Raw genomic sequence first — 71742 nt, 5'->3', positions numbered from 1 at the left:
AAAGTAGTACACTTTAGATCTCTCTAAGACCATGTTTGGTCCCAAACGTCTCTTTTTATAGCTTTTTCTGTAAAGTGCACCATCCCAGAACTGAAAAGCTCTTTCTGAGTTATAGTACGTCTCTTTCCCTGCCTCCAGGCCAAATCTGCTGCAGATGTTTCTGCCTCTAGGAGGTAGCTACCAGACACAGAATCAGGACTTAGTTCTACTCTGTTCAACTATATTTAACTTTAGATTATGGAATATAAATCTTTGCCAAGAGACAGTTGGCCCCGTCTATGCACAGAAACATCATCTTAATCAACTGCCAGGCCTGGAGTAGTTGAATTCTTGGCAAAGAATTGCCTTTTGAGTTGTCGAAACTCAAGCGACTGGTTTGGGGGCTCCTTTCCTCTTGTGCATTCTTTGCATTTGACATCCTCGTGAGGGACTCCACCCAGCAGGTGTTCAGAAAAGCTTAAAAAGCCAGTTTTTCACATGGCGAGGAGGTTGAAAAATACATTGTTTATACCCGGAGCTTTTCCTGGCCACCAGAAATGCCCTGGGCGGCCAGAAGACAGTCACAGGTCACACTTGACAGGAACTACTGATGGTGGGGAGGGGATTTGCTTCTTGTCGGTTTTAAGTGTCTGCAGCAGTAAAAATTATGTCTATGGACACTTTTACTTATTAACGCAGGCTTTTGGGTGGCTTTCCCTGGAATGGTTTTATTTTTTTCCCCCCAATGGTGGCATTAGCTAGCTTTCCACAAAATTCTCTATGAACCCTCGGAAAATCTTTCCCAAAGGGAAACAATGTCATTTCTTTTACATCTCCGGGAAAATCGCCTGACAAGCCTTGATAGTCTGGTTTTGGGGGTTTCTGTGGCTTTCCTTGCCGCTTCCTGACGGTGCAGGGGAGAAGAATGAGGCACAAACAAGTCAGCTGCAAGAGAAAGGGAGCGGGGGATGTCAGTAGAAAAGACTCCTCTGTCCCCTTTTTATTAGACATAGACAATAATCAACAGAAGAGCCGAAGAAGGCTAAACGGTGATCATAGGCCTTGTAGATAAACAAGAAGAAAGGCGAAATATGTCTGGTCAAGCAGTATAAAGTTTATAGTTGAGCAAGCACGTTCAAAGGACTCACCTAATTAGCCACAGGTGCTGGGCGGTGGGGGGGGGGGGAAGGGGAGATAACAGGAAAATGAAGCAGGCGGCGTTCAGCCCTGAGCGGGCCGGGCATCCCCAGCTGCTGGGCTTCAAGGCCTTATATATATTGCCCTCTCCTCCAGAGGCCTGTTGCCAGTATGTGTTTTTCTTTCTTTTTTTTTTTTTTAAAGATTTTATTTATTTGACAGAGATCACAAGTAGGCAGAGAGGCAGGCGGGGGGGGGGGGGGGATGCAGGCTCCTCGCTGAGCAGAGAGCCCGATGCGGGGCTCGATCCCAGAACCCTGGGATCATGACCTGAACCGAAGGCAGAGGCTTTAACCCACTGAGCCACCCAGGTGCCCCCAGTATGTGTTTTTCTTGAGGCTATATCTAAACATGCTTGGTAACTAGTAAAATTTCCCATGGGTTATACATATATATATTTTTAAAGATTTTGTTTATTTGTCAGAGAGAGAGAGAGAGCGTGCAAGCACTGGCAGATGGAGGCAGAGGGAGAAGCAGGCTCCCTGCCTATCAAGAAGCCCGATGTGGGACTCGATCCCAGGACACAGGACATTGGGATCATGACCTGAGCTGAAGGCAGCTGCTTAACCAACTGAGCCACTCAGGTGTCCCCCACGGGTTTATTTTAAGTCATACATTGTTCTGAGGGACAGCTGCGTTCCTGAGGGATCGTCTCTCTGTGTGCACCAGCAGCAGTTTCAGAATGCAGGAGAAGCTGGGCAACTTGGAAGCCACAGATCCATTTGCTGCATGGGAGAGCTCTCCAAGAGGGCCTACGAACAAATGTGTCTCTTTCCTTGGAGACAGAGGAGACCCTACTTGTGATCCAGGTGGAGTCTCAGGTAAGCACCTCCTGTCGGGATGTTGTTCCCTTTGTGTTGGGGTGAAGGTGGAGAATGGTTCATTGGAGCACAGAAGTGTAGGTGACTGATATTTTCTCCCGGGCATGTGGATGATCACTCCACCTGAAGCCTGGGCTCTTTTCCGTTTCTGGGTGAGAGTGGGAGAGCGTGAGCCACGGCCTGCCGCAGAAGGTAACCTCCTCTGGTTTCCTTCTACTGCCATCTCCACGAAGACCCTGCTTCACAGGGAAGAGGGAGGCCACAGAGTATGAGCTCTGTGGAGGTCTTCCTCTAACACGTCCCCCAATTCCCAGCCACGCCCCCTCTCGCCTTCTTCGCTTTTCTCTCAGGGGATGACATTGCCTTTGTGCTGTTCAGAGGCAAACTGTTCTGATCTGGATCCTGACCCCTTCTACCTCCCCAGAGCCTTGCTTCCTTGATCATTCCCTCTCTCCCGGATCTTCAAATGCCTGCATTCTTTAAAATAAATAAAAGAGCAAGCAGCCACCCAGTAAACAGCTTTACCCAGGTATTCTCCATCTCTTTCTGCTTACAATCAAGTTCCAAGAACCATCTGGAACAATCACGTGGTACTCCTCCTGCTGACTCCTCAGTCCACCACAGCGGGTCTGCTGCCTCCATCTTGCCCTGAGATTGCTCTGAGTAGAGGCCCTCTCCTTATCAAACCCAATGTCCTTTCTCTGGCCTTTCTTGGCTTTTCTGAGGCATCTCCTGCCTTTAGCCACTCTGGTCTCCTTGAGACTTTCTCAGCTTTCATGTCACCAGGTTTTCCCATGTCCTTCTGTGACGGAAAGGTCAGCCTCACCTGTGCTCTTCTTTCTCAGCTGCCTCTTGATTGGTGGTATTTGTTGAGATTCTTTCTTCCTTGCATTTCCTGAAGTCCATGTCCCCCCCCCCCCCCCATGTTGCCATCCACATCCGCTGCTTTTATTATTATCCACGTGCCGATGACTCCAAAGCCCATCTTCAGTCCAGGCCTCTCTTCTGAGCTTCTGAGGTTGTTTGAATGGTTCAAAGTTACCTCAGACTCAGGATACTCACAGCGTATTAGCTTCTTTCCTAAGCCGTCTCCTCTTCTTGCGGTCCCTCATTCACCCTCTCAGGGGAGACAGGAGACTCGCAGGACCCACTGTACCCTCTCTCCACTCACCAGCCTGGTCTTAATGTGCTTCAAGCACCAGCAAGTGTAGCTTCTTTGTCATTTCATATCCAACTCCTTGTCTTTGTTACCCACCTCGTGTCTCTCAGGTTGTTATGAAAATTAAGCGACACACCACATAATCAATGTGCCTCGCACCAGATAAAAATCTTAATTGAATCCAAAACCAAGAAAGCAGCATTTCCAGGTGCTTCTATTGTTTGGTGTATATAGACCACAGGGAATTAGCACTTCCTCTTTTAAGCCATTAAAATCCACGTGATTCACACACTGCTCGGAAACACCACGTCACTAAGTAGTCTGCTGGCTTGAAAGATTTAGGCCACTGAGAGGTTCCAGAAATCAGGACTGTCCTGGCTTTGGAATCCTTGGGTGACTCCTGATGGGATTTAAGTTTCCAGGAAAAATAGCCAAAGTACCAGAAACGTATGAGTTTTGTTTGTTTCTAAAGAGCTACCACTGATTCAAAATGTCTTCTCCCCATGGAGTCTACCTTTCCTGCGACTTGTGCGCTGGACAGATGTACACTATCTTGCATGGTTTCTAGGTCTCTCCTGTGACCCTTTCTGTGAGGAGGAGAGCGATTGTAAAGCCAAATTTATTTCAATGAGCATTCAACCATGTGAAAAATGTAATAAGGTTTATTCGCTTTGGTATTCTCCAGTATGTTGCAAATTATCTAGACCTGTTTATCACACAGTGAACTTTGTGGCATTGCTGTAACAGAAACACAAACACAACACTACTTGCTCAAAGAATGCAGTAAATTTAGTAGTTCATGTAACAGACAGAATTTTCTTCTTTCAGTCCATTCATCCTTGCCCTCTGCCCTATGTCAACAGCAATGATTGTGGTCTGGGGAACACCATGTCCTGACTGCCTTAGCTCTGATTGGCCAAGTGGTAACTTTCAACTGGGAAAGAGCCACTGTTCCCAGGGGATGGCAGTGAAACAGGGGACTATGGTGACTTTTCCTGCAGGATGGGTTGCCTAATACAATGGTGGGCAGCCGAAAGGGAAAGACATCATTCTATTAGTGGAGACATAGGCAGCCAACAAATATCCATTACATGAAGCAGAATGAAAGTGAAGGAAGTGGAAGGGGGAATAAGGGATGAACTAAAGGAGTTGCAAGAAGAATCTCTGGGGAAGAAAGGAAAAGAAGCAGAGATAGTGACAACAGAGAGCCTAGAAGGAAAAAATGGAAGACAAAAGAAAAGAAAAACAAAGATTTAATTGGGAAAGACAGAGTTTGAGTTTGAGGGGGAACAAGGAATTATCCTAGGATATTTATTTCCTATCTGTTTTTAGTGAAGGATTTCCAACTTGTGATGTGTTTTGTTTAGCTCCTCCTTTCGTAGTGAAACACTTAAAAAGAAATTTTTGCTAATGATTGCTGTGGCTTTGCCTTATTCTCAGTTGCAGGGTGACTATTGCTGGTTGAATAAGAACTGGGTGTCTCCTAAGATTACCGACTGTGTATTATACTGCCACATTCCCTTTCCTTCTGTCTGCTTATTTGCCCTAGCCACTGCTGGTCAACCACTGTTAATGTCCAGCTTAAGTTCTGGAAAGTTTACCAGAATGAAGAAGTACAGCAACTGGACAGATTTTTTTCTTTCTTTTAATAGTCAACTAAGCAGCATAAGCAAACTTTGCTCTCCTTAAAAAAAAAAAAAGATTTTATTTATTTATTTGAGAGAGTGAGTGAGAGAGAACGAGTGGTGGGAGAGGCAGAAGGACAGGGAGAGGCAGATTTCCTGCTGCATAAGGAACCCAACACAGGACACAATCCCAGGACCCTGAGATCATGATCTGAGCCCAAGGCAGATGCCCAACCAACAGCCACCCAGCGCCCCACTTGGCTCTCTTAGGTGTTTGGTACTTGGTAGGTGTTTGACCTACCAAGTTTCTAGGGTTGGGTCAGTACCTATCATGGACTTCGGTGTTATGCAGGAGGAATGAATTAGCCTCCATAGCTGACGGAGTAGGCTGTGAAACACAACAACCGCTCAGAGTCTAGCGTCCTCACTGACAGACCCTTAACAATGACTAATACTATCTGTTTGAACGTTTTCTGTGTTAGTTAACATTTAGCCCAACTTGATTAAAACGGTCTCTTGGGTTATAAGAGTTTTAATGTCATTCTCTCACTTCATGCATCTGGTTTTCAATATTTCTACATTGGTCCTTCGTAAACAGAGAGAAAAGGGAACTTTCCATTTATTCATAATAGTCCGTTCCAACTGCTAAAGAGATCCAGGCTTCTAATAACTAATGGATGAATCTAAGAGATTTGAGGAGACAATAAACAAGTGTGCGGGCTGCTGAGGGAAGGATTTCTGACTCTTGGCAGTGCTGCGTAGTGAATAGGCTACCACACGGTGAACAGTGCATGCAGCCACCTGGTGATGTCGTTAGAATAGCAAACAGACCAATATCGCTGATGAATATGGATGCAAAGATTCTCAACAAGATCCTAACAAACAGGATCCAGCAGCACATTAAAAAGATTATCCACCATGACCAGGTGGGATTCACCCCTGGGTTGCAAGGTTGGTTCAACATTCACAAATCAATCAGTGTGATAGAACAAATCAATAAGAGAAGAGAGAAGAACCACATGGTCCTCTCAATTGATGCAGAAAAAGCATTCGACAAAATCCAGCATCCGTTCCTGATGAAAACGCTTCAAAGTATAGGGATAGAGGGAACATTCCTGAACTTCATAAAATCTATCTATGAAAGACCCACAGCAAATATCATCCTCAATGGGAAAAAGCTCACAGCCTTCCCGTTGAGATCAGGAACACGACAAGGATGCCCACTCTCACCACTCTTGTTCAACATAGTATTAGAAGTCCTAGCAATGGCAATCAGACAACAAAGAGAAATAAAAGGTATCCAAATTGGCAAGGAAGAAGTCAAACTCTCTCTCTTCGCAGATGACATGATTCTTTATATGGAAAACCCCAAAGACTCCACCCCCAAACTACTAGAACTCATACAGCAATTCAGTAACATGGCAGGATACAAAGTCAATGTACAGAAATCAGTGGCTTTCTTATACACTAACAATGAAAATACAGAAAGGGAAATTAGAGAATCGATTCCATTTACTATAGCACCAAGAACCATAAGATACCTGGGAATAAACCTAACCAAAGAGGTAAAGGACCTGTACTCGAGGAACTACAGAACACTCATGAAAGAAATTGAAGAAGACACAAAAAGATGGAAGACCGTTCCATGCTCTTGGATTGGAAGAATAAACATTGTTAAAATGTCTATACTGCCTAGAGCAATCTATACTTTTAATGCCATTCCGATCAAAATTCCACCAGTATTTTTCAAAGAGCTGGAGCAAATAATCCTAAAATTTGTATGGAATCAGAAGAGACCCCGAATTGCTAAGGAAATGTTGAAAAACAAAAACAAAACTGGCGGCATCACGTTACCCGATTTCAAGCTTTACTACAAAGCTGTGATCACCAAGACAGCGTGGTACTGGCATAAAAACAGACACATAGACCAGTGGAACAGAGTGGAGAGCCCAGATATGGACCCTCAACTCTATGGTCAAATAATCTTCAACAAAACAGGGAAAAATATACAATGGAAAAAAAGACAGTCTCTTCAATAAATGATGCTGGGAAAACTGGACAGCGATATGTAGAAGAATGAAACTCGACCATTCTCTTACACCGTACACAAAGATAAACTCGAAGTGGATAAAAGACCTCAATGTGAGACAGGAATCCATCAGAATCCTAGAGGAGAACATAGGCAGTAACCTCTTCGATATCAGCCACAGCAACTTCTTTCAAGATATGTCTCCAAAGGCCAAGGAAACAAAAGCGAAAATGAACTTTTGGGACTTCATCAAGATCAAAAGCTTCTGCACAGTAAAGGAAACGGTCAACAAAACAAAAAGGCAACCCACGGAATGGGAGAAGATATTTGCAAATGACAGTACAGACAAAAGGTTGATATCCAGGATCTACAAAGAACTCCTCAAACTCAATACACACGAAACAGATAATCATATCAAAAAATGGGCAGAAGATATGAACAGACACTTCTCCAATGAAGACATACAAATGGCTATCAGACACATGAAAAAATGTTCATCATCACTAGCCATCAGGGAGATTCAAATTAAAACCACATTGAGATACCACCTGACACCAGTTAGAATGGCCAAAATTAGCAAGACAGGAAACAACGTGTGTTGGAGAGGATGTGGAGAAAGGGGAACCCTCTTCCACTGTTGGTGGGAATGCAAGTTAGTGCAGCCACTTTGGAGAACAGTGTGGAGATTCCTCAAGAAATTAAGAATAGAGCTTCCCTATGACCCTGCAATTGCACTGCTGGTTATTTACCCCAAAGATACAGATGTAGTGAAAAGAAGGGCCATCTCTACTCCAATGTTTATAACAGCAATGGCCATGGTCGCCAAACTGTGGAAAGAACCAAGATGGCCTTCAACGGATGAATGGATAAGGAAGATGTGGTCCATATACACAATGGAGTATTATGCCTCCATCAGAAAGGATGAATACGCAACTTTTGTAGCAACATGGACGGGACTGGAAGAGATTATGCTGAGTGAAATAAGTCAAGCAGAGAAAGTCAAGTATCATATGGTCTCACTTATTTGTGGAGCATAACAAAGAACATGGAGGACATGGGAAGATGGAGAGGAGAGGGAGTTGAGGGAAACTGGAAGGGGAGATGAACCATGAGAGACTATGGACTTTGAAAAACAACCAGAGGGTTTTGAAGTGGGGGGAGGGAGTTGAGGAACCTTGTGGTGGGTAATAGGGAGGGCACGTATTGCATGGAGCACTGGGTGTGGTGCAAAAACAATGAACACTGTTACGCTGAAAATAAATAAAAATTTAAAAAAAAAAAGAATAGCTATAAACTCTCTCTCTGCCCCAAATTTTCTTCCCTTTTGGCTTTGCTAAGATGATAAAAATCTCACATTGATCAAGATTTGGGGTTCAGAGTGAAAACTTTTATGACATAAAAATATCGTATAACTCTGTAGTTATGTCGTGCAACTTCCACAAGGCCTTTATCAGAAAGGCTCCACTTCACACGAAGCCGGTGAAAATACACTTGGAATCCAGAGGATGGTGTGCAGCCTGCCTGCCTGCCTTTCTTTCTTTCTGAAACCTTTACACGGAAACGTTTCTGTTTTTAGGGGTCACCTCTTAGCGTTTCATTGATCTCTGATGGTCTTTCTTACCTTTTCCTTTCTGTCTCTTTCCTCCCTATTAACCCAGATACTCCTCATTAATTCTGTCCAAGGTCAAGGAGACCCAACAGATCTTTGACTGGGAATTACAGACCTGTGCTGCACATTAGAGTAGCTGCTAGCCACACATGGCTATTGAACACTTGAAGTGTGACTAGTGTGACCAAGGAAATGAATTTTTAATTTAATTTTAGTGCATTTAAATTTTAAAATTGAAGCTATTAAACAATGTTAAGCACAGTTTTATTGTTTTGGTAGCACTACATTGTAATGGAGGCTTTGAAAATTTAGCATCAGATTGAGATGTGCTAAAAGTATAAAATACTACATAGTTTAAGATGTTTAGAAAGAGGATGTGATGTAAATGGTCTCAATAATTTTTATATTGACCAAATGTTGAAATAATAATATTTTGGATAGTCTATTTTTAAAATTTTGGATAATTAGTCTAAATAAAGTATATTATGAAAATTAATGCTCCCTGCTTCTTTTTACTTTTTAAAGTTTTTATTTATTTATTTGAGGTGGGGAGAGGGGCAGAGGGAGAGAAAGAGAATCTTCAGAAGGTGCCGCACTGAGCACAGAGCCTGATGCAGGGCTTGATCCCGCGACCTGAGCTGAAATCAAGAGTCGGACACTCAACTCACTGAGGCACCAGGTGCCCTCCTTTTGACTTTTTGAATGGGCCTATTAGAAAATTAATATATGTGGTTCAACTTCTAATGAACAACACTTTTTATATTCTCCCCTTCCTCAGGATAGAGCACTTACTGAATACAGTAGTCTCTGTTTATTGCTTTCCACAGTCAACCGCAATCCGAAAGTTGATTATCCTCCCTCTGACTTCTGGTCAGAAGATCCACAGTAACCTAACTCTCCTTCACAATGCCTACATCAGTGACCTCACTTCATCTCATCACATAGGCATTCCTTCGTCTCCCATCATCACAGAAAGGTGAACATAGTACAGTAAGATATTTTGATAAAGAAATGCCCTCTCTCTCTGTCTGCCTACTTGTAATCTCTGTCTGTCAAATAAATAAAATCTAAAAAAAAAAAAAAAGAAATGCCCACATTTCTATAACTTTTATTAGGTTATATTGTTTTAATTGTTTTGGTTTATTATTATTGTTATAAATCTCTTACTGTGCCTAATTTAAAAATTAAACTTTATCACATATAGGAAAAACATAGTACATATAAGGTTTAGTCCTATCCGTTCTGGGGGGCTCAGAACATACCCTTTGTGGATAATGGGGGACTACCACTCAGTTCTCTCTCTTGGTTAAGTAGGTCACTTGCCCATACCACAAGTTCAATCCAAAGATTGGTCTCCCTCTCTAAGGTGAGGGGGAAGAAAAGGATGGAGAATGAGCCTTATCCTGAAGCCATCACCGGTTCTAACATTCCACATCATTGAGAATATCAGATTTAGTCATCTTCAGGTGGGCAGGCAATGAAGACAGCGAGTCAAGGCAGTTGGATGGCTAGGTTGGAACAGAAAGGAGAGCAAGGTGTGGTCAGGTAACAGAATACTCCAGAGCATTTTCAGGAGGGCTAGATGGGAGCTGATTTAAGAGGGAGGCCTTTAGACATGAGTATTTGGGGTTCCTGGAGGGGTGAATGTAGGGAAAGAGGAAACAGAACAGAAGATGGAAACATCCCAAAAAGAAGCTTTGGGATGGGTGGCAGCAAACATTCTTCTGGAGGCATCAGTTTAAAATACATGGCATGTGATATCCCTTCTGATGTCAGGTAGTAGTCGTCTTCTTGATTCGACTCCTGGTCTTCTGTGGAACGGGCTTGAAGTTCCTTCCATGGTTGCCACAGCTGCCCCGGTGACCCTATTCGGTCCTTAGTACTGACTTTGATGTCCCTTGAATAGACAGCCGCACAGGTAGAAAACAAACCATTTCCTCAGAGTCTTCAAAATCCAAAAATGCAGAATTTCAGTTGTTTTTGATGCCATTTAAACTCATTTATATAATTTAAAATACTTGTCATGTTCAATTATGCCATTTTTATACATGAGAGAGACCATTAGTTAGGATCAGCTGAATTTACCAGAAACAGACCTGGGACTGTGTCTTCAGGGTCCTGAGTCCTAGCTGAGGTCTACCACGATCATATCGCTTACACCAGTTCTAACTGAAGGGTCCACACTCCTTGTAATACTTGGAATTTCAGTTCTCTGCAGAGCCCAGTAGATTCTGGACTGCATAGAGGTCATCTCTGTGTGCTGATGGTTTGGTAAAGATTATTATTTATTTAATCCAGTACATTTTGAATTTTAAATATGTTCTGGTCACAGACAAAGCATGCTTTGCAAGGTTTTTTTAGGAGGATAAAAATGGCAGCAAAAATTCTAACTGAATAAGCTTTGGGGTAAGAAAGTATTTTCAAAAAACATTATTTGCCTGTCATTTTTTCCCTAGCCGACCATTGGCAATATTTCATGAGAATAGGAAGACATTTGGTTAATACTATCTAAAAATTACATGAGTTAAAACTAAATGCTATTTAAAAATATTTCAGAATTAGCATGCAAATAAACAGCTTACCTTGGTAATTACAAATTATCAAGAGAGAATAGTTTCAGGAGGCTGAAGTGATAAACCAAGCCAATATATGAGAGAAATCATATCCGTAGTTATTCAAAAATATGGGAAAGTGTTATAAATGGCACTGTTTCTATAGAGAATGCAATATACAGTATCTAGAAATTGTCTATAGTGAACTCCATATTGTATCATTCCGTCTATTTTTTCCAATGAGAGTAGATAAATACACCAATTGTGTAGTTAGCAAGCTTTTTTTCCTATTACCATAAGTAAAAGAAATCAGGGGACTCTGTGAGGACAGACCGTATGATGTGTGAATTCATGTATGCTATCTTATAAGGAGTTATTTGTATGTGAAATCTCATGGACAAAAGATTGAAAATGTATACCTTATCAGCAAAGAAAAAAAAAAAAACCAGCTTTAAACCCTGGTGCCCTGTACTTCAAATTTCTGGCTGATATATAAGCCTTTTACAACCCATGCTATTATTAAACGACTGGGAATTTCTATGGCTCTGTATGTTTAGATAATATTAACTCCTTGGTTGGCCATCCTGTGGCATTTTCCACACAATGCTTCATTTTTTCCGTCTGTATTTCTTCTCATCTAGCTTTTTCAGAAATGTTATTCCTATTTCTGTCACACGGTCGCCTTTCAGTCTGGCTTGCAAGAATGTAACATCAACAGCCAAATGAACCTAAGAAAGGGAGAAAAAAAAAAAAAAAAACCAGGCCTGTGTCATTTAGGTTTAAGAAAAAAAACTCTCTAAATTTTTCTCTGTTTTCAACTTTATTTACCCAGTAAGGGGCTGACTTTCCTTATGGAATGACAGAAAAGAGCCGGCTGTGTGGAGGAAGGGCCTTTTCCTGTGTGTCCTCCAGGGATGATCGGGCCGTGTGTCAGCTCTGTGGTGTGAATCTGCAAAGAGAAGGGTGGACCAGGCCAGGCCCAACCCAGACGATTCTGGGGCCAGCCCAGAGATATGGGCCCACTCCGGCACAGCTGAATTATGGGTCCATCTCAAGAAGAAGACAAATTCCTAACTCAAAGATAGCCTTGACCCAATGTGCCTTGTCAAGCAGAACTTCAAGGATAAATGGATTCTTAAACAATTTCTTTCCAACTGACTTGCACTCAGTCGCTCTGTCTTCAGATTAATAACAGAATCACTTGTCCTAACAACACCGAGCAATCACTTAGGGCTTTAAGAGCTTTGAAAAAGCCTCAACTAAATAATTACAAATATAAAATTAAAGACTGAAATTACAGAGATGAATATTTGATGGCCAGCCCTTCTTTTCCACTGGAAAGCATTTCCCACTTACATACATTACTTATATACATTGAAGTGATCCCACAGGGCTTACTTCTCTATTCATTAACATGTATTCACATAAGAGCAGCATATTGCTGACCTACTACCCTCAGCAGAGTGTCCATTCAGCTATTTTAAGTCATTGGGATAAATAAGATCACCAAGCAAAAGTACCTGGTTGGTAAAACCAGATAATAAGTGATAAAGCCTGGGTCTAGTAGGCATTTGAAATATAGAAGCTGTATTCACCCTCATTCCCCCCGCCCCATGAGATCTTTTTTGTCTTTGTCAAAATGTAACAGAAGGTCCAGTAAGATAAACCAGGAGGCTATGTTGAAGCTATTTGGATGTGTGTTTGAGGCCACATGAGGTCTCATACCTGTTTGTCATATAGCGCTAGAATCAAGTGTTATCCATGAAACCTGGAGAATTCTTTTTTTTTTTTTAAAGATTTCATTTATTTATTTGACAGACAGAGATCACAGGTAGGCAGAGAGAGAGAGAGGAGGAAGCAGGCTCCCTGCTGAGCAGAAAGCCTGATGCGGGGCTCGATCCCAGGACCCTGGGATTATGACCTGAGCCAAAGGCAGAGGCCTTAACCCACTGAGCCACCCAGGCGCCCCAAACCTGGAGAATTCTTTATCCTATATTTGCCTTTGTTTTATGGTTCATCCATTTGCTTATAAACTCTCAGAATATGTCTCTTCCCCTTTCTTGATTACTGGATTATAGAGCAAACATAAACATTTGGTAAGAGAGAAGCATGGAAGATCCGTGTGAATAATACATTATTTCAATTGTTTTACTCTTTCGGATTCCCTGTTATTATATCCTTCCTCTAATTATCACCGGTAATTGAAAATTACATGAATGCCTGATTATTGGGTAGGTCAACACATGTCTAGTCTTTGGCGACTCTCTGGCCCCACCACTTTTAATAGCTAAACTTGTAGAAAAAAGAGATTTTGTGGACTATTACCTCTTTCTGAACTGCCCTTGGCTCGACAGTCTTGAGAGACTGCCTTCTTCTTCCTTCACTTTCCCAAACCAGCTTTTACCGAGGTCCTTCCTGACTTTTCTGTCCCTGTGTGTTTTGACTATTTGTCAGGTCTTGTTTTACCTAGCGTCTCCGCTGTCCCTGGTCTTGTGGATCGCTCCCTCTTGAGATCCTCTCCTCCTTTGTTTCTGACTCCGTTCCGTCCTAGTGTTTTCCCACCTCTGATTCCTCCTTCTTGGTATCTTTGCCGCCTGTGCATTCTCTCTTCAACTTACTTAGTCCATGTTATTGCTTCCCAGGTCTCCGCCTGTGACTCCTTTCCCTTCTTCCTCTACACACCGTGACGCATCTTTTGACAGTTCCAGTGCCTCTGTGGTCCACGTCTCTCTGTGGCTTTCAGACATGTGTAACAACTGCTTATTGGATATCGTCACTTGCCTGCCTGTGAGACACCTCAACGCCAGAACTCCCAAGCTGAACTCCTCATGTCGTCTCTCCTAACCCCCACTGTACCTCTCCTTGGTTTGCTCAGAACCCGGAATAATTCCTGGCTCTTTTTCCCAGTCTTGTCTATTTCAGTTAACTGATAACTTAGTCTTCAGTCTGATTACTAATCTCCCTCTTAATGTTGTTCAAATCGGTCTTCTCCCCTCCACTCCTATTGTCAGGAATTTATTCTGGTTTTTCTTGAGGTTACAGCTTCCCAACTGCCCTCCTCTTCCCTCTAGCTTCATACCGTCCTGTATGCTTTCAATTTGACAACAAAGGAATAAAATCCCTAAACCACAAATTTTAAAATATCATTCCCTGTTTATCAACCTATAATGGGTCTCTGCTGTGTTCATCACGGATGTCTAAATTCCCAAGCTTGGGTCATATGAATGCCCCCTACCACTTTTCAAAAATCAGGCCTCTGTAAAGAAGTGAAACTTCCTTTTTCATGACAATTTCTCCCTCAAGCTACCCACACTGACTGGAGATTCTCTTCTCCTATGTCACCCATACTGACTCATTCAAGTGCCTTCTTCCTTGAATGAAACTTCCTTCTTGTGCTTTTGGACATGCTTCTCCTTTTATTGGGAATATTATTTTCCCCTCACCCAAAGGCCTTGCTAGCCCGAATTCCTCTTTATCCTTCATGAGCCAGCCCAGAGTTTCTCTAAGAAGTCGTCCCTGCCCCGCCACCCAGCCTAACCAGCTCCTCACATAGCCATTATCCACACTTCTTTACACAGCTGACTTCTCTACTGGACAGAAACTCTTGAAGGGCAGTGACTATGTCTAACTCATCCTATATGCCCAGTGCCTTTGAACAGAAGCTGATCACTGCCTTTGTTAAGCCAATGAATAATCCAGGTGTGGAAGCCAACCTCCCAAACACACTCCAACGATCTCCGCCTCCTGTTACTCACACCCGCAGGTAGCGCCCTCCCACACTGCACCAGGGAAGACGGCACCTGTTGTGACTGGATCTACTGAGAGGCATGTGTGGCAAGGAATTTCATGAGGCCTCTAGCCAACAGCCAGCCAGGCACTGAGGCCATGTAAGCATGGAGGTGGGTTCTCTTAGCCTGGATCAAGTCTTCACCACAGCGGCCCTGACCAAGGGCTGGACTGCATGGGGATTAAGCTCTGAAAGACTCCTAGAGCTACAGGCTCCTAGCAAGACCCTTCCCAGATTTCAGATTCTTAGAAACTGTGTGAGATAATAAGTATTGGTTGTTTTAAGCAGTTGTATTTTGGGGGGGGGGGGGGTCATTTGTTATACAGCACTAGCTAACGAATAAACTTGGCCCAATGAAATACGTGCTTTACCATTTCCACGGCACTTCTGATAATCCCACAGAGTAAATTGCAGTAGCACAGAGAGGATCGCCCAGCAGGGAGCTTCTCCACAGACTCCACCAGCGGATTCTTGTCTCGGATCAGGGAAAATTCAGTCCCGCTTGAGTTGTTACACTTCACGCTTGGTGTAAACCCCAAGTACATCTTAAAGGCAACCTAATAAAAAGGGAAAAAAAATTCTACAGAACTTGGTCTAGAACAAATATCAATTAGCAGAGCACCCAAATATGTTCCAGGCAGGACAGCACGATGGTTAAGCGTGTGGAGTTTGTAGTCAGGAAGTCTGGGCTTATCCTCAGCTTTGAAATGAACTGACCCTGTGACCTGTACACGTCTTAAACCCTTTCATTTTTATGGAATATCCTAAGGGACCCGTTTTCTGTGGAAACAATATGCTTTATGAAGCAAAGTTAAGCATTATTTCTCAAAAAAAATCATTTTCAAAAATAAATATCGTTCAGGAGGGTAAGAAATTAAAATACTAGTCATCGTTAGGGTTGAGGGTAGGGGTGGACGTGAGGTCAAAGGCAGAGATACTAATCGAGAGGTTGCTACGATCTCCTGGGAAAGAAACAATAGGGACCCTTCTCATTTTGTCTTTCATTCAAACTCAAATGTTCCCTAAACTTTTCCATCCAAATTTCAAGTAGCCCAAATCCTAAAATTTGACTCCAATCTCTGACACTAGTCAGTTTAAGAGGATGCAAAATGATCTTTCCGATCTTAAGACAAAGCAGCAGGTCTTAAGCAGTGAGGAAAAGCCATCATGAAACTCCCCGCCTAGAGACGTGCTTTGGCACCTAGTGAACTGGCTGAAACCTCGTTCTGCTCACGTTGATTCCTCTGGCTGGAAAATTCCTGGACTATTATTGCTGTGATTGAGAATCCAAGCCATGTGAAAATAATAGAAAATGGAAGCAGTGCCCTTTGAATTTATTCTGAGCCTCTGTGTTTTGGCCCAGGTTCCCCAGCTCGAAATCCACCAGTAGGAGGCATTATCTGGACACAGTTGGGAAACAGTCATTCCTGGGGCATGACATGGTTTCCTTATCTGGCTGAATTCAGTCTGAGAAGGAGGAATGTTTGTTTCTAATGAAGAAAGAGCTCCACCCCTGGCCGCTGCCACAGCTGCTCCCCAGATAAATAGGCAAAGCCTTTTCCCTTGGTGTACCTTCAGCATGGATGCTTTTCAAGGGATTTTAAAATTCTTCTTCAACCAGAAAACTGTTATTGGCTACAGCTTCATGGCTCTGCTGACCCTGGGGAGTGAGCGTCTCTTTTCGCTGGTGGCTTTTAAGTGTCCCTGCAGCACTGAGAACGTGGTCTATGGGCTGGTTTTCCTGTTTGCTCCTGCTTGGGTGTTGCTGACCCTGGGATTCTTTCTGAACAGCAAGTTCTGGAGGCTCTTCACAGGCTGCTGTGTGAACCCCAGGAAAATCTTCGCCAAAGGCCGCAGTTGTCGCTTTTTCTATGTCCTCGGCCAGGTCGCTCTGAGTTCATTGGTGGCTCCGACGATGTGGCTTTCTGTGGCTCTGCTCAATGGGACGTTTTATGAATGTGCCATGAGCGGGACCAAAAGTTCCAGACTCCTGGGACTGATTTGCAAGGGCAAACCCCAAGAGTGCTGGGATGAACTTCACAAAGTCTCTTGTGGCAAAACCAGCATGACACCCGCGGACAACGAAGAAGTGAAGCTGTCCCTTCAAGCCCAGTCTCAGGTAAGAAAGGACAGACTCGCCTTTCTCTCCCAGCAGGAGCTCGAAGGATTCTCCCTTCTCTCGGGGACTCCTTTCAGGCAGAGCCGAGTCTGAATCCTGCTGGAACATTTTGAAACGAAAGGAATATTGGAACACAATGCAGCGTGAAGACAATCTCAGGAAAAACTTTATTAGGGGTTGGTGGTTCGGTAAAATTGCTGATGGGATGGCCTTTCCTACTCCCCAAAAGAAAATATCTTCTGGATTATGCATATGTAAATCCTTAAGCGCTTTTAGAACAATCTCTCTGGGTTGGCTTGGAGAATAATGCATGACGCTGACTCATAATTGAGTGTTAATGGCAGAGCTGTAATTAGAAATCACTGCCTCCTATCAATTATTTATTTTCAAACTGGTTTCTCAGAAAAACACGTGCAGATAGCATTCATCTATTAAAATAGAGCGGAACCAAATGTTTTTCAAAGAGGCACGTAATATAATAGAGTAGAGATCTCTCAAATGATTTCTGGCGACTGTTATCTCTGTGTATAAATATTGTCAAGATTGAGAAAAATTTCCTGTGTTAAATGGGCGTTGGCAGTCTTTAAATAGCTGTTAGTGAAAAGGGACCGTATTCTCTAGGGAGGTTCTGTCCTCTGTGCTTTCTGCCCGCTACCGCTGAAAACGTTCTTACATTACTTGAGCAGCTCAAGTAATGTTTTATTTGGGATGCTGTTTTATTGAACAGAGGGAAACCGTAGCTTTACCTAACTGACACCAGGAAGTAGCTTGTCATCCTTCCAGGTACCTGTGCACAAATCCAGATGGGACGCCTTCCCTGGCCTCAGGAAAAGACTGAGTTCCTCCTCGTGAGTCGTGAGTCGTGGGGTTACATTCCCCAAACCACAACAGCTAATCAGAGTAGATAAACAGACCCACGATTTGTCAGGAATGCCATTTGCTTCAGAAAAAAATGTGCACTGAAAGGAGTATAATTTTACTTTTTCAAAAAGGACTCGCCTTTTCCATAGCCCATCTGGGCAGTCTGGTTTTAAAATCATACTTTCCAAAGCTGGTCGTCAGAAGAGTCACACCGTACCTTTTACACGAACAGATAAGCTTAAAAATGCCCCCAGATGCATGGAGCACTGGGTGTTGTGCAAAAAGAATGAATACTGTTACGCTGAAAAAATTAATAAAAAGGGAAAAAAAAAATGCCCCCAGACAAAAGCTTTTGTTTAATGCATAAAGCACATCCGAGATAGAAACATGCCAGGATCCCAAATGTCTTCCTTCTTTTGTTGAAGGAAGGTATTAATTCCGAATGTTGTGATACAGTGAGTGATTTATGATTTATGTCCTCAGGCACAGACTCTATTCAGGCAGTGCCAGGTCCAAACACTTCCCACCGTGGGAGCTCTGCTGCTCTAAACACAGGCATACGGAAATCATGCACATCCTGTCATCGCTTAGCCCGGGCACACCACCTGTTTACTTTTCAGCAGAAGGAGAAGGACCTGGGGCTGGTTTCTAGGGGAGGATGCGTGTGGGATGTGGACAAGGGGAGCGGTGCCGACGGCAGGTGCTGACCGCAGTGGTTCAGCCAGGAAGGAGTGATAAACAGTCCAGATCGATAGCTGGGCGTGTGGGTGGGGTGGAAAAAGTGCCCTGTCCGTGGCTGAGGCAAAGAAACAAGAAATCCAGCTGGGCAGCTCTCTATTTTAAACAAGTCGAGAGGACTAGTGGCCAGAGGTTGGTCTTCGAGTTGGCCAGCTCGGGGTTTGAATCCTGAGTTCCCCACTTAGCACTCTGCGACCCCAAGCTCATGGTTTGACCCCTCTGGGCCCCTGTTTCCTCCTCGTTGGGACTAATAACACCTACCTTGGGAGGTTGCTGGAAGGTGATGGAAGAGATGATGGGCCTACATGGGCGTAAACTGCTGGCACACAGTCCAAGTTCTAAGTGAATGAGCAAACTGCCAGGGTTTGAGAGAGGGGAGTCACGCAGAACGGAACATGCGGAGAGTTGGGGCGGGAGCGTCCACCACGTCCGGCCAGAGTCTCCATACTGTGAGCTGGGGACGAACAAGAGGGCTCAGGGCTCAGCCCTCGGGTGAGAGCACGGGGACGCGGAGATCAGACCGAGATCTGTGGTCGATCAAATAGTTTGACTCAAGCAGAATTGGCTCAGATACTGAGGTGAGATGGCCTGCTGGCCCACAGGAGGCCCGCTGTGTGGAAAGAGGAAGGTAGAAGATGAAGAGACGGGGAAGATCACAAGTGATTCAAGGTAACTTGGACTTTCACACGATAGGAGCCATGCCTCATTCATAAATCATGCCACAAAGAACCACGAGTTCAGAAACGCTTTTGCATAAACGTCAGTATGTTTGAAAAATAGCAGCACGTGACACCAGCTAACGCTTCCTGAATGCATATGTGTGTCCACATTGTCTTATTTTAATCCCCCAAACTCCCCTCTGAAGTGGGGAACCATCATTTTACTATTGAGGAAGTGAGGCACCCATAGGAAATGAGAACACCCGTAGGGAGGGGAAGGTTGAGATTTAAACCCGCCTAGTGCCCGTCCCAGAGTTGGCGTTCATGGGAGTCTGGGGCCCTCACAATGGCTCCACAGTGTGAGCCAGCGTGTGGGAACTCTGGATTTAAAGCATCAGGGCTTGTCGGTAGTTCTGTTACGGCCTGAATGGGTTCATTTGCAGATTATTGCTTCTGTTTTCAAATAGGCCCATTTGCTGAGAAATACTAAGAGTCATTTAATGAAAATGTCAAAAGAGACTGTGAAAGGGCTCTGTTAGTTGTCCAAATAGGAGATTAATTCCAATTGTGACAAATATAATTAAGAACAACAAGAAAATTTAGAAAGTCAGTCGAGCTACTTAGAATTCTGCTCTTAAAATTCAGGAAAAAAAAAAAGCCAGTTGAACCAGTTTGTATTCAGAAAGGAATGTTTTTCCCCAATTACCAAAATTCAGAACCAACTATCCTGAAGGGTTAGAGTGACTCTATTTTTTTTCCTTTGGCTTTTATGAGGCCTTTCAATTCTTCTAGCTTCAGTTTCCCCATTGTATTATGTCTCTCTCACTTTATCCTGGATGATCACTCATGGGATTTCTCTCAGAGAGGATCTGTTTTTCTCTGCAAACAACGTAATATGGAAAAATCAGTCACTAGCCGTGAACATGTATTTACCAATGCTGACAACTCCAGGCTGAGGAAATGCTCATTTCCTCCAATGATCATATTCACTCATGCATGGAATTCTTTCCTTTAACAATTAATACTCTTTCAGGGGGTAGTTTAGCTGATTCTTGGATAATTTATATTTTTGTTCTTTTCCATTTGTCTGCCTTCTGGGTATTTCTTTGCATACCAGCAGTGGTGGGTGGGATGAATGATAAGGATTAGGTAAACCCGCACTTTCCTTTGATCGTTAAACAAGTATTATTAAAAAATGAACGTGAAGGATTTCCACTGAGATAACGGCAATGACTGTGGTATTAATGGGGTCGTACGCTGACCAGTAACACCATCTCCGCCCCCCTGGGAAGTGGCTGTGCCTTTGCACGTCCTCAATATCTTTCTTTATTAGATTCTAGGTTGGTTCGTCATTTGTTCGGCATCTTTCTTCTCTCTGCTCACCACTTGTTTCGCTCGCTGCCGATCTAAAGTTAGCTACCTTCAGCTGAGTTTTTGGAAGACGTATGCACAAAAGGAGAAGGAGCAGTTGGAAAATACATTCCTGGAGTACGCCAACAAGCTGAGTGAGAGAAACGTGAAATGCTTTTTTGAAAAAAAGAGGCCAGATGTCTTCCCCATGCCCACCTTTGCAGCCTGGGAGGCGGCTTCCAAGCTCCATTCTTTCCACCAAAGCCAGCAGCATTACAGCACCCTGCATAGGATGGTGGAGGACGGCCTGGACCTTGGCCCTGAGGACGATGAGACCACAATGGGGCTTGTGGGTCCTGCCCACAGCGTGTAGCGCATCCACGGCTGCGGACTTGTGGCGTTCAGTGGTACACTTATTCTGACATTTTTGCTGCATCAGTAGCGACCACCGTGTCTCTGCGTTTTCTCACAGTATTTCCTTGAGGACAAGAACCCGAAGGGAAGAGATTTGCAGCTTCCAAGGGCATGCAATGCCCGGATGTGCTGAAATGGATGCAGAGTGTGCGGTCAAGGATGGTGAGGAAGGGGCTCTTCCAATGATGCGGCTTGGGGTTCAGCGGCTTCAGGTTCTTCTGTTTTGTTGTTGTTGTTTTTGTTTTGTTTTGTTTTGTTTTAAATAAATTTTGTTTATTCATTTGAGAGAGAAAGAGGGAGCATGCATGCGGGGAGGGGGAGGGGCAGAGGGGGAGAGGGAGAAGTAGACTCTCCATTGAGCAGGGAGCCCAGTGATGACTCAGGGCTTGATCCCAGGATGCCAGGATCATGACCTGAGCCAAAGGCAGATGCGTCATGGACTGAGCCACCCAGGCATCCTCAGTGGCTTCGAGTTCTAAGATTTTATGGTTTGGCAGCGGGACTCATGCCAGAAGTTCGGCCGCTTTATGTAAATATTGGTTGTGGCATCTGGGGGCAAAAGTGGTAACTTGGGACTAAGTACAAGACTCTTAACAGACGGCCGTAGACAGTGGGATCTGCGGTGTAGTCAGAGGAAATCCTTGTCCCGCAAATCTATTCTACTGCCTTTCAAGGACATATGAAATTCTACCATTTGGAATTCATTTCCTTGGAATCTGAAGTCAGCAGTTCTCAAGAATAACACATTGAAAGGATATGATGCCTAAAATTCAGAGCTTTTCACATGATTCCACTGTGTACTGAAAGTATGTCCAGGCAGGCAGGGCTGTATTATGGCTTTTGGGGGCCCTCGGCACTTCTGCCTTCATGGACCCCTTTCTACATTAAAACACGCACACACATTTATGAATGTGTTAATATAAAGACAAGTATATTAAGAGTATATACTAAAACATTTTTTCAAGCCAAAAGTTCATTTATTTTTTTCTGATTTTAAAAGAAATTAAAAACATTTTCATGAGCCCCTACAAGTATCACGGGCCCTGGGCATAGTATCTACTGTGACGACTGGGTAAGTTGGCCCTGACCAGATGTTTGGGGAAACTGTCAAGGCAGCTAGTGTAGAACTGGTCTGCAGTTTTATGCTTATCAGAAATAATGCAAATTTTGTGTATTCTGTCATGTAATATACCCATGTTAGTTTAAATATAGATACATACATATATGTATAGACATATACATATGTATATATGTATATGTATAGATATATACATATATTTATGGGAGGCCCAAGGTTATATATATATATACATATATGTATAGCTTAAATCTATACATATTTACTAACATATACAGTAGTTTAAATCTATACATATATACGTATTGTATATATGTATATATTATATATATGTGTATGTTTATATTTAAGTTCCCCCTATATCTCTTAGCAGAACTGATGTGTAAGGAAGAGACACTATATCTTACGCTATGGCTCACACCTTATATCACAAAGAGTCTTGGCCCCCTGGCTGGAGAATCCGGGCAATGAACCTTTATGACCATGGACCTTATCCCCAGTTGAAGAAAAGACCCTAAAGGTATTAAGACCCGGAATATATCCTTGGGAAATTACAGCAGGCTCAGGGGTGTGTGTGTGTGTGTGTGTGTGTGTGTGTGTGTGTGTGTGTTTAGGTGGGACAGTGGAAGGTGGAGGACGGAAAGTGGCAATCTATTTGCAATCTATTTGGTATATTACTTGGATTTTAAACATGGTGTGTGATTAATATTTAACAACTGGCTCTTTAAAAAATCCTGATTTGAACTGTTTGCCAATTTCTATGGCACAGATTCAGGTTACCCAGGTGAGATCACTGAAGGCAGAGTGAGGAAGAGATGCTAACCACAGGCTCCTTTGAGCCTTTCAAAGAAGCTCATAAAGCTAGCCTCTTTTTTTTTTTTTTCATTTACATTGATTCTACCCAGCCCACTTCACTGCATCTTTGGTGCATTTGGGTCTCACTTTAATAAAACCTAACCATAGTAACACAGCTCATTGGATCCAATGGAAAGATGGAGTCTTATCCTTCGCCCCTTGAATCTGGCCTTCCTCAACCAACAGCATCTGGCAGAGTGAAGCCAGACCGTGCAAGTGTTGCAGCTTGTGCCTTCTCTCTGGCAATGCTCGGCCCGGCAGAAGCCAGCCACCATCCAAGAAGTCCAATTAGCCTGAAAGCTCCAAGTTCTGAAGAAGGCCAAGCTAACCAGGAGAGAGAGACAGAGAGAGAGAGGAGCCTGGTCAGCCCAGCTGTCCCAGTCATTCTAGCTTAGATGCCAGATGCATCAGTGAAGAAGCCATCCCAGCCAGTCTCAGTAGACATGACATGGAGAAGAACCAGAGAACCGAACCAACAGCCAGAACAAAGATCACAGGTCTTTGGTTCTAGCGGAGCCCTTCCAGCCACCCAGACTTTTGAGCTGCCCCTTCGGAGGCCACAGACTTTGCAGGGCACTCACTGCCTGTTGAGTCTTGCCTAAACCCCTGATCCAGGAAATCGTGAGCTCTAAGAAATGTTGCTTGTTTTAAACCACCAAATATGGGGGCCCCAGGAATCAGTAGATAGCCTAAACCGAATTCAGGAAAATGAGAATTTATTAAGGGAGAGAAAGTGGAGGCGAATCAAATTTAGACATAGATTTATACAAAGATTCTCTTCATGCATAAGCTTTTCCCTAATTTGTTCATCTAGATTCCATTTAACAGTATATCCTCAATGGCACAATTTAACAGATGCTGGATAGGCGTCTCTCCAAAACTGTTCCACCAAAGCCCGAGATTAATTTCCAATTACTTCTGGCTAAATTTGTTGTGAGAGGAACACACTTCTGTGGGTTAAATTCTGTTTAAAATAAACATACCACTGAGAGAAGTAACATAACGATTTGTCGTTAGTGCCTAGAACAAAATGGGAGCGGAGGGGACAGGATGAGTTGGCCTCGAATGAACAGATTGTTCCTCTAGTCTCGCTCCTCCAAGTGCTGTCTCAGACCATCAGCACCATGAGGGAGGTGGCCAGCTGGGCAGAATCAGACCCCATCCCAGACCTGTTGAATCAAGTCTTCAGTCTGACAGGACCGTAGGTGATTCCTACACAACTTAAATTTTAGAAACGCTAGGGCCGTGGTTCTCAAACTTTTAGCTCATGTCAGAATCCTCCAGAGGACTTGTTAACATGGAGACTGCTGAGACCAGAGTGTTTGATTTGGTAGGTCTGAGGCAAGAGAATTTGCATTTGTAACCAAGTTCTCAGTGGATGGTCGTGCTCTTGGGCCAGAGACCACACCTTGAGAGCTGCTCAAAAACACAAAGTGGCCATGCCGGGGAAGGCAGACTAGACGAGATTTAGAATCCTGAGTGCTACCCCAGAGCTCCTGAATTAGACACCTCGGTTATTATGTTATCAACCTGTCTGGGAACATGGGATGCCTTTCCATTTCTTTTCCATTTATTCAAATCTACCCATTGTCCTTCAGAAATAGTTTAAAGTTTCCCTCACACAAATTTTGTAAGTTTTCTGTATTTCTAGGCATTCTTTTCTGCTCTAGTCCATGGTTTCTTTTTTCCATGGTATCTTCTAAGTCATGCTTAGTTAAGTACATGATAAAGCTATTTCTTTATGCATGTCGTGATTTTATTCTTTGTAGAGCTCTTCAGAATTAGAAAATAACCATTGTGCTACCCCTACGGACATAATGGACCTATACAAGAAATAGCAAATTCTCAGCTCCTGGGGAAAAGCACAGTGGGATGCGGCCCACACCACTTGAAGCCACTCATGTTTCTTAGCGTCGCTAAAAATGGGACGGCCAGAGGTTCCGTGGCTCCCTACGCCGCACAGTGCGAGAGCAAGTCCCCAGGATCACCTGTCAAATGTGTCCTGAAAAATTCGGTCGGTCTGAGTCAAATCGGGTATTGAGGCCCAATTACTGCTTCATAGGAGATACAGGCCAAAGGGAACAAGTTAATGAGGAAGGAACCAAGTAAATCGGCGATACAGGACATTCTATGTGCCACATGACACAGTCTTCTACAGACCGATGGCATGAAAAAAGGGGGATAAAAGAGACGGGAGAGACCTAACAACAGAAGCAACACATGAGCCGTGTGTGAACTGTTCCACACAGCCAGCTCCAGCAGGATAGCTTTGCGATGTTTAGGGAAAGATGAATGAGTATTAAATGGGTGTTAGAGGATTTCAGGGAATTATTTATAATAATATTATAAATTAAACACATGTATAGAAAATATATACCATGTTATGTATAATAGTAGCATGGTGGTTTATATTTTTTAAAAAGTCCTTTCCAGTTACAGACGCATATTGTTTCTGTGTAAATTAATGTATTGCTTAGAATTTCTTTAAGGAGGCCTGGGTGGTTCAGTCCGTTAAACTTCTGCCTTCGGCTCAGGTCATGATCTCAGGGTTCTGGGATCAGAGTCCCGCATCAGGATCCTCGCTAAAGTGGGAGTCTGCTTCTCCCTCTGCCCCTCCCCCTACTTGTGCTCTCTCTCTCTCTTTCAAACAATAGATAAAATCTAAAAGAAAAGGAATTTTCTTTATAATATTTCAGCACAGAGGTGCCTGGGTGGCTCAGGCCATTAAGCATCTGCCTTCACCTCAGGTCCTGGGATCAAGCCCCAAGTTGGGCTCCCTGCTCAGTGAGGAGTCTGCTTCTCCCTTGGCCCCTCCCCCTCATTTGCGCACGCACGCGCGCTCTCTCTCTCTGATATAAAGAAATAAAATCTTAAAAAAATAAAATGTTTCAGTACAAAAAAGGGAGGTAGCTGAAAGAATGAGAAATGGCAAAAGATGGATACTTATTGAACCTGGATAGGTAGTACATGGGATTTATAAAACGTTCTCTTTACATTTGTGTATGCTTGAAAATTTTCATAAGAGTTATGCGATGAAGTAAATGGTATGCTCACCATTTGTTTCATTACCATACATACAAATGGTATGTTCTTCTGCTGAAGTGTTGTCAGTCAGCTCCTGCTTGCCTCGTTGGATCCTCTAGTATCATTCTCAGCAAAGGTTCTCAGGAATACTATTCCCTGAATTCCTAGTCACATGTTGGCATGTTCTCTACTTGAAGGACAGCTTAGCTGGTTCACACTTTCTCTACTTGAGTATATTTTTCTTTTTTAGTTTTTTTTTTATTTGTTTATTTTCAGCGTAACAGTATTCATTGTTTTTGCACCACACCCAGTGCTCCATGCAATACGTGCCCTCACTAATACCCACCACCTGGTTCCCCAACCTCTCACTCCCCGCCCCTTCAAAACCCTCAGGTTGTTTTTCAGAGTCCATAGTATCTCATGGTTCATCTCCCCTTCCAATTTCCCTCAACTCCCTTCTCCTCTCCATCTCCCAATGTCCTCCATGTTTTTTGTTATGCTCCACAAATAAGTGAAACCATATGATACTTGACTCTCTCTGCTTGACTTATTTCACTCAGCATAATCTCTTCCAGTCCCGTCCATGTTGCTACAAAAGTTGGGTATTCATCCTTTCTGATGGAGGCATCATACTCCAGAGTGTATATGGACCACATCTTCCTTATCCATTCGTCTGTTGAAGTGCATCTTGGTGCTTTCCACAGTTTGGTGACCGTGGCCATTGCTGCAATAAACATTGGGGTACAGATGGCTCTTCTTTTCACTACATCTGTATCTTTGGGGTAAATACCCAGCAGTACAATTGCAGGGTCATAGGGAAGCTCTATTTTTAATTTCTTGAGGAATCTCCACACTGTTCTCCAAAGTGGCTGCACCAACTTGCATTCCCACCAACAGTGTAAGAGGGTTCCCCTTTCTCCACAACCTCTCCAACACACGTTGTTTCCTGTCTTGCTAATTTTGGCCACTTGAGTATATTTTATGTGTTAGTCCATTTTCTGTTGTTACTGGATGTTGCTGAGGGAAAATCCAATGCCATCCTGATTTATTTCTAACATAATGTTTTCGCCTGTATTTTCACTTTCTTTTTTTTTTTTAAGATTTTATTATTTATTTGAGAGAGAGAGTGCAAGAGAGCATGAGTGGGGGGTGAGGTAGTGGGGGGGGGGCAAAGGGAGAAGGAGAAGCAGACTAACCCCTAGTGCTAGGCTCTATCCCAGGACCCTGAGATCATGACCTGAGTCAAAGGCAGACACACTTAATCGCCTGAGCCACCCAGGCAACCTGTAGTTTCACATCTTTAAAGTCTTTAAAGTCCAATACTGTTACTAGGTTGGCCTTCAGGTAGGTCTCTTGGATCAGCTTTCCCTGCTCCAAGTTACATTCTTTCATTGTGGAGAAACATTTTCTCTTGTTTTAAGAAACTGGGATTTGTAAATTTCCTCTTCTCCTTGTTGCATCATATGATTTTCAAGAAACTTCATGTTTTGGATCCAGAACTAAGCCACCGCTGTGCTCTTACTGGAATTTCATTAATTTAATAAATTTTAAAAATTAAATTAATCTTGTGGTCTTGATTCTTATTGCATCTATTCCTACCCCCTCCCTTCCCTCTGCCTGCCTCTAGAACCAGAAGAGTCACTACTCTTTGACATTCGTAGCCCCTGACCTATGAGGTAAATAGCAAAGAGCAGGGGACCCACATATGGACCTCGTCTATGGTAGTTGCAAGGGTGAAGACTTCCCTCTGTGTGACTGTGGTCTTGATGGTTACCATATATTTAACCCAATCCCATCATTGCCTGAAGTTCCCAAGGGAGCCCAGACTGCCTTGAGGTGCTGATGAAAAAAAGGCTCTGGTTCTGGTTCTAATCATTATAGCCGTGGTTTCTGACTAAACCTTAATGAAGCCCAAAATGTGTCCTGGGATATAGCGAGATTTCCAGAGAGACAAGAGGGCAAGCTGAGCTATGGAAGCTGGAGCCTGAGCATGGAGGGAAGCCCCAGAAAGAAGCCTTCAAGCAAGAGATGTAGTGGGGCTTTGCGCTGACACCTATTTGAGTAGGATTTTGATCAAGAGCATTGACTTAGTTTAATCCCTTTCAGAACTGGAACATATTTGTTACAAATATAAAACGTCCTATTTGAGTCTGGAAGGAAATCTATGTTTAGGCAGCTTCAATAATATTTTCTTTTCTTTTTTTTAAAAGATTTTATTTATTTATTTGATAGAGAGAGAAAGAGAGAGCACATAGGGAGAAGCCACCCCCCACCTCCAATGTGGGACTCGATCCCAGGACCCTGAGGTCATGACCTGAGCAGAAGGCAGACGCTTAACAGAATGAGTTACCCAGGCCCCCCTCAAATAATATTTTCACTGTTCAGTTGGTTACATTTGAGTTACGCAGAAAGAACACTTAGCAGCTGTAAGAGAGATCATATGCTAAATTTTCTTTTACACTAAAGAGGGAAGGCAGAGGGGCGCCTGGGTGGCTCAGTGGGTTAAAGCCTCTGCCTTTCGCTCAGGTCATGATCCCAGGGTCCTGGGATCGAGCCCCGCATCGGGCTCTCTGCTTGGCAGGGAGCCTGCTTCCTCCTCTCTCTCTCTCTCTCTGCCTGCCTCTCTCCCTACTTGTGATCTCTCTCTGTCAAATAAATAAAATCTTTAAAAAAAAAAAAAAAAAAGAGGGAAGGCAGAATTAATGTTTATTGACGATCTATTATGCGACAGATAATTTACATCTGGTTTATATTTAAAATTTCTCAAACATGCTGGGGAGGAGGGATTATTGTTTCTATTTTTATGAAGAACACTGAAGTTCAAACAGGTCAAGGTTAAGCTGCGGGTAAGTAATAGAACCTAAATTTGGACCTGGGTTCGTCTGATCTCTTAACTTCCACCCCAGAAATGTTGTCTCGTGTTGGTGTCTTCTCAAGTAATTATTTAACTTTTAACAACATGTTTCCTCGTTGTTAAAATCTGAGTGTTGGATTAGGACATCTCCGAGTTGTCCTAAATTTTACAGCCAGTAGCACATGAATTCCGTCAATGGGCTTCTCGGGGTACTCCTGGGAATTAATGTCTAGCTTGAAGTTTCCTGGCCTCTTTCCCATTTGGCACAGCTTTTCCACCTTGGGTTTCTAAATTATTTACAATAGCTGTGCTCAAACTATGTTTCCAGTTCCCTGTATCAATAAGGTCAACTTCCCAATATTTCCTTTGATAAAAATTATACCTGATAAAGAAGGAATTTCAGCTCTGGGAAGTTCACAAAAGATCTGGAGTAGTCTCTAGACTTTAATTTTTATATCGTTCGAGCCCATCTTTCTGTCTACAAATGACAAACAACCTTTTTTAAAAATTTTTTAAATTTTTTAATAAACATATAAAGTATTATTAGCCCCAGGGGTACAGGTCTGTGAATCGCCAGGTTTACACACTTCACAGCACTCACCATAGCCCATACCCTCCCCAATGTCTATAACCCAACCACCGCCCCCCCCCCCCCACCCCGGCAACCCTCAGTTTGTTTTGTGAGATTAAGAATCTCTTATGGACAAACCACCTTTTTATGGTTTCAGATTTCCAGACCCTACAGCCACACCCATGCTAGAGAGAATGTTTAAAAGTTTTGAATTGTAATGAAAACTGAGATGAAAATGGGGGGAAATGAATTAATTATTTTCCCTAATCACATTCTCTAGATCATCTCCAGGAATTGGACTAAGTAAGAAAACGATGAACTCTGATGATATGAGTAATTCTGCTTAAGTGTGATACCTCAAAATAAATACATCTCTGGGCAGAGTACCTAACCCATGAAATGGTTACTAGTTGCACTATAACAACATTTTATTCCTATATATATTTTTAAAGATTTTATTTATTTGAGAGAGAGAGAGAAAGAAAGAGAGAGCACGAGACAGGGAGAGGGTCAGAGGGAGACGCAGACTCCATGCTGAGCAGGGAGCCTAATGTGGGACTGGATTCTGGGACTCCAGGATCATGACCTGAGCCAAAGGCAGTCGCTTAACCAACTGAGCTCTATTCCTAGATTTTAACATGAATGGATGTGCGTCAGCATTAATAATGACTGCTGTTGGTATCAACAGAACAAGGTTCTTTCTCCCAGGGTTTTGTTTTGTTTTCTGGCATTTGAATTATGGGAGGAAACATGAGAGAAAGTAATTAGTGTTTAAAAAAACTTGTTTCCCTAAATACCTGGCTAACTATGAGTGGTTTCACTGACCCTGTATAGGAAATAAGCAGTTAAAAAAAAATATATATATATAGTCACAAACCGTGTTTGATCATTTTCCACCTACTTTGGAGTGATGTCCTAGAAGACCCAGCCTCTCTTCCTACCTCCTTCCCAAGAGGTAAGCTGGTCATCCCAACCACTGGTGGGGTGGGCTTTGTTTCAATCAAGACTGTCCATTTTTTTTTCCAATGACATTTTATTTTATTTGAAACACTTAAAAGAGACAAAAGGAGAAGCAGCTCTGGAAGGATTGGGACTGAGAATCTGGAGAGGAGCAGCCTTCACATAGTGCCCCTGCCTTTCCAGCAATCACCCTACAGCACCAACCCGGGAACACAGTTTGCAAACTCTTGCTTTAAAGCAGAAGGGGTCCACGAAGATCACTTGGGAGCATTTTAAAAGTTGTGATGCCTGGGTCTTATTTCCAGAGACCATCACTCAGCTGGGCAAACGTAGGGCCTGGGCATCTGGATTTTTTTTTTTTTTTAAAGCTCTAAGTGATTCTATGGAACAATAAGAATTGAGAACCATTACCCTGGAGCATCACTGAGGGGTCAGGGTGAGTTTGAACAAAATCTTCCCACATGCATTGAGAATACTGAGCAGGGAGGCCCCGAGTGTCTGTCTTCCTGATGTGTCTCTGAACCCTTAGGTCCAGATATACCCTTCAGCCTTTGGGCTTTGGTTCTCCCAGAGTATTCCCTCGGCCGTTTTCATCTCCTGGGAAGGAATTCCCTTGTAAATAGTTACAGTGACGAGATGCTCCCAACCTTACTGCTGTTTTCAGTGCACACACTAGGGTTAGTTTCGTAAGTCAGGCTCTCATGAATCTCAACCAAATGAGTTAAGAGATAGAAATACAGCTGAGACTCTCCAGCGGAAAGTTAGGACAGCCTAGATTTTCATGGGCTCGCTTATCTGGAGCACTGAGGCATCCTTGGTAACGGCGCCAAGGAGATAAGACGCCTAGACACCTGATGTGTGCTAGGACACCTGATGATACGCAGAAAACTGGAAGATGGACCTGCGTAGGAAAGGGGTGGGACGAGTTGCAGAATTTACTGACAACTGAACCTTGAGAGACACTTTGCTGAGACTAAATGGAAAATAATGTGACACAAGTGTCTTCCTAATAAAAGCTTACGGGGTAATTTTCCCCCAGGTGCCTCGCTTTCATTTGGGAGCTCTGCCGTGAGTAAGTGGTGTGCGCTGCTGGGTTAGGCCTAAGCAGTCGGCAGAGTCCCCAGACCTTGTGGCTGGCTGTGTGCACACGCTGTCCCACAAAAGAAATCTTCCTACGCTCTCTTCTCTCACCCCTCCCAGAGGTACAAAGGGGAATAGATCGAGTGCGTGTGGGTGTTTATGGGAGGCGGCGCTTGCCTACTCAGTGGGAGGAATTAAGCCTAACCGGTGATATCCCTTTAAACAAGTTTCTTACTTTTAATAATCCATCTGCTATATTTCTGGCCCCAAGGGGAAGATTTCTGAAAATACTCCATGAGTTCCTTTTGCTGTTAATATTCATCATTTTTTAAATATGGAGAATTTTAGGACTATAAAGCATTTTTCTTTCCATTTAATTTTTTCCACTCCCTTCTTCCCTGCTCAGAAATGTTACTAATAAGACAATGGCCGGACATTCAGTGAGCTGTGCGCCGGGCTTCTCTGGAATGCTGTGTGGTGCTGGGCCGTGACTTGCATGGAATTCACTCCCTGTTTATCAAGGGCTCCCATTTATTTTAATATCATCTGTTGGAAAAGTGGGAAAAGTAAAGCAATTCAATAGGCCCTCGACGCTGCGTTGTGACTTAGCCTTTGGAAAACAGTAATTAGGGGCTCCTGAGTGGCTCAGTCCTTACGTGTCTGCCTTCGGCTCAGGTCATGGTCCCAGGGTCCTGGGATCCCCGGGGTCCTGGGATCCAGCCCTGCCTCAGGCTCCCTGCTCAGCGGGAGTCTGCCTCTCCCTCTCCCACTCCCCCTGCTTGTGTTCCCTCTCTGGCTGTCTCTCTGTCAAATAAATAAATTAAAAAAAAAGAAAAGGAAAATAGTAACTAATAGCAAAAGAAGATATTCTGCCTGGGCTTAATCTGATTAGCTTGCATGGTTGGGGAAGGGAAGGAAGGAAGCGTAATTCCAGGATGGCGGAGGGTGAGGCCCGGACGGTGCCCTCCCCTGGGATCCAGCCCTACCTACTCCTTGGGGCAGGGTGGAGGAGGAGGTGTCCGAGCTCAATGTGACCTGGTCTCTCCTGTTGTACCCTGTCACCTGAGAACGTGCACATGCCACTTCCGTCCAGACCCTTTGGACTGATGGCTCAGCCTTTCACTGGCTTCCTCCCCCCCAACCCCTTCAGCTCCCCACACAGGTCACATGATGGGGAATGCCCGGGTCCCACATCCATCCCAGGCTCTGAGGACCCTGCTGTTCTGATACCTCCGTTTCCCACTTCAGTCTTCTGGGTGCGGGTGGGAGGCACATACAATTAAGGCCACATTCTCAAAAATCTATTTACAGATTATTCTGGCATAAGACAGCGGCAGGACACCTAAACATTTTGGGATGGCGGTGTGTAGGGGTGGGTCTTTGAACCGACAGTCCCAACTGCTGGCTGACGTAGTTGAGGTGAGCGGTTAGCCACCCCGGACCCAATCCCTGCTTCTCACCCCAATTACCTGCATTGCCTGAGTGGAAGTTTCCCCTCCATTAGCATCTGCGTGGGGAGCACCCAGCCTCCTCTCCGCATCCCGGAAGGCAGAAGGCTGAGCCAGGGTGTATCATCTGATGATGCTGACATCAGGGCAGGAGCAGTGAGGGTCTCCCCGCCCTGAAGAGATCCTCACCATCGGACAGGATCATCAGCAAAGACCAGACCTCCGCCATCAGTGGGAGGTTTTAACAAAGGGCAGCCGTTGCCTGGTAATAAGAAGCTTCCAGGTTTCCCTGTATTCTGTGCCATTCAGGTCACATTTCTTAGTTCATCCCTTCAAATAAATTGTGTACAAGGAGGAGAAGAAGGGTGTGTGCATGGGTTGGTGGGGAGGGGGAGGGTGGGCTGGTGGGTTGGAATGGAGGCAACTTTAGAATGGAGATTTAAACTTTCATCCTGGTTAAAGTAAGAATATTCAAAGGACAGAAAAGAGTCTCTCAATTTTGTGCAAAGAATTAGGATGTGGACCCAATTCAAGGGTTGTGCATTGTGCTGGGTGCATTACCCTTAAGCTTACTTAAGACTGTGAGATATGATGCCTTTTAGGAAAAGTGTTCCTTGTAAACATGTACAGTGTTTAGAAAATGAAGGAAGACAAATATAATCAGAAAAAAAAGAAAGGAGGGGCACTTGTGTGGCTCAGTGGGTTAAGACTCTGACTCTTGATTTTCAGCTCAGGTCATGATCTCAGGTTGGGAGATGGGGTTCTGTGTTCAGCGGGGAGTCTGCTTGAATTCTCTCTCTCCCTCTGCAGCCCCCTTCCTCCATGCACACACTCTCTCTCTCTTTCTAAAATAAATCTTTCAGAAAATTAAAAAAAAAAAGAAAGGAGGGTAAGTAAAATAGAGAAGCATAAGGAACAAAATCTGTGTTTTTTTTAAGATTTTATTTATTTGACAGAGATCACAAGTAGGCAGAGAGACAGGCAGAGAGAGAGAGAGGAAGGGAAGCAGGCTCCCCGCTGAGCAGAGAGCCCGATGCGGGGCTCGATCCCAGGACCCTGGGATCATGACCTGAGCCGAAGGCAGAGGCTTTAACCCACTGAGCCACCCAGGAGCCCCTGTTTTGTTTTGTTTTTAAGAGAAAGAAAGAAAACTAAGATAGGCTGATGTCTCTGTGTTGAATGGTCTGGTTCAAGTTCATGTCACCTGAGCAGTTCTATTCACATAAAAAATCAGTTCATATCTGGTAACATTCTTTGAAAAATAAACCAAAAACAGAGAATGCCAAGAAAAGGGACTGAAAAAGATTTAGAAAAAGAAACAAATGCAAAAGCCCCATGGGATTAGAGGACCAGAACAAACTGTTATGATTGGTTCCTTTATAAGAAATTCAAAAGAAACCCTAATACTGTGTGTTGTAGCACAGCATCATTTTGCTCAGGACAATCTGGCTATCTCCTTTCCATCGAAGCACCCTTCTGAGTTTACTGTTCTGAAAAATGTCTGCCCCACCCTTAGCTAGTGGTCTAAAACACGTATTTCCAACAAATAATGTGGTTTAGCTTGGATTGCCTCTGGGGGGCATTTTTTTTTTTTTTAAGTTTTCTTACTTGATTACTACCTGCAAAACACATAGCAAGGACATTTCTCCTGATTTCCATATCCTACAGTTAACACGCTACCTGGAGCCTGCTACGCTCTTCTGCACAGGAATTCTACCCTCTGGAACAAAGGAAAACCCACACCAGCCTCGGTAAGGCAAAGAACACCAGCAGAAGTTTCATAAGGTAAAGAAGATCATAAATAATTTCCTAGACAGGAAGGACGAGGTCTTTTCCAATTGCTTTGCCCCATTCTGGGGGGTATCAGAATGTTTGTCACGCCCGAGTCCCCTTCTTGGGGGGCTCCCCATGATGAGCAGGCGCTGCGTCTCACTCCACTGCCGTTCTGGCCACAGGTCGGGGATGAGGATGGGCATGTGAGAGCCTGTGCGGTCAGTCCACAGCCTGGCCACGGGCCGGAAGACGTGTGGCATGGGAGCGCTACCCACAGAGGGCAAGTGATTGACTGGACAGGTGAGAGGCTCTTTTTGGGACGTTGACTATGAGACGCAGAGAGTCACAGAAGACAAAAGACTCCAGAGAGAGCAGAGTAAAGGAGAGGAAGCAGAAGTCCTGAGGCAGCAGAGTCACGGGGCGGAGAGAAGATACAGAATAGGAGTCGTCAGCAGGTAGTTGCCAGAGCCAAATAAACAGAATAGTTGAGTCACCAAAACGACCAGGACTGAAGCAAGGAACCACACATGCCCGCTCCTGACATGACCGGGATGACTGCGGGACTCCCTGATTCTGCTCTGCCATGAGGACTAGCTGTGTGTCCCAGAACATCCTTACATCACCCACCAGCCAGCGGAGAAAGGAATCTAACCCAACCCAATTTGGCTCTATGATGAATTTTAGAAAACATTTCAAATATTTTCTATAATACATGGAAATGATTTATTTAAATGATCTATTTTATTTAATTAGCTTCTCTTCATCATGAAATCTTACCATACGTGGTTATGGAAAGTACGAAATATGTTTTTGTGCAACTAAGGAGATGATTTTTAGCTCTTGGACTAGAGAAAGGTATAATTGTATTTTCTATCCGCCCTTATATAAACTGGAAGTGATCAATACCTGTTGAGAACTTAAGTGAAATGTGGTAGCTAATGATTCGATTACCTATTTAATGCTTGCATTTTGTAGTCGCGATTGACCTCAGGGTAGCAAGACCGAATCTTCCTCTTCTCCTAGAACTCTCTACGTTCATATAAATAGCAGTGAAAAAACCCCGAGTGTTTCAATAAAATTACAAAGATGAGTTCAGTGTCCATTATTTAATAAGAATTCGTTCTTTTCCTGTCTAGGATCCTATTTCGGTTCAATCGTGTTATTGCAGATTGGCTGTTGCGAGCCAACAGACACGTTTGGAGGGCTGGATTTTCAATGAGGTAAGCACTGCGGGAAATGAGAGCTTCTGCAGGTGGTGGGAGCCAGGACGGGAGGGGCAGGCCGCTTTAATTTGGAGATGAATGTGGACCACTGCCCTCTGCTGGGCAGAAGAGGAGGAGCAACAGTGTGTCCTTGAGGGCAAAGATTTACAAATATTTTCCAGAGTTTTTGTTCTGGCTTGCCATGGCCCTGTGGGCCAAACCCCAAGAACGTTTGACATTATCCCTCCTTTTGAAATGCTTACAGACGGGACAGGGCAATGAAATTTCCCAGAAATGAAGGATAGCTTCACTCCGGGGTCAAATCAAAGAAACACAAGAAAATTCTGTACTATTTCCTTTCTTTGTACAATACTTTGGTTGTAGTTAGTTAGACTGAGTATAAAAATATATACCAAAAAATTAAAAAAAAAAAAAGAAAGAAAGACAGCAAAGAAAAAAGCTGGTCAACCGCAAATTCTTGAAAGATCAGCAGGCCCCAAACCCAGTAAAATTCTATTCACAGACTAACACATTAAGCTAAAATGCAGACTTGCATTACTCTTTTTTTCACAATAAAAATGTTCTCAGTAAGGGTAATAATCATGGGTTTTCTTATGTTTCTGAAGTTGTTTGGTCATGTTTGCTTACTCACAGAGACATCAACTCCTGCCTCCTACAAAGAACACTAAGTTTCACCCTTCCGCACATTTCAGAAAACAGACCTGGTCCATTTCAAGCGTAGGACCCCCTACCCCAGATGGTGAGTCTAGGCCCTGCTCTACCTTTCACGGGGCGGCCTCGGAGGTGCTAATGTACCACGGTGCCTTCCGCCCGCTCCTTTAGACTTCGGGGGGAGAGCACAGGTGGTCAGCCAGTCCTGTTCTGAGGTTCGCGGCCCATGAGGTCACTTAATGGCACTTTGGACAGTAATGAAAGAGAGGAGAGATTTAATCATGGGAGACAGAAGAGATTTGGTTTTAGAGAAATCTGGGAAGAGGCAGTGGCTGGATTTAACAAATGTCAGCATGTAACGGGCGCTTTTTATGTCCCAAGTTTGCAGATTGTTCATAAGGACTTGACAGCACCCTGCTAAGAGAAGAATGCAGCCTTCTTCCTCTCATCTGGCATCCCCCAGGCAGCGTGAGCAGACCACACTGAGAGGTGAGAGTAGTTCCTGGACCCAGCAGTAGGGACAGGGTCAAACACGAGACCACCGAAGTAAAAAAAAATGGCCACGGAAATGTTCGTGACAGTCACACGGACACAAGCTTTCTGAGCTGGGTGCCCGATGTTTGCCCCTCGGATCCAAACCTACTCTTCATTGCTTTGCTTGTGAGCATAGGCAATGACCTTGTCATTGTGAGCTTGTGAGTATGCTTGTGAGCATAGGCAATGAGCAAGTCATAGACCTTGCGCACATTTCTCCTTAGGCAGAAGAGGGTTCTGTGGGGATATAGGAGGACAGACTCCTCTTCCTGGCCCCTGGAGTGCCTTTTCCTGGTTGACCTCCTGCTGGAAATGGTGACTGGCTGGGCCGAGGACACCCGGTGGCACTCCCTTCCGAGTTCTGGCTCCCTTCCCGTGGTTCCCTCATGGCCAGCCTCAGCCCACTCCCACCCCTTTGGGGGGTTGCTGTTTACCATTTCGATCCATAATTCCCTATCCCGCATCTCAGCCTGACAACCCAGAGTCCCTCTCCAGCACCCGTGGGCTGCAATCCCGTGTCTCTGAACCCCAACCGTGGGAAGAGGATCCCTCCTCAAACTGTGGTATTTCTTTGGGTACTTTCTCTCAGCACTAGGAAATTCTTTAGCATTTCCCCCCCTTTCTTAGTAGCTAGTCCCATATAAATAGTTAATAATGCTTTCTATTAAACTTCTCGATTGAAATGATCAGGTGGTTTCTTTCTCTTGATGGCGCCCTCCCTGATCTACCATCCAAGTCATGGAACACTCCTCTGAAAATGTCTAATAAAGTCAGATTTGGATGTCCTTGCAGAAGCATAAAATCAGAGCTTTGGGTACAAATCTGTATTGGGGACTGTAATTCTATGGTTCTGCAGCTGCCACAATTCTGAAATGACTCAGGAGTTTTATGTTTATGTTTTATGTTTTTAGGTTTCTCAAAATAGTTGAATTATCTACATCAATCCAGCCGTGGTAGTTTTGTGTGCTCAGATCAGAACAAGACAAAGGAAGAAAGAAGGCCGGTATGATTTGTTGGAATCCTTCTGTGTAGCCTCAACTCTAATCTTAAATGGACCAATTTATTGATATAAAAATGGTCATCCAGTTAAAAAATAACCCTTCTGCCATTCAAGTTCCTCTTTGGATTATATTCCTAAATCTTTTGCCCTCGAGTTTATGCTTCTGACATTCACCATTTAGATTTCCTCCCTGCTTTAGGGATCCTTACTTATATGACCTCTTATGAATATCCTTTCAATTATTTCGTTGATTTATATTACTCACTCACCAAAAAAACAAAAAAATCATTGCTCCCATTATATAAATAAGGTAAAATTTCAGTTTATGCTATTAAAAGGAAAAGATCGTATTTTTGCTTTTCAGAATTTCCAGGGACAATATATTGGGGTCCAATTTTTTTAAACCTAAAAATTGGAATTTCGAGTTTTACAAGTCTTTTTCTATTTTTCACATATCATATATTTTTCTCTAAAAATTTCATCTTACTGGGACAACACCCCGATGTGACGTTTATACTGAAAAATCATACATTCCTTCTAACCCTTCTAATGACATCATGATGACATTGACCTAATATTAAAAAGCTTTCCCAGCTTTGATGAGCAGGCTTTGTGCTAAGCCCAGCAGCTGTAAGCGGCCCCAGCACCTGGACGGTATGGACGCTCTGTGGGAGGCTTTGGAAACCTCACGCATCACAGTCAGCTCTGTGTGATTATAGTTCCTCGTCCACATTCTGCCTAGGGAAAGCAAAGCCTGAAACTCACAAGAACTCCTGCTGAAGGAGGTGTCACCTGACAGACAGGGAAACTGAGGTTCAGACAGGCTTAAGGACATGCTCAGGGGCACATGATGGGAATGTGGCTGAGTAGGAAGTGAACTCTTCTCTTCGTCTCGACTACACTGGACTTGGCTACATGATCATTATCTGATGAGGGTCAGAGCTGCTTGCGTTTCAATTACTTTTAAAAGACAGAGATATAATATCTCTTGTCAAGCCTACCCTTTGTGGTCATCTTGACTGTAAAGGATGACGTTGATCTCTAATTAGCTTCTCTTCATAATAAAACATTTATCATGGATGCGTTTGGAAACTGTGAAATATATTTTTGTGTAACTAAGGAGGTGTGGTGTAGACCTTAGACCAGAGTGAGGCACCATTGTATTTTCAACTTGCTTTTATAATAAACTGAAAGATTTATGCCTATTAGATTACATTTAAATTCTCCAATGTTTCATTACTATGGTGACTCTGCTGCAAATTCCACATTTTCAACTTTCTCAGAACAGTGATTATAACAGGAAAAAAATATTTAAAAGTAGATTTTAATATCCTTTTTAAAAAAGACTTTATTTACTTATTTGACAGAGAGAGAGCGTGTGCGCACAAGTAGGGGCAGTGGCAGGCAGAGGGAGAGGGAGAAGCAGGCTCCCCACTTAGCAGAGAGCCCCATGCGGGGCTCGATCCCGGGATCTCGGGATCATGACCTGAGCCGAAGGCAGAGACTTTACCGACTGAGTTACACAAAGTGTAAAGTCATGCAAGTGTAAGTTGTAAAGTGCAAAGTGTAATGTAGCCCACAGGTACGTTTTAAAGAAATAATTAATTTGGGAAAAGCACGGGCATAAGATCAGAAAAATTAAATTCTCAGCGGGCTTTTTGGACTACGTAACTATGGTGACATGTCCTAAGACTCAGTTACGTCATCCGTAAAATGAAGCTAATGATGGCTATCGTTTTTACTTCACAAGAATCTTGAGAGGAAAAAAAAATAGGTGGCAATTACTTTGAGCTTTTCTAAAAAAAGGTGCTGTATTGCTAATAGTTTTTTTTTTTAAAGATTTTTTATTTATTTATTTGACAGAGATCACAAGTAGACAGAGAGGCAGGCAGACAGAGAGAGAGGGAAGCAGGTTCCCTGCTGAGCAGAGAGCCCGATGCGGGACTCGATCCCAGGACCCCGAGATCATGACCTGAGCCGAAGGCAGCGGCTTAACCCACTGAGCCACCCAGGTGCCCTTGCTAATAGTTTTTTAACATTATGTTATAATGCTGTTGACAACCTTTATAAATTATACATCTTATTTAAAATATGAAGTACTTTGAGTCAATCAATACAAAATAGACTTGTATGTGATTAAACCGTATTTTTTAAATGGATACATTTTAACGTTGCCAGAATATGGCTTTAGAATTAGCCCGTCGTCTCTTTTTTATACGAAATGTAAGGCCTGATTACAGACCTTTTTGGAACAGGTTTGGCCTCTGTCATGGGATTTCTCTCCCCACCACTAGATGGCGCCATCTGAAGTCTAAAGCTCGTCAAGGTGCTGATAGGCAAGGATGATGGCGGTGTTCTGTATGAGGGCATGGTCGGAGGGGTCAGCCAAACCAAAGTCACAAGGTTTACGTACTATTCCTGACCTTGCTATGCTCCACCGGCAGCATGTGACTATGGTAAATTGCCTCCGACCTTGCTCCACTCCCCTCTAAAACTGAAATGTTTTAGATTTTTTTTTGACATTTGACACCTGCCTCCTCTCAGGAGAGTTTATACGGGTGAATGAGATGATGCTGCTGAAGGCCAGACCTTCTAATGAAACTTGCCAGTTATAAAAACCAATTATCAGTAGGCGAGTATATAACTAAGGTCTGCCCCTTCCTCTGTGTTAAAGTGCTTCTGACTTGGGTGACATCATTCCCACATGTAAAAGAGCATTCTGCTGGAGAAATGAAAATGGCAAAGAGGGAGGAAATCGGACCTCTAAAAGAGAGTGCAAAGGCCAGGAGACAACCCCTCTGCACAAGAGAAGGGTAAGGGTGTCAAAATACTCTCTTCATTGCAAGAAAGAATCTTGCAAAGGAGTAGAACTTTCCCGGTTTGTTGAGGACAGGAGGAACAGATGAGAATTTCCGTGACACGAGAAAAATAAAAAAGATGTAAAAAGTTTAGAGGAGAGATATTTGGAAAGTGAATGTTCTTAGTTTTATATCAAACAGACCTGTTTCTTTCAAGCTTTTTAAAAATTGGGATCAGAACACTTACCATGAGATCTACCCTCTTAACACATAAGTATACAATATGTTATTGTTGATGACTGGTACAATGTTGTACCACAAACCTCTAAAGCTCATTCATCTTGCTTGACTGAAACTTTATGCCAATTGGTTAATAATTCCCCATTTCCTCCTCCCTGAAGCCATCATTCCACACTTTGGTTCTATAAATTTGAATATTTTAGATACCTTATCTTGGAAGAATCCTGCAGTATTTGTCTTTCTGTGTCTGGGTTCAACCATGTTGTTTCACATTGCAGAATGTCCCTTTTGAAATGCCATTGTATGTATATACCACATTTTAAAAAATCTTTTTATTGGCCAACTGCCTTTTATGTTGTTTCCACATCTTGGCTATTCTGCAAAGTGTGGCAATGAATATAGGGCGTTAACATCTCTTCAAGATCCTGATTTCAATTTTTTTGGATAAATACTCAGAAGTGGGAATGGTAGGTCTTATGATAATTCTATTTTTAAATTTTTAATGAACTTTTAAACCATTTTCCATAGTGGCTCTACCATTTTTAATTCCTGCTAATAGTATGCAAGTGTTCCATGTCTCCACATCTTCACCAAAACTTGTGTGTGTGTGTGTGTGTGTGTATGTGTGTGTGTGTGTGCACGTGTCCCTAAGATTATGACCTGAGCTGAAACCAGGAGTCAGATGCTTAACTAACTGAGCCACCTGCACCCCTCTTCTGGGAGTTTTACAGTTTGGTGTCTTATGTTTACATTTTAATCCATTTGAGTTCATTTTTGTATATGGTGTAAGGGTCTAATTCTATTCCTTTGTATGTGGACAGCCAGTTTTCCCAGAACCATTTGTTGAAAAGACAGCCCGTTCCTCATTGCCATACTCAATGGTAACAAAATGGAAAACTTTTTCTCTAAGATCAAGAACAAGAAGGAGATGCTTCCTCTCACCGTTTCTACTCAACATAGTACTAGAAGTCCTAGCTAGAGTAGTTAGTCAAGAAAAAGGAATAAAAGGCATATACACTGGAAAGAAAAAAGTAAAATTATCTCTTTTTACAGATGAAACAATCTTCTATGTGGGAAACCCCTAAATACTCCACAAAAATCTTATTAGAACTAAGAAGTGATTTCAGTAAAGTTGCAGGATACAAAATCCACTGTGTTTCTATACACTAAGAACAAATGATCCAGAAAAGAAATTAAGAAAACAATCCCATTCATAATAACAGAGAAAAAGGTTAAAATGCCAAGGAATAAACTGAAGCAAGAAGGTCAAAGACTTGTATACTAAAAACTTCAAAACACCGATGAAAGAAATTAAACAAAACACAAACAAATGGAATGACATCCTATGTTCATAGACTGATAGATTTAATATTGTTAAAATGTCCATACTTCCCAAAGTGATTTATTAACTCAATGGAATTAGTACCCATCAAACCCCAATGGCATTTTTACAGAAACAGAATACAACCATCTACATTTATATATTTCAAATATTTCCCATTAAAACACCTAATATTTTTCTAGCATTGCCCATAAACTTGTCTTAGTGAAAAATTATTTTACTTTTCAAATTACTGCTTCTTTATTTCAGTTATATTCAGCAAATAGGGAAAGAGAATTTTTTTTTTGTTTTAGCTGGCATTTTTAACCAGTTTTGCAATTTTTTTCCCATTTTATTTTTTTTTTCAGCGTAACAGTATTCATTGTTTTTGCACAACACCCAGTGCTCCATGCAAAACGTGCCCTCCCTATTACCCACCATCTGTTCCCCCAACCTCCCACCCCTGACCCTTCAAAACCCTCAGGTTGTTTTTCAGAGTCCATAGTCTCTTATGGTTCGCCTCCCCTCCCCAATGTCCATAGCCCCCTCCCCCTCTCCCAATCCCACCTCCCCCCAGCAACCCCCAGTTTGTTTTGTGAGATTAAGAGTCATTTATGGTTTGTCTCCCTCCCAATCCCATCTTGTTTCATTTATTCTTCTCCTATCCCCCTACCCCCCCATGTTGCTTCTCCATGTCCTCATATCAGGGAGATCATATGATAGTTGTCTTTCTCCGATTGACTTATTTCACTAAGCATGATACGCTCTAGTTCCATCCACGTCGTCGCAAATGGCAAGATTTCATTTCTTTTGATGGCTGCATAGTATTCCATTGTGTATATATACCACATCTTCTTTATCCATTCATCTGTTGATGGACATCTAGGTTCTTTCCATAGTTTGGCTATTGTAGACATTGCTGCTATAAACATTTGGGTACACGTGCCCCTTCGGATCACTACGTCTGTATCTTTAGGGTAAATACCCAGTAGTGCAATTGCTGGGTCATAGGGTAGTTCTATTTTCAACATTTTGAGGAACCTCCATGCTGTTTTCCAGAGTGGTTGCACCAGCTTGCATTCCCACCAACAGTGGAGGAGGGTTCCCCTTTCTCCACATCCTCTCCAGCATCTGTCATTTCCTGACTTGTTAATTTTAGCCATTCTGACTGGTGTGAGGTGATATCTCATTGTGGTTTTGATTTGTATTTCCCTGATGCCGAGTGACGTGGAGCACTTTTTCATGTGTCTGTTGGCCATCTGGATGTCTTCTTTGCAGAAATGTCTGTTCATGTCCTCTGCCCATTTCTTTTTTTTTTTTTTTCCCCTTTTTATTTATTTATTTTTTTTTTTCAGCGTAACAGTATTCATTCTTTTTGCACAACACCCAGTGCTCCATGCAAAACGTGCCCTCCCCATCACCCACCACCTGTTCCCCCAACCTCCCACCCCTGACCCTTCAAAACCCTCAGGTTGTTTTTCAGAGTCCATAGTCTCTTATGGTTCGCCTCCCCTCCCCAATGTCCATAGCCCGCCTCTGCCCATTTCTTGATTGGATTGTTTGTTCTTTGGGTGTTGAGTTTGCTAAGTTCCTTATAGATTTTGGATACTAGCCCTTTATCTGATATGTCGTTTGCAAATATCTTCTCCCATTCTGTCAGTTGTCTTTTGGTTTTGTTAACTGTTTCCTTTGCTGTGCAAAAGCTTTTGATCTTGATGAAATCCCAATAGTTCATTTTTGCCCTTGCAGGAAAGAGAATTTTTTTAATCAGTTTAGTTTTGTGGTAAACTCACCACACTGAGACTAAATGACCTGGATTTCAATTTGAACCACATTATTCAGGAAATAATGAGAAACGAAATGAAATAATGAGAGTAATCATAACAAGGATTGGGAAAATCTTTCATTTGGATTATATTTTTGAATGCATACTTTTTTTGATATGTTAGTATTCGATTTTTATCGTATTTTTCTGGGACTCAGTTTTCTTATCTGGAAAATGGGAACAACTCCTACTCTGCTTACTTCACAGGGATACTGGAAGGGTAAAAGACAGAAGAATATGTAAAACTGCATTTGGAGTCACAAAATACTATGTAGAATGGTTATTGGCACTCATGTGAAGAGTCAGTATGGAAATAATAGTATTAAGGGTCAGTAGAGAAAAGAAGAATGAGACCAACTTCATAGGTCTGTTGTGAGAATCTGGAGACAATATACTTGAGCCTTATACATATCTGATACCCATGTATATTTCCGAGTCTTCCCCAAATGAATGACACAAGGTTAAAAATCATAGACCAGCAGATTAAAGGGATTCTGGCTAAGGATGCATTTCCTGCCTCATCTTCTACCTAGGATATTTGAGTTGGTCTCAGATGGTTCCAAGTTGTCTCTCATATATCAGGGCTGTGAAAGTACTTACAGCATGTACTTTTACAGGAAGCTTTGTTTTTTCCTTGGGGAGACATTGCTCTGGGAATAAAATGGCCACAACAATATTCTCTGAGACAGCCAAAGACCACCTCCTCCATGTGCTAAAGTGATTATACAAAGAAACTGCTTTGGGCATCAGGTTATGACATCACCCTTATTACCCTCCCTTTCAGTTTACTGTTTAAAAACATTTTCCCGGTGTGGGACATATACTCCACACACACTGTGTGGTCAGAAAACTCTATAGATGCTTAAGTGCCTAAAAGCACTTATCTCTGTTCACAGTAGTTTTACTCCTGGGCTGAAATAAAATGCTTTTCAATCAGAATCTCTTAGCACCTGCTAATGAATAGATTGAACCTACCCAACCAGAGCAGAAAGCCACAGAACTGAGGACAAATCAAAGATTTTCAAAACAGCTTGAATGAGCTAAAAATGCATTTACCTGGGCAATTATGTCTGTCATTTCTGAATAACTATGGCATCTTCTTACACAAGATCAAGCCAAAAAGTCTTCCACCAGCCATGGCCCAATGTGGTATCCCCTGTGATGAAGGAAAGCGTCTGGTCTAAAAATAATATCTGAGTAGGGAACTCCATCAGTGTTTAAGAATGGAGTCCTCTGTTTAGGACTGGCATGGATTACAAAGTAAAGCAAATTTGACAAGTTCAATCAATGACTATTTGGCAGTGAGCTCTTTATTTGTCTTACAGGCACAGAAGCAGAGAGCAATTATCCGGGAAATGGTAACTAGTTTCCTATGAGCAGAGAAGCCTGAGGAGGTAAGGCTGGCCCAAATCTGGCAGTGTGTGTTAAAGCTAAGGGAGGTTGGTGTTTGCAGCCTAATGTGTCTTATTGACAACAACTTTGTCATAGTAGCTGTTGATGGAAAGTGAATGGGTTTCCCATCCAACTGATGGGTCTAGCTACCTTGTCTGCCGTAGGTGCGGTCCTTGGGTGCTCATTCTTCCTTTGACATAGTTATCATGGTAAGAGGAGAGCCATGTCCAGGATGGGCTCCAGGAGGAGAGGAAGAAAGGAAAAGAAAAGCCCACTTTTTTGCCAGTGTAGGTTTCTGCAGTTAGAACTCTGAAATTTAGTGAAAAGAAAAGAAAAAAAGCGACATTCAGAAAATTCATTTTTCATTCTAGGGGAACTGAATCTAGGGGACTTGGGAGTGTGAGGGCCTGTATGAGGGCCTGGTTAGCCAGAGGAACTTACTTGCAAACCCCAGATATAGGGGCGAGCCAGGCTGGATGGCTCCAATCAGTGGGGCGCGCCTATATTTACTGTGGTGTGTTGCAATCTCATTGGCCACCTGTGTGTGGGCCGGGCTCAACCACCTCTATAAAGGTTAGTCTGTGAGGCTGGGGGGGGGGGGAGTAGGAGGAGGAGTAGCCATTGGGATAGCCCTTGGGGAGTAGTAGTTGGGTGCTAGTCGTTGGGAGCGGCGCCGCCCCTAGTGGCCTTGCCGCCGCAAGTGGCGTCACTGGGGTCGGCGAGCGGCCTGTCCGGGGAGCATCGTCGTCAGGGTCATAGTCATTAGCGTAGACTACGTAGTTGGGAGCGGCCTCATGGGGGAGCGGCCTCGTCCGGAGCGGCGTCATGGGGAGCAGAGTCTGCGTCATCGGGGTTGTTGTCCTCGTCGTCGTTGCCTCTTCGTCATCGGGAGCGACCTCGTCCGGGGAGTGGCCTCGTTGGGAGCGGCGTCCTCATCATCGTCGCCTCTTTGTAAGAGATGGCCCCAAGCGGTCGGTTTGATTTTCGATGCTTGGTGTGAAATAAAGCTTGGCTTGACTTTCGCTTTGCATCAGTCTTGTTCCTTTGATCACGGACCCTAACAGGGAGAAAGTACTTGCATTATCTCTTGTCCCCCCCCCCCCCCGCAAATGGGCTGAGTGGTACGTGAAGTACAAAGCTGAAGGCATGGGAGATGTCACAACACGGCACAGTATGAGGCTGAGATGGCTGAGCAGACACTTTCGACAACACGGAGCTAAGATCTTTCCATCTAGTGGAGCAAACAGGACATCCGTGGCGGGAATAAAAAGGAAGAAGACTGCTTTTGCTGAACAACTGGCACAACATCGGTCTTTTGATTTCACAACCACATGTACATAGACAAATGAAATGATGCGAACGGAGCAACAGAAGGTCCACTGAGATAAAGACACCACCGTGTGTAAAAGGAATGTCTGTCCCGTGGGGCCTAAAAGGGGAGATACCTGGTGGCTGGGTGGTTGGGGGAGACAGGTTTGATGTCAGAGTGCTCATTAGTTCACTACATCTATGAGTTATTCTATTGCTATTTCTCAAGGCAAGGCCTTTCAGTAGCCTCTCAAAACTTATTCTTTAATATTTCCTTCTTATTTGTTAAAACGTGCACCCAAGTAGCTAACCAAGGTTTCTTTTTTCAGTCAGATAAACGAGTTTCTTCATTTTCTACAGCTGTTCCACAAAACAATGCACATTTAACATAAGCTACGTAAAATGATATGTATTCTGGAAATGCTGTATCACATGTTTAAGGATGACCTAAGGGTAAAACAGGTTAGGCAGCTCCCACTATTAAATACACTTAACTTTAGCAAGTACTCAGTGAAAAAAAAAGTTACATGGACAAAAATAAACATAGGACAATGAAAAAGAACTTCCTAGTGGAAAAAGAAGAAGCTTAGAAAGGGAGGAAACCAGGATTCAAAAAAACCTTCCAGGGCACCTGGGTGGCTCAGTGGGTTAAGCCGATGCCTTCGGCTCAGGTCATGATCTCAGGGTCCTGGGATAGAGTCCCACATCGGGCTCTCTGCTTGGCAGGGAGCCTGCTTCCCTCTCTCTCTCTCTCTCTCTCTGCCTACCTCTCTGCCTACTTGTGATCTCTCTCTGTCAAATAAATAAATAAAAATCTTAAAAAAAAACAAAACAAAACATAAATTCTCTTAAAAAAACAAAACAAAACCCCACATTGAGATACCACCTTACACCAGTTAGAATAGCCAAAACTAACAAGACAGAAAACAACAAGTGTTGGAGAGGATGTGGAGAAAGGGGAACCCTCTTGCACTGTTGGTGGGAAAGCAAGTTGGTGCAGCCACTTTGGAAAACAGTGTGGAGATTCCTTAAGAAAGTAAAAATAGAGCTTCCCTATGACCCTGCAATTGCACTGCTGGGTATTTACCCCAAAGATACAGATGTAGTGAAAAGAAGGGCCATCTGTACCCCAGTGTTCATAGCAGCAATGGCCAAGGTCGCCAAACTAGAAGGAACCAAGATGCCCTTCAACAGACGAAGGGATAAAGAAGATATGATCCATATATACAATGGAGTATTATGCCTCCATCAGAAAGGATGAATACCCAACTTTTGTATCAACATGGATGGGACTGGAGGAGATTATGCTGAGTGAAGTAAGTCAAACAGAGACAGTCAATTATCATATGGTTTCACTTACTTGTGGAGCATAAGGAATAACACAGAGGACATGGGGAGATGGAAAAGAGAACGGAGTTGGAGGAAATTGGATGGGGAGATGAACCATGAGAGACTGGGGACTCAGAGGAACTAACTGAGGGTTTTGGAGGGGTGGGAGGTGAAGGGTTGGGTGAGCCTGTTGGAGGGCATTAAGGAGGGCACGTATTGCATGGAGCACTGGGTGTGGTGCATAAACAATGAATCCTGGAACACTGAAAAGAAATTTAAAAAATAAATAAAAATAAAAAAAAACCTTTCAAGCTTTCCTTTATGTTGTCTTTTTTTCTGTTTTCCAACTAAACACACAATGAACCCTTTTTAAAAGCTCTAAAATGCTCCTGTAGGCTAAATTTCCCCTTCAACCTTTCTAACTAAAATTTCTAATTAGTACAGGCTTTCTAGTCATTGCCCTGCTAGATTCCTTTTCAGGATTCATAATTAAGAGGCTCCAAAAATGTTGACAGATGTTTTATTATTGTGCAATAATCTGATGATCGTATAATTATTCTGAGAAAATTTAAGGTTGAATTTGTGCAGGAGGAATCTCCATTAATAAAGACAAGTAGAATGAACTTTATTTTAAAAGGAAGGGGTGGGTTTCTCCCTTTAATATATTTTTAAATAAAGCATACAATGGTAAAAGCATTCAAACAATAAAAACACTACATAGGAAAAAGCAAATCTGTCTTCTACATGTCATCCCCCGTATCCAAGTTCTCTCAGGCAGCTGCTGTTAGCAATTCTTTGTATATCCTTCCCAGATGGTCTGTACTTAGGTAAGCATATGTTTCTTTTAGAAGGAATTATATTAGAACAAAAGGCTTCTGAAAAGAATCAAATTTGATGATCCGTCACATTTGTTAAAGGAAAAATCTCTTTTTGCCATACTTTTGCTTATAAGTGACCAGCAAAGAGATGAGTTCTACCTAAAAAAAATGTGTTCCATGCTTGATTTTCATAGAAAAAACTTTCCTTCCTCTTACTTTATACTTATGACAACCCAAATGGCAGTTGTCAGAAATGATGTTCAGTTCAAAAATGTGATTTATTGAAGTAATAGAAAAGCTCATGAAATGAAACGAAGTCATTAGAGGTGGACAAAATTCAGGGATGTTAACAAACAATATACATTCCATGAGAATAAAAAATTCTACTTACATTTTGTCTAAGTATTTGTTCACATCTTCATCTTTATCATAATCTTTACACATTTGGGCAGCCAGAGCTCCATAGATGGGGACAAAGAGATCTTTGTTCTAGAGAAAAGAAGGTTAAAAGTTTGGTTTTACTTTATAGGCGAAGCTATGGACAACGTGCTACCCTATTTTTTTTAAACAAAATTTTCCAATTGTAATTCCGATTCCAATTGCCTTTGAGATCATCTGCTCATTTTCCCCAATCTTTTACTAATTATTGCAACAATTTTGACTTTTAAGAACAAGTTGTAGCCATATTTGGATCCATCGCTGATGAGCAAAGAGCTGTGCAATGCAATTAGGAGCTAGGGTTCGGGTGTGAGGCGGGCTCCCTGGGCGGCTGAGTAGAGGGCGGGTGTGGCCGCATTCGGGTGGGGCTGCACATGCACCCACCCTTGAGAGCGCTTTCCTGTAGGCTTTTGGGGACAGCACGCGGGACCCTGGGCCAGGCCCAGGCAGCTCCCTCAAGGCCCCCTCTGCTGGAAGCGAGTTCATCTGGGCTTTCCAGCCAATTCTCATGAGCTTTCTGCCCAACTTGACATCATTTGGGCAGAAAGCTCATGAGAATTGGCCGGGCTTGTGCAGCGATTCAGGCCACACTTGTGTCTGTTGTTGAGAGCGCTTTCTGGCCAGATGTGTTGCAAACATCTGGGAACTCTGGCTGGGGACACCCAGTTTCATGGGCGGTGAAGTCAGAAGGAGAGTGTTTGGGAATTCTCCTGGATAGAGGCATGCTGGTGGCTTCAAGGGGCTTGACGTCAGGAATCCTGGGGTGAATTTCGTGCCTGACTGCGTGACCCAGGTTATCCCACAGGTTTCCCATTTCCTCCTTAGGAAATTGCTGGCAAGGAATGTTCTGCTTAAAGCAGAACCCACCTGCACTGTCGGTGGGCATGTGGGCTGTTGCATCCACTCTGGGAAAGAGTATGGTGCTTCCTCCAAAAGCTAAAAACTGAACAACCCTAGGATCCAGCAATTGCACTCCTAGGTATTTGCTGAAAGGACACAAACATGCTCATTCAATGGGGGTACAAGCACCATGATGTTTATAGCAGCATTATCAACCATAGCGAAACGATGGAGGGAGTCCCAATGTCCATTCACTGAAGAATGGAGAAAGAAGATGTGGGAGATTTATATCTATATCTATGTCTACATCTGTATCCACACACAATGGAATAGGACCCAGCTTCAAAAAGAATGGAATCTTACCATCTGCAAGGATGTGGATGGATCTAGAGTGGATTCAGCCAAGCAAAATCTGTAGGATAAGACCAATAGCCTATGACTTGACTCCTGTGGAATTTCAGAAAGAAAACAGATGAACATAGTGAGGGGACAAAGGCCAATGAGGAAACAGACTCCACCTCAGAGCACAAACCGAGGGTTGCTGGAGGGCAGGAGTGTTGGGGGGAAGGGTTCAATGGGTGACGGCTATTAGGGAGGGCACCTGTTGTGATGAGCTCTGGGTGTTCCATGCAGCTGAGGAATCATGAAATCCTACCCCTGAAGCAAAGGACTTACCACTGCATGGAAACGAATTGGAATTGAAGTCAATGAAGGAAAGAAGAAGACCACGTTGTGCTTCATGAGAGTGAGGTAAAAATGGAGTGACTTTCGCTCTCCTCTTCTGTAGATGAGCACTTTCAAACACACTGTGGTAGGATACGCTAGTTTCTGATCGCATAAGGAGCCCTCGGAAAGCTGCCACGAAAGATTCAGATCTCAGAGCATGTCCATGTCCCACTGATATGTTCCTTCCAGTTGGCCCAGGTACGAGGTAAGTGGAGAGAAGTATGGCAGAAGAGGAAAGGAGGTCTTAAGCATTCAGGAGGCAGTCTTTTCCCTTTTTTATGAAAGACTCCGAACAGTGTAATTTTGAAAGAAGAAGGGGGGATCCCAGAACTTCGTGGCAGATGGGAGTTCCAGGTCTGCCTAGAGCTGACAGGGGTCCCTGAGGTGAGCTGAGCTAAGGGCATGGCAGGCCTGACCTGCCAGGGCTGAGGTGGGTTCCCTGGGGTGCTGAGTTGAGGACGGGGTCAGGCAGCATGTCGGGCTGTGGGTTTGTAGCCGGAGGCTACAGAAGGTAGGGGGTGTCCTCAGGGGGCATGCAGGTTTCTCAGGCTCTGAAGGGTTCTGCACAGCTCCAAATGGCGCAGTTTCCATCTGGGTGGCAGGCGGACTCCTGGGGTGTGACTCTGGGGTCCTGAATCTGGAGGGCTTGGGGGACAGAACCCTGGGGATGGAAGCCTGAAAACCGAACCTAGGGTTCGGGATAGGGCCTAGGGTCATGGGAGGCCTGATCTGCCAGTGCTGAAAAGGGAACCCCAAGGGGGCTGAGTAGAGGGGAGGGTTTGGCCACCGGTGCCCTGGCTTTTAGAGTGCTTTCTCACAGGGTTCAGACCACAACTACTCGGGACCTCCAGCCAGGCCCAGGCGGCCTCACTGAAGGTCCACACAGCCAGAAGCGAGTTGGCCAAGTTTTTCCAGCCAAATCTCATGAGCATTCTGCCCAAATCAATATCTACTTGGGTAGAAAGCTCGTGAGAATTGGCTGGCGTTGTGCGGTGATTTGGGCCAGGCTCATGCCTGCTGTTTTGAGCGCTATCTCGCTATGTGCGTGCTGGGACCATCTCGGAACTCAGGACAGACCCACTCGACACCCCTGAGGGCCACAGCTGAGGGGAGCTTTCCAGGACCAGAGTTGAGGGAGGGGCTCAGGCCGAGGCTCAGGTTCCATGTTGGTGGCCCGGTGGGGCGCCAAAGGTAGGGGTGGCCTCCAGGGGGCATGCTGGTTTCTCCCACTCTGAGGGTTTTGTGCAGCTCAAAATGGCACAGTATCCTCCTGGGTGGCAGGCGGAGTCCTAGGTTGTGGCTCAGACATCCCCAGTCTGGAGGGTTTGGGGGCCAGACCTCTTGGGATGGAAGCCTGAAAACCCAACTTAGAATTAGGGTTAGGGGCTAGGGGCATGGCAGGCCCAATCTGCTGGCACTGAGGCAGGATCCCCGGGGGGCAGAGTTGAGGACATCATGGGGTGCATCAGGCTCTGGGTTGGTGCCAGGGGAGCCTCCTAAAGTTGGGGTGGCCTCAGGGAGGCATACAGGTTTCTCCCGGTCTGAGAGTTCTGTGCAGCTCCAGATGGCAGTTTCCATTGGGATGGCAGGTAGACTCCTGGGGTGTGGTTCCAGGGTCCCCAGTCTGGAGAGCTAGGGGGACAGCCCTCTGGGGACAGAAGGCTGAATACCCAATGTAGGGTTCTGGTTAAGGCCTGGGGCATGTGAGGCCCGATCTGCCAGCGCTGAGACGGGCACGCCAGGGGGCTGAGTAGGCGGAGGGTTTGGCCACGTGTGTGCATGGCTTTTAGAGCACCTCCTCACAGGGTTTGTGCTGCGACCACTCAAGACCACGGGCCAGGCGCTGGAGGCTCCCCTGAAGTCCTGGACAGCCGGAAGTGAGTTCACTGGAGGTTTCTGGCCAATTCTCACAAGTTTTCTGCCCAAATCCATGTCAATTTGGGCAGAAAACTCTTTCAAATTGGCTGGTGTTGGGTGGCGATTCAGGCCAAGTGCTTGCCCTGTACTGGGAGCTCTTTCTCGCTAGGTGCATGTTGGGGCCTTGGGGAACCGCGAGCCAGTCCCACGCTGCTCCCTGAGAGCCCCTGTGGAGGTGAGCTCTCTCCGGGCAGAGTTGAAGGACAGGGTGAGACTGAGCATCAGGCTCTGGGTTTCTGGCCTGGGAGGCCCCGAAGTTTGGGGTGGCCTGTGGGGGCATGCAGGCCTCTCCAGCTTTGAGGGTTTTGCGCAGCTCCCAAAGGCACTGGTTTCCTGCTGGGTGGTAGGTCGGGTCTGTGGTGTGGCTCAGGGGTACCCAACCTGGAAGGCTCGGGATGGCCAGGCCCCTGGGGATGGAAGACTGAGAACACAACCCAGGGTTAGGGTTAGGACCTAGGGGCATGGCAGGCCCCATCAAAAGGCCCTGAGGTGGACTCCCCTGGGGACAGATGAGTAGAGAGTGTGTTTGGCCGGTGTCCAGAGGCAATCCAGGCCACCTGTGCTTCCGGCCTATAGAGGGCTTTATTGTAATCTTCAGGCTGAGACCACCTGGGACCTCTGGCAGGGCTCAGGTGGCTCCCCGGAAGGCCTTTGCCACGAGAAACAGGATCACCAGGATTTCCCAGAGAATTATCAGCAGCTTTCTGCCCAAACTGACATCGTTTTGGGCAGAAAGCTTGTGAGAATTGGCCTGCATTATGCGGCGATTCAGCCACACCCCCTCCCGGTATTGGGAGGCTTTTATCGCTAGGTGCCTGTAGGGGCCATGCGGGACTGTGGGATGTTCCCACGGTTCCCCTTAGGGCAACTGCAGAGGCGTGTTCCCGGGGTTAGAGTTGACAGAGTGGATGAAACTGTCAGGCTCTTGGTTTCTGGCCCGGGGAGCCCCGAATTTTGGGGTGGCCTGAAGGGGCATGCAGGTTTCTCCAACTCTGAGGGTTTTGTGCAGCTCCCAATGGCACAGATTCCTCCTGGCTGGTAGGCTGAGTCCTGGAATTGGATCAGGGTTCCCTAATCTGGAGGGTTAGGGGAGCCAGGCTGCCAGGATGGAAGCCTGACAACGCAAAATAGAGTTAGGGTTCATAGCTAGGGACATGGCAGGCCCAATCTGCCGGCGCTGAGGCAGGATCGCCGGGGGGAGGGGAGGGGGGCTGAGTGGAGGGAGTGTTCAGATGGGGTGTCGGGCTTTGGGTTTGTCGCCAGTGAGACCCTCAAAGTTGGGGGTGGCCCCAGGGGTGCTTGCAGGTTTCTCCTTCTCTGAGGGTTCTGAGCATCTGCATGGGACACAGTATCCTCCTGGGTGTCAGGCAGACTCCTGGGGTGTGGCTCAGGGTTCCCCAATCTGGAGGTCTTGGGGGCCAGGCCTCTTGGGTGGAAGCCTACGAAACCAACCCAGGGTTAGGGTTAAGGCCTAGGGTCAAGGCAGGCCCCAACTTCCAGCTATTAGGCAGGCTCCCCAGAGGGCAGAGTAGAGGCCATGCTTGGCCTGCTTTCAGAGGCCATCTGCGCCGTGATTGCACCCGGCATTTAGAGGATTTCTCACAAGCTTTGGCCTGCGACAACACGGGACTCCGAGATGGGCCTACGCGGTCCCCCTGAAGGCCCCCACCGCCATAACCCAGTTTGCATGGGTACCCAATCAATTCTCACAAGCTTTCTGCCCAAAGTGGCATTTATTTGGGCAGAAAACTGAGGAGAATTGGCTGTTGTGAGGCGATACCAGCCGCATGCCTACCCGGTATTGGGAGTGCTTTCTTGCATCTTGGGGACATGTAGGACCAAGGTCCTGGTCCAGGCAGCTTCCCTGTCGGCCACCAGGGAGGCGAGCTCCCCAGAGGCAGAGTTAAGGGTGTGGGGGAGGCTGAGCATTGGGCTCTTTGTAGCACAGGGTTGTGCAAAAGCTGGGGGTGGCCTGCGGGAGGCATGCGGGTTTTTCCCAGTCTAAGGTTTTGTGCAGGTCCCAAAGGCACAATCTCCTCCTGGGTGGCAGGTGGAGTCCTGGAGTGTGGCTCAGGGGTCCCCAATCTGGAGGGATTGTGGGGCCAAGCCTCTGGGGACGGAAGACTGACAAAGCAAAGTAGAGTCAGGGTTCGAGTCTCAGTGCATGGCAGGCCCTATCTGCTGGGGCTGAGGCAGGATCGCTGAGGGGCTGATTGGAGAGCGTGGTTCAAATGCGGTGTCAAATCTGGGATTGTGGCCCAGGGGCCACCGAGTATGGGGTTGGCCTCTGGGGTACATGCAGGATTTTTCCACTCTGAGGGTTCTCTGCAGTTACAAAGGGCACGGTTACCTCCTGCGTGGCAGGCAAACTCCTGGGGTGTGGCTTAGGAGTCCCCTGACATGAGGGCTTGGGGGCCAGGTCTCTGGGGAGGGAAGCCTGAGAACCAAACCCAGGCTTAGGGTTAGGGCCTGGGGGCATGGTAGGCCCATTGCCGGTGCTGAGGTGGGATCCACGGAGGACTGACTAGAAAAAAGGCTTGGTCAGAATTTGGAGGCAACCGGGAGGATTACTGGTCCCCCTCACACACCCCCAGTCCTCCCGAGTGTCCTCTGTCGTGGCACTTGTCACACAAGGCTGTCATTTGCTGTCTCTCGGTCTGCCCTCTCTGCTTGGAGTAGATCTCTCTCACGGATGCCTGGCTGGATGACAGGCAGATGAATGGTTTCGGGATCTCTGGTACTGGAATAGCAGGCATCCCTCAAAACCCTGAAGGGCAGGGGGAGTCTCTGTCCCTCTGCGTGCCCCCGGCTTCAGTAGAACCTAGTGTCCATGACAAGGGACTTGGGAGTCCTCCCAGATGATGTTTGTTCTGTGAAGGTGGCTTCCTTCTGAGGTCACTGTGCAACCACAGTGCGTGGTCATTCCTGTGGGACAGAAAGCACGCTACTCTATTGTAGTCTCCTTGCACACTGTGCCTACCAATGAGGAAACACACACTCACCCTCACAAGTTCACACTTACACCTCCGTTTCTGAGCATCACTACCATGGAAACGACAGGGAATTCCTGTTGGGCTGCAGACCTGTAGACATGCCATTCAAGGTGTCAGGATGGAGATGGAGTTCTGGCTAAAAGGATGGAAGTCCTTGCCTCTGGGGTTGAAGACATTAGATTGGGCCCAGAAGGCGCTATGTTCTACTCACAGAAGGGACATGATCCTAGGATCAGCACAGACTCTTCTGGGATGTCTTCTGTAAAGGTTTTCTGTTAGGCGTTGCTGTTCATGCGGTGTCTCCGGCCATGACTCCACTCTTGCATTGTGGCTTGAAAGCAGCCACAGACTGTCCATAACTCATGTTCCAGACACACTGGATTGCACAAATATAGGGGAGGTCCGTTTGGCCCATGGGGGGTAGTTTCCCCACATCCCAGATCTGCAACACGATGGATGATGGGGGAGAGGACTCTTCTTTTCCAGTGGCAGAGTGGGAAAAAACTGGGATCTATCCTGCCTGACCCTGACCCCTGCACATGAGAGGAAAAAAAGATGATAGTGCAACTGGCCAACAATGAAGGCTTCAGGAATTCCCTCCACCCACCCCCCCAATCCATTTCTCTGTGGGACTCCAGCTTCCCACAACATGTTTGTCTGTGGCTGAATCCCATGTAGATATTTTTGGCTGAGTCAGTCCCCATTGCCTGGCAGGTATATCTTGCGTGTTCTACACCACACAGATGCTTGCCTGGTTCAGGTTAAGACCATGAGCACATTTGGGGTTCTCCTGAGTTAGCAGAGGATCTAGCATGTGTGGGCTTCAGGACGAGGCTGATTCAGCCCTCAGCAATGTTATGGAGCACCTGGCTCCCTGGGCCTTCTGTGGCACTGGCCTGGCCTAGGCCACTTGTGCCGTCATGATGGAGAAGCCTAGTTTTTTCCATCTTCCTCTATTCTCTGTCAGCATGTGGGTTTCCACCAACCATGTCTTTGCAGACAAATTCTGAGATGGCCTATGGCTTGGGAAACCATTGACATCCCAGAGTCTCTTTATAACCGGGGTCAGGCTTCTGGGGCCCTGACATGACCTTACTTCCCAGAATATGTGCCATGAAGAGTCCTATGAGAGTCTGGGAGTCCAGGAAAGATCAATGGGCAATTGTGGCTCTAGCTAAAGCCACTCTGGGGGATAATGCTGGAGGACATCTCGCTCTTTCGCTGATGACCAATATGACCTAGGAAAGTCCCTTCATCATAGCGTGAGGCTCATGCTTTCTAAAAGGAAGAAATGGTTTTAGATGAATTGGTTCATGCAAGACAATAGAATGAACTCCTAGGAAGTTCTGGGCAGTCTCTGGGATGGATTCTATCTCAGGAGTTTGGACTCCCATCGGCCCTGCTCCCATGGAGTTCCCCCACTGGACACAATGGCTGTTCCACGGAGATTCCCCAGGGCAACACTGGACTAGCACGTGACTTCAGGGAGTGCCCCAGGCCATCTGATGTGGCTGAGGGGCCATGAGCCATCCTGAACACAAACCAAGGATTTGGCTGTGCTGCCTGACTTGCACAAAAACAGCAGTGGCTGGGTCAGGCCTTCACTGCAACCGCTGAGCCGGCTTAGCCAGGACCTTGCCCAGGACACTAGCCCCATGACACTGTGAGGGCACAGTGAAGTCAGGCAATGTGACAAGAGATTCTCCATCAGGGTAGATGATGCAAGGTCTCGTTTCACAGCAAACATGACAAAAACCATGTAAATGACAGAGCAGTAAGTATTTCATCGCACTCTGTGTGATGGCAGTGGTGGGAAAAGCGAAGGATGGGGTCAGAAAGGGGAATGGGGTTTCCAAGAAGCAGGCTGGAGTCGTCAGGGGGTGGGGGATGTCTCATGGAGGAAGGGACCTGGAGGTTCGTCATGGATTCCAACAGGGCAGCGTCAGGGTGTGTGCTCTGCCTGACCCACAACCCCTGGGGGCGTTGGGGACATTCTAGCTCCAGAGGATCTACAGAAATGCCAACTGGCCTGAGCACAGCCTTCCTGGTACCTCTTCTTTCTTCCTGGGTGTGGCTCTTTCTGTGCTTCTGGAGGCTGTTGATTCTGTTTTCCTCTGAGCTGCACCATTTTGCAGTTTCATTGGTTGGATTCAGGACTGTTAATTGACACAAGTTCTTCCTGAAGAGAAGTGTAATAGAAGCCATCCTTGTTTCCTAAGTAGACCTGAATAGATTCCATAGCCCTTTCCCAGGCCCCTGGGCCTTCACGTGCTCTCCAAGGCCAAGATTTTAGAAAACATCTTCAATTCCTAACAGGGTGAAAGAATTAGTTCGGTTTTTAAAAAATTCGACAACATCACATTTTTCATCATCTAAGCAACGACCTGCAAGCACTGAATGAACAAGGCTTGACAGGATGAAGGAAGAATGGGTTTTGCAATGGGGTTTGGGGCACTGTTGATTCCCTGTTGCCCCCGTGTGGCCACTCTCCAGATAGCACGTGGCCAAATGTGTTCCCATTTGCAGGATTTAAGGGAGAATAAGACCGAAGGAGCTGGGTCCCTGAATTCCTTAGCTCCTAAAAACCATCCTCTAATTTACAAGCAATATTCTAAATCGAGTATATCTTAACTACATATTAGGCTCAGGGTCAGGGTCAAGTTACATACATCAACTATGGACAGTTTTGTGTATGTCAATCTTCCCTGCCTAAGGTGTTTTTTAAAAAATACAGTGGGAGAGGATACAGTCACCAAAGCGCTGAGCACATGACCTGTCCCTGGAAATAGGTCACTACACATAATGATTGTTTCATCTTAGCTGAGGACCAGGAGCTAGTCCTCTAGGGACTTGGCAGGCAGCCTTGGTGGCCACTACAATAGAGTAGCATGGCCACTAGGCACTTGCAAATGAAGCTCAGGGGGAGTGGTAGCCACAGAAACTGGGCTGTCCATGGCAGGAGATGGACAGAGACTTTCAGGTCTGCAGTATCCCAGCAGGTCCTTCTGCTCTTCCTGTGGCCCTGATGGGGTTGTACTCTGCAGACCACAGGTAATCCTGCCTGCCAGAGCACCTCATCTGTCTAACCCTCCGGAAAAGCTTATTTGTGAAGGAGTCAAGCTAATTTAATGCAAGGCACAACTGCAGATAAATGTGGCTCTCTATCTAGTCCTATTTTCAGTAACACGATTGATAAGACTTCTGTTCTCCATTAGAAAACCTTCCAGTGTTTTCTGAGTTTAAAGCTGGTGCTTTTCAGGTGAAGTTGCTTTCACCTTTGGAAATCAATGGAATCGAAAGGTTAAAAAAACAGTCCTTTCCCAGTAAGAAGGAAAAACTTAAAAAAAAAAAAGTGAGGACCTTGCTATCTCCCCACCGCCAGCAGCCGCACCCAGCTCAGTCTATCCTCCGCTCTGCTCAAGGGCAGCAACCAGATGCACCAGGTGCAGATGGGACTCCCTCCGGTCAGGCACCGCTCACTTCTGACAGGCGGAGAAGTGGGCCTGCTCACATGCACTTGATGTGTTCCTTTGGTTCCTTGCTGTCGGCCTACCCTTTCTTTCGTGCTGGCCCTGATCACTAGCTCCTGATCACTTGCAGATTTCTGAGGACATTTCGAAGTGTAGATGTGTGCTGCCTTTGTTCCCTGTCCTGGGGTCAGAAACGAAGGTGGGGAAAGTCATCCTACTCTGGAAGCAGCCAAAAGAAATATCAAACGTGCTCTGTCCCCTGCACCTCAGGTTTGAAAGCCATGGCCAACTACGTACTTCATGTTCTACAGAATCAGCTTTACAGACTCACGGATGCACGTGACATGAAATTGTACTGAAAGAAATCTTGTTACTGAAATTTTGCCTTGCAGAACAGTTTAAGGACACTGCTCGTTGCCCGCTCTGTCGTTTCCAGTCTGGCCAATGCCCACCCACACTGACATGTGTAGCCACTCAAGGGCAGAGCTGTGACTTCCTCCTGGAGCACGGCTGGTCCCCCTAGCCCCCTGGTCTGGCCAACTCTGCACACCCCAGTCCTCCTGAGTATCCCCCATCGAACACAGCTGTGACCGCCCTCCTGGAGCATTCCCATGTCTGGCCAACCCTGCACACCCCAGTCCTCCTGAGTGTCTCCTGTTGTGGCACTTGTCACACAAGGCTGTCATTTTCTGTCTCTCTGTCTGTCCTCTCTGCTTGGAGTAGATCTCTCTCACGGATGCCTGGCTGGATGACAGGCAGATGAATGGTTTCAGGATCTTTGGTCCTGGATCAGCAGGAATCCCTCAAAACCCTGAAGGGCAGGGGGAATCTCTGTCCCTCTGTGTGCCCTCAGCTTTGGTGAAACCTAGTGTCCATGACAAGGGAATTGGGAGTCCTCTCAGATGATGTTCTGTAAAGGTGGCTTCCTTCTGAGGTCACTGTGCAACCACAGTGCGTGGCCATTCCTGTGGGACAGAAAGCATGCTACTCTATTGTCGTCTCCTTGCACACTGTGCCTACCAATGAGGAAACACACACTCACCCTCACAAGTTCACACTTATGCCTCCGTTTCTGAGCATCACTACCATGGAAACGACAGGGAATTCCTGTTGGGCTGCAGACCTGTAGACGTGCTGTTCAAGGTGTCAGTAGAGGAGGATGGAGATGGAGTTCTGGCTAAAAGGATGGAAGTCCTTGCCTCTGGGGTTGAAGACATTAGATTGGACCCAGAAGGTTCTACATTCTACTCAAAGAAGGGACATGATCCTAGAATCTTTGAGACCAGGGATTGGCACAGACTCTTCTGGGAAGTCTTCTGTAAAGGTTTTCTGTTAGGTGTTACTGTCCATGTGGTGTCTCCGGCAATTACTCCACTCTTGCATTGTGGATTGAAAGCAGCCACCGACTGTCCATTACTCATGTTCCAGGCACACTGGATTGCAAGAATACAGGGGGAGGTCCATTTGGCCCATGGAGGGTAGTTTCCCACACCCCAGATCTGCAACACGATGGATGATGGGGGAAAGGGTTCTTCTTTTCCAGCGGTAGAGTGGGAAAACACTGGGATCTATCCTGCCTGACTCTGACCCCTGCACATGAGAGGAAAAAAAGGTGATAGTGAGATTGGCCAACAACAAAGGCCTTGGGAATCCCCCCCCCCCCCCCATTTCTCTGTGGACCTCGAGCTTCCCACAACACTTTTGTCTGTGGTTGAATCCCATGTAGGTATTGTTTGGCTGAGTCAGTCCCCATTGCCTGGCAGGTCTATCTTGTGGGTTATATACCACATAGATGCTCATCTTTTTCAGGCCAAGACCATGAGCACATTTCAGGTTCTCCTGAGTTACGGAGGATCTAGCATGTGTGGGCCTCAGGACAAGTCTGATTCAACCTACAGCAATGCTATGGAGCATCTGGCTTCCTAGGCTCTCTGGGGCACTGGCACGGGCCTGGTCCAGGCGATGGACAAGCCCCTGGCCTGGGTGGTCCAACCCATGATTAGCTCTACAGGCTGAAACTTAAAGTTCCTCCCTCCTTATTGGCTGGGACCAGGTCACATGTCCATTTATGAGCCAATCCCTGGAACCAGGAAGTGGAGACGTGGAGATTGGCACAGGTTGTTAGGACCTCTGTTGTAATGACTTTTCTAATTGCCATGTTGGCAAAATCTTCTGTGATGCATCTGTTAATGAATTATTAATTTCTGATAATAAATGGTTGAAGGTGCTGTCTTAGCACCTAGCACCTCAGTCCCAGGACCTCTGCAGAGACAATGGCTAGAATGAACAAGTTGGATGGAAACTCATCTGGAGTGTACTAGGAAGGGTGTGTGTGTGTGTAGGGGGTTGGGGATAATAGCTCTGGCCAAGCTGTAGCTCTTGCTTATCTAGGTTCAAGAAGGTGCAGGGAGTCCTGGTGTTTCAGCGTCCATCATTTTGTAAATTGAGAATATGCCTTTTGCATGGAGTATGGCAAGACTTGTTCCAAGCATTCTCTAGGTGGTACAGAAGTCACAGAGAGCAGCTCCCTCCCTCTGCTAGGATAGGCATGAGAGTCTGAGTGCTCTCAAGAAGGTGTCTGACTTTCTCAGGGCACCCTGTGAACCTGCACACAGGATGAAGAGGACAGTCACAATTTTGTCCTGAGGATGGAGTATTGGAAGAATGTGGTGCCCCGTGTGATCCCGGGCAGGGGACAAACCTGGAGTCCACTGTAGAGCTACTTCATGGCAGTGTTGGTGATCTCAGCATCTGCTTCATGAGATGTCTGTCCTTTATTGAGTTCTGGGTATGGTTTCTGTGACTGTGTCCTCATGGCTGGCATTTCCAAGGGGTGGGATTTTTTGGCTTCACCATAAGGGTTGGTCCACCAAGAGTGGGCAAGTCCTGTTCTGCTGCTGAGTGGTTGGAGTGTGTATTACAAGCCTAGAGGTTAATGGTGAGGTGATTAGAGTGGTCGCAGGCTATTGTTATTGATGATTTTTATGGGTGAATTCTATAGGATGAGATGTTAGATCTTATGTTTAAGGATCCTCATTAAGTGCCCATGAAGGGTGCTTCTTCTGAGTTTCATGTTCGATATCTTTTTATTGCTTCTAATAGCCCACCTTGTACTTGGTACTCTAATGAGCAGTGCATTACAACATTGCCTGCATTTTACTCGTGTGTTGCTGAGGATTCAAGAAGGGAAAATGTTGTCAGTGCTTCCATAAATTGTACACTGGAACATCCAAATAATAAAATTTTATTGTTGACACAAAGTAGGATATATCCTGCTGTGATTCTTAGTTTAAAGCAGGGGAAGGGGCTCTCTTTCAGTACTGGTAATGAGTACCATAGGCCTTCCTAGGGAACATTATCAGACTCTATTGGAGACTTGGTCTTTGTTTTTGTGGAAGAATCAGGAGTTGACCAATTATTAGTCACCTGTTTCATTTTCCATGAACAGTTCCACAATATTTGGATTCACACCTCTACCATTGTGAAATCATCCCAACTTTGGCAGCCGCTTGCCCTTGTCTGCCAAGGGTATGCTTGAGCCAAGACAACAGGAAATTCTCAGTGACTGGGACACCCTGGGATCAGAATGCTGTCGGTGGGGAGTTACTGAGATCTTAAATTCCAAATGACCTCCTGACACCCAGATAAAATGCATTTCAGATTTTAGAAAGTTCAGATAGAAATTTTGTGTCCATGATGACAACTGAGGAAAGTGTGTTATCTCTAAACCTAACCTTAACCCCAACTTTAATGGTGAAACGTAACCTGACCTTATTGCCCAAACTGGAACCCTGAATCCCAAACCTGGAATTGAACCTGAAGCCTAAACTCTGAACCTGAGCCCTGGATCCAAGCCCTGAACCATGAACCCAAACCCTAACCCAGAACTCTGGGCAATGAACCCTGAACCCAAATCCCAGCATGAACCCAAACCCCAAATTTGACCTTGAATGTTATCCCAGAAGCCCTGAGTCTTAAACCCTAAATTATAAATCTGAAACCCTGAACTCTAACTGTTCCCTTGCCCCTCACTCTAAATCCTCCCCTGACGCTATCCCCAAAGCCTGATCTAGAATTCTGGCTCAAACCTGAACCTCAACCCGATTGAAACCCTTCGCCACACTGTTTATGCATTCACCACTGATGGATATTTGCATTTTCTACCTTTTGATTCTTGTGAACCCTGTTTGGGTAGGGGGCTAGGGTTAGGGTCTTGGATTGGGGTCAGGGCTAGGATTGAGAGCAAGTTCAGGTCAGAGTGTGGGTCTGCGTCAGGGCTAGGGTCATGTTTGGTGCCACCGTTTGGGTCAGGGACTGTTGTCATTCCACATTTTTTCCAATTCGTTTTTCCTTAGCTATTTTTGGAGAATTTGGGGGATATTTGGCTCCATGCAGCTTGAAATTCCAGAATGAAATGGCTCCACCTGGATCCTGGGAAGGAGCAGGTGCTTCCATTGAAGGGTGAGCTCCCCTTGTACTGCACTGCTCCCCACTGCCTGCAGAGGGCACAGGACCCAAGCTCCCACCCCGAGCCTGGCCTGCGCAGCCGCTTCTGGGACAGGAGTCGGGCCACCTGGGACCGCTGTGTAGCCTTCTGGAGGACATGGGCTGCTCCGATGCTGACAGGACAAGCTGGGGAGGATGTGCGCCCACATCCACGCTGACAGGACCCACTGTGGACGGTGCGGCCATGTCCACACTGGCAGCAGTCTCTCCCCCTCAGGGACGGCCGTTGGAGAAGGTGAGGAGACCCGCCTGAGCGGGGACTGGTGAGGGGGTGCGTGGTCTCAGGACCCCACAGAGGAAGGGCGCGCTGTGTAGACACTGGGCCATCTGCGGTTTTGTGTGTGGTGACGTGGCCTCCGTCTGTGCTGTTTGTGGGGCTGTGGGGTCCCCCCTTTCTGGGCTTGGATGTGCGCCCCGGGTCCCGCGTCTGTGTTTGTGTGCCCGCGGATTCAGTTCCTGGGGCTCCTGAGACATCTGTCGTCAGGGAGCGGCCGCCGGCCTCAGTGCTCCCCCTGCCTCCGCCCCGCAAGGTCCTTCCCGTGTCCACACCCACATTAGGGTTGGTTCAGAGTCTGGGAGTTCGAGAGCGACAGCGCAGGCTGTGTAGACGGCTTTGGGGAGAGTAGGTATTTTCCCAGTGTCGGTTCTTGCCTGAGCACAGCGTGTCTTCCTGTCTCCGCGTGTCCCTCCCTGCGTGTCATCAGTGTCCCATGGCTGTCCCAAACCGTCAGTTATCTGACCAGCAAAATGGGTTTATTTGGGAAGCGCAGAGAATGGCAATCGGGGATGAGCAAGCCACGGGCACTTCACAGGCAAGTGCAAGGAACAGAGGCGAGGAACGTTATTTCCTGGAGAAGGAGGAAGCAGTTGGGATGGTTGCTTGGAGGGAAAGTCCACTGGAGCAAGGCAGGGGTTTGGGGTGATGGAGGATTCTCAGCAGCCGAGCTGTGGGGACCGTGGGTTTCTTGGAGGAGAAGAACCGCCCCCCCCCCCCCCCCCCCCCCCGCTTCCCGTGCAGGGCCTGGAATGGATGAGTCTCTCCTGTGGGGGATTGTAATGTGGGGTCTGTAACGAGCACTGAGCGCCAGGCGCCCCCTTCCAGCCTCCCCTTCCGGCGTCCCCAGTCCACTTCTGAGGCTTCCTTCATGCGTTTTCAGTTCTAACCAGGTTGTGGTGGAGCGTCGTGGAGAATCGGAACCCCCAATCCCGCTGCTTCTACCGCACCCGGGACAGAGGGGCCCCTGATTTAATCCTCCCACGAGTCTCTTGCTAACATGTGGCCTCCTCCAAGGGCGAGTGGCCTCTCCACGGTGGGTGAACTGGATCTGGGAGGGCTTGGCCTCCATCCTGAAGTCTGATGTCCTCCCTGCTTCTGTGACGTGGTGCTAACGTGGATGTTTGGAAGAGTCATTTACTCTGCGGTGATTTCAAATCGGCAGTAACTTGTCACAGCAGCACAAATATGCTTTATCTCCACACTCAGACCCCCCAGCTGTTGTTTCTTTACCATGTTTGCCACTTTACACAGGCTACTTTGGTGCATTTTATCCCAAACAGGGACAGTATCCCATGGAACCACCACGTAACCCCAAGTGAGGAAATCATGATGGTTCCCACATTTGAACCCAGTCCACAGGCGCACATCAGCTGTCCCCACCTGCCTGATGGCCTGAAATGTCTTCTCCATTCGGATCCAGTTTTCTTCTTCTGGAAATTCTTCCAGGACTTTCCCTTATTTGGGTAACCTTGATGGACTTAATTAAGGAGCATAGATGGCTCCCATCTGAGTGGTATTTCTATATGACCTTTGTCACTGGGGCTGTTTTCAGTGTCCATCCACGTTGTGACATGCATTGGTCCTTCATTCACTTTTTCACAGTGACTGAACATAAGAACATTGACCCCTTAAAACATTTCAGGTACACAATTCTCTGACCTTAACTGAGTTCCCACGGTTGTATATCATTCTCCAGAATTTTCTCATTCTCCATGAGGGAGCCTGTATGCATGAAACACCAACTCCCCATTGTCCTCTCCCCTCTGCCCCCTGCAGCCACACCCAGCTTTGGGTCCCAGATACCTCATCCAAGTGGGATCATACAGTATTTGTCTTTCCGTGACTGGCTGATTTCACTCAGCATAATGACTTCCACGTTCCACCTGTGTGGTACCTGAGTCAGAACTCCTGTCTTTTTTTTTTTTTTTTTTAAAGATTCTATTTATTTATTTATTTGACAGCGAGAGAGAGAGATCACAAGTAGGCAGAGAGGCAGGCAGAGAGAAAGAGAGAGGGAAGCAGGCTCCCTGCCGAGCAGAGAGCAGAGAGCCCGATGTGGGACTCGATCCCAGGACCCCGAGATCATGACCTGAGCCGAAGGCAGCGGCTTAACCCACTGAGCCACCCAGGCACCCAGAACTCCCGTCGTTTTTAAGGCTGAATCATGTTACATGGTGACAAACCACATTTTGTTTATCTACTCATCTGTCAGTGGACACTTGGGCGGCTTCCACCTTTTGGCCGTTGTGAGAAAAGCTGCTCTGAATATGGGTAGTTCTACTTTCCATTTTTGGGGGCTTATAGGCTGCAGTGGAATTCTGTGTTTAATATTTTAAAGATTTTATTTATTTATTTGACAGAGATCACAAGTAGGTGGAGAGAGAGAGTGGAGGAAGGAGGCTCCCTGCTGAACAGAGAGCCGGATGTGGGGCTCGATCCCAGGACTCTGGGATCATGACCTGAGCCAAAGGCAGAGGCTTTAACCCACTGAGCCACCCATGTGTCCCTGTGTTTAATATTTTAGGGAACCACCATATTTCTCCCCCACAAATGAACCATTTTACTTCATTCCTTCATAGGGCAGAACAAGATAGACATTTATGGGTCTACCTCATTTTGTTTATCCTTTTCCCCGTGAATGGACATTTGCATATGTCATTTGCAAAAGGGCATCATTTTCCCCATGGATGGACATTTCTGGTTTTTGCCTGTTGTGAACACAGCTGCTATGAATATTCCTGTACATTGTTGTTTGTTTGAACCAGTGTTGTCAGTTTGGGGGGTATATATCTAGGAGTACAATTGTTAAAGCCTATGGTAATTCTGCTTGGATCTATTTGAGTAAATGTCAAACTATTTTATATGTAGACTGCACCATTTTTCACAAGCGAGGTTTAAGCGTTTCAGTTTCTCAACATTCTTTTGTTATTTCTTCTTCTCTTGATCATAGTGATTCTACTTGTGCAAAAGGACATCTAACTGGTTTAGATGAAGATTTAATGAATAAAGACTAATAAAGACTAATAATGTTTAACATAAAGACTAATGATGTTTAACATCTATGCATGTGCTTTTCACCATTTGTTTGATTTCTCTGGAGAAGGGTCTATCCAAGTCCTTTGTCCATTTTAAAAATGGGTTGTCTTTTTGTTGAGTTGTAAAAGCTCTTTACATATTCTGGGCAACAGACTCTTATTAGATAAATAATGTACAAATATTTCCTTCCATTCTGGGGGCTGTCTTTTCACTTTCTGGATAGTATCTTATGATGTACAAATATTTTAAAATTGTTTTACATTTCTTTTTTGAGACTGAGTGAGAGAGAGTAAGCAAGTGGTTAGGGGCAGAGGGAGAAGGAGAATCTTAAGCAGGCCCCACACTGAGTGTGGGGCCTGACGTGGGGCTCAATCTCATGACCTTAAGATCATGATCTGACCAAAATTAAGAGTCAGACGGTTAACCAACTGAGCCATCCAGGCACCTGGGACAGATTTTTAATTTTGAGGATATTTATCTGTTTTTTTTTTTTTTTCCCTCTCTTTCCTTCTTCTTATGCTTTGGTGTCAGATCTAAAAGCATTGCTAAATCCAAGGTTCTAAAGGTTTATCCCCATTTATTTCTTCTAGGGTTTATAATTTTACCTCTTACATTTAAGGCTTTAACTTATTTTGAGTTAATGTGTATATGTGGTGTGAGGAAAGGGTCCAGTTCCATTCCTCTGTACATGGATAGCCGATTGTCTAGAACCCTTTGCTGAAAAGACCATTCTGTTTCCCCAGTGTAATGTTGTCCACCCTTGTCAAAATTCAGTGGACCATAGATGAAGGGGTTTACTTCTGGGCTCTCAGTTAAATCCCACTGATCTGTATGCATACCTTTAAAAAGAAATTTATTTTATTTATTTAAAATTTTTTTATAAATTTAAAAATCAATTAATTAACATATAATATATTATTTCTTCCAGATTGTATGCATGCCTTTATGACAGTACCATAATGTTTTATTTACTGTTGATCTATATTAAGATTTGAACTTTGAAAGTATGACCTTTCACCTTTGATTTTCTTTTTTCAAGGTGGTTTTGGCTATCTTGTGGTCCCTTAAAATTCCATATGACTGTTAAGATTAGCTTGTGCAGGGGCACCTGGGTGGCTCAGTGGGTTAAAGCCTCTGCCTTCGGCTCAGGTCATGATCTCGGAGTCCTGGGATCGAGCCCCGCATAGGGCTCTCCGCTCAGTGGGGAGCCTGCTTCCCTTCCTCTCTCCCTCTGCCTGCCTCTCTGCCTATTTGTGATCTCTGTCAAATAAATAAAATCTTAAAAAAAAAATTAGCTTGTGCATTTCTTCCCAAAGGCCTTTGTGAAATTTCTTGGGAGCATATTGAATTTCCACATTGCTTTGTTACTGTTGCCATCTTATCAGTAGTATGTCTTTTCATCACCATGGGGTATCCTCAGATTTAATTAGGTTTCCCTTACTTTCTTTCAACAATGTTTTGTAATTTTTGGTGTTTAGACATATACCTTGATTACATCTATTTCTAAGTATTTTGTCCATGTTGATGTTCCCTAAAGTGGAATTGTTTTTTTAAATTCCTTTTTGGATGATTCATTGCTAGTGTGTACAGATAAGAGAGATTTTTGTGTATTGATATTTTATCCTGTAACTTTGCAGAATTAGGGAACTGGCTGTGGTCATTTTTTGTTGATTCTTTAGGAAGCTCTCTATGTAAGATGATGCCATCTCTGGTCTCTGAATAGACCTAGTTCTACTGTTTCCTTTCACATGTGGATTCCTTATTTCTTGCCTCATTGTTCTGGATAGAACTTTCAGTGCAATACTGAGCAAGGAGTGAAAGCCAGCATGAAGGACTTGTTTGTGATCTCAGAGTAGAGCAGTCAGTCCTCAAAATTGAGCACAGTGTTTGATTAGGGTTAGGGCGGGGTTAGGGTTAGGGCTTAGGTTGAGGGTCTCCCTGCCCTCCACTGTACGGAGCCCATTCTTCTCCGGTAACCAGCAGAGTGATCTTTTCAGCACATAACCTTTGAATCTCTCTGTGATCTGCTCCCCAGCTGCCTGTCCTCTCCAACCTTTTCTCTCCCACCATATCCCCCCAACCCCCTTTGGGCTTCCAGGTGTGTGGTTGTTCCACATGTGCCTCGGGCCCGACTCCAGGCCTTTACGTTCCCTCTGCCCTCTGCCAGGAGCACTCCTCTCTCCCTGTGCTTCATGTCTGGCTTGTTCCCCTGTTGGCTGGGCCTGGACTTGCCCCCGAGTGAGCTGACTTATGTCTGTCCGCTGGATGTGGCCTTGTCACCTATTTAAGTGTGGCGCCCACTTTCCCTGTGTGAGCAGTTTACTAAGCTGCCCGGTATGGGGCAGGCACTGGCAAGTAGCCTTAGTGCCTGTGTGAAAAAATCAGTCTCAGGGTGCCTGGGTGGCTCAGTCATTAAGCATCTGCCTTCAGCACCGGTCATGATTCTGGGGTCCTGGGATCGAATCCCGCCATGTTGGGCTCCCTGCTCAGTGAGGAGCATGCTTCTCCCTCTCCTACTTCCCCAGCCTGTGTTCCCTCTCTAGCTGTCTCTTTCTCTCTGTCAGACAAATAAATAGAACCTTAACAAAAATCCGTCTCAGAGGGGCTCACCACCCTTGCTGACAAAGGGGGAGCTGCTGTCCCAGCAGTTAGTCCCCTTGGAGAGACAAGACTTCCAACTTCTTGGGGCCCGGGAGATGTAGACCTGGACCTGGAAGCTTCCACTCTTGGATTCACGGCTGGGAGCTAAGCAAGCCCCCTCTTCTTCCAGCGGTCCTTGTTCCCCTTCCCTGCCCACGGGCTGGACCTGATTCCTGATCTGGGGGAGTTTGAGAGTGACCAATTTTAGGAATAGCAGCAGTTGACTGATGGACCTTGTCAGCAAGAGGCCCAGTAGCCTTCAAGGGAGGACCCTATGGTGGTGGAGACAGCTCTGTGGGGTGCTGCGACAGCCCCCTCAAAGCAAAGTGGGGCAGGAGGCCAGCCCTGCTGATTTTAGCCAATCTGTGGGCCATAGAAAGGAAGGCTGTGCCCAAAGGCGCTCCACGCCTGGCAGGTGGGGACAGAACCTGCAGGGGGTCAGCCAGGGGAGGGCACCTGCAGGGTTTGCCTGGGAACTCGGCACAGGGGGAGCGTTCCTGGCTCCAGCGTGCTGACTGTGGGGCTGGCTTCCCACCTCTGAATCCTCAGGCTCCCCTTTGTTTGGTGGGGTGCTGATGGCCCCCCATCTCTGGGAGCAGAAGGTAGGGAGGCCCCACAAGCAGACTTGCTTGGGACAGGCTGGGAGAATGGCTGTAGCTTAAAGCAGCCCAGGGAGTGCCCCCTTGAAGAAGGTGCACACGTCTATGGCCCCCAGCTCTGGGGTCCTGCCACCAGCCTCTGACAGTGACCCTCCTCCCACCTTGTCCCTCATCCCTGTAGATGGGTGGTCCTCCTGGAACTGTCCCTGCAGAGGACAGAGAAAGCCATCATGGTGGGACACAGGTTCATCTACTAGGTTGTCACTGACCAGTGGGCTGCCAGGCGCATGTGCCCCCCTGGGAAGGCTGGAGGGTGGTGGTCCTTGAAGTCCCTGGCACCCGGCACTGGCAGGATGTGTCCATGCAGCACATGGCGAAGGTCAGCTGCTTCTGTGAGCAGCGCTTCCTCCGTGAGGTGGACGACCTGGCGTGTGTGGATGTGGACAGGAAGTTCTGTGACCATGTGGGCGTGGCGATCCTGTCCTCCCTCTTTGGTAACCTGTACCCCAGTTTCTACTGGGTGTCCCATGAAGACTTCAACTACCAGCGCTGGCCACAGTCCCAGGCCCACATCCCCAGGGACCAGGGCGACATTTACTACATGGGGACCTTTTTTGGGGGGTTGGTGGTGGAGGTTCACTGACTGACCTTGGCCTGTCACCCAGTGATGGGGGTTGACCTGGCCAATGGGATCAAGGTTGTGTGGTGTGACAAGAGCCACTTGAACAGGTACCTGCTGGACCACAAGCCCACCAAGGTGCTATCCCAGGAGGACCTGTGGGACCCACGGTGGCTGGGCTGTCTCCTGAAGGACCTGTGGGACCTATGGTGGCTGGGCGGCCCTCCCCACCCTTCATGAAGAAGCTGAGATTCAGGCCATGCCAAGAATCACCTGGACATCTAGGACTCATGAGGCGCTGTCCCCGTCTCCATCAGGGCGTGCTGTCCTGAGCAGAGCTGTGAGAGCAGGTTCCTACTTCTGTCCCCTCGAGGGAGACTGTGGAGCCCAGCCCTGCCCCCATGGACATTTCCAGGGCCCCAGCTGCACCTGCACACAGGAGGCCTGCCTGGGGACCCAAGGTCTTTGTGGTCACCACAGTTTGATAACTTCTGGGTCATTTTCAGCTGTGAACAGCTCCTGTTTTATGTCAGATGATTCTATGTCAAGGCTGAGCAACCCTCTTTAAAAAGAACGATCAAGGGAAAAGGCTTTCTTCCTGGTTCTAGACAGACACTGCCTGGTGGGGGTGGGAGTGGTCCTGCAGCGGCCGTGGAGCCGGGATGGCCTCTGGTCGGGTCCTCCCTCCCAGTCCCTGCAC

The 71742-nt window shown here is 45.6% G+C and overlaps 2 protein-coding genes and 1 pseudogene across 2 annotated transcripts; 2 read left to right on the top strand and 1 right to left on the bottom strand.

The window, feature by feature from the left end:
* Nucleotides 1-11579: 11579 nt before the first annotated feature.
* TRAPPC3L (trafficking protein particle complex subunit 3L) lies at nucleotides 11580-49905 on the bottom strand. The gene is given in 5 exon segments (XM_046006041.1): nucleotides 11580-11699; nucleotides 15130-15315; nucleotides 45191-45290; nucleotides 49373-49470; nucleotides 49804-49905. Coding segments are annotated over 5 exon segments (606 nt in total).
* CALHM5 (calcium homeostasis modulator family member 5) lies at nucleotides 16316-21195 on the top strand. Its single transcript, XM_046004249.1, has 2 exons — nucleotides 16316-16877; nucleotides 20469-21195. The coding sequence occupies exons 1-2, from the start codon at nucleotides 16338-16340 to the stop codon at nucleotides 20856-20858; spliced, it is 930 nt and encodes a 309-aa protein (XP_045860205.1). The 5' UTR covers nucleotides 16316-16337; the 3' UTR covers nucleotides 20859-21195.
* Nucleotides 49906-51458: 1553 nt separating the features above from the next.
* Nucleotides 51459-71374, top strand: LOC123942087 (annotated as a pseudogene).
* Nucleotides 71375-71742: the final 368 nt, after the last annotated feature.

Source organism: Meles meles, chromosome 5, assembly GCF_922984935.1.
Source record: "Meles meles chromosome 5, mMelMel3.1 paternal haplotype, whole genome shotgun sequence".
In the NCBI taxonomy this organism is placed as follows: Eukaryota; Metazoa; Chordata; class Mammalia; order Carnivora; family Mustelidae; genus Meles; species Meles meles.
This window is presented reverse-complemented; position numbering and strand designations above follow the sequence as displayed.

Excerpts from the sequence above, each read along its gene's own strand:
- CALHM5 (XM_046004249.1), top strand. The coding sequence starts at position 16,338 with ATGGATGCTTTTCAAGGGATTTTAAAATTCTTCTTCAACCAGAAAACT. Across the intron at positions 16,878-20,468 it reads CCCTTCAAGCCCAGTCTCAG|ATTCTAGGTTGGTTCGTCAT; the intron begins GTAAGAAAGGAC and ends TTTCTTTATTAG.